The sequence below is a fragment of the Puntigrus tetrazona genome, chromosome 11 (genome assembly GCF_018831695.1).
Source record: "Puntigrus tetrazona isolate hp1 chromosome 11, ASM1883169v1, whole genome shotgun sequence".
Classification (NCBI taxonomy): domain Eukaryota; kingdom Metazoa; phylum Chordata; class Actinopteri; order Cypriniformes; family Cyprinidae; genus Puntigrus; species Puntigrus tetrazona.
This window is the reverse complement of record NC_056709.1, coordinates 14,307,693-14,377,929: the sequence shown is the minus strand read 5'-3', so window position 1 is coordinate 14,377,929 and position 70,237 is coordinate 14,307,693. Positions and strand designations below refer to the sequence as shown.

Here is a 70,237-nt window from a genome sequence, read left to right as displayed (position 1 = left end):
ATATATATACATATATATACATATATATATATATATATATATATATTAAAAAAAAAAAAAAAAAAAAAAAAAAAAAAAAAACATCCCATCCCTACTCCCAAGCCGCTTCATCTTTATGCATCGGTCTGAATGAAAATGCAAATTCATTCTTTGCCACTGGGTGTCGCTCTTGGAGCATAAAAAGATCACTAGTACTGCTTTATATTAAACTGACCGATCACCACAGGGGTTTGGATAAATTGATTGTTTGGGAGTCGTTGAAGAAATAAGGTAAAAATAAATACATATTATAACTAAAATGTAAATAAATAAAGCAATGAAAAAGTTTCATAAAAATTGTAAACCTCAGATTTAAGCCTTAAAAAAGAAAAAAAAAAGAAAAAAAAAAGGATTAATACATGATTATTTGTATTTGATCTGTTCCAAAACTAATTCTACAGAATTGATCTGAATTAAGTCTGTAAAATCCAACTAAGCTTGTTTTTCATCAACCGGTTGAAATTTACAGCAGGGCATGCAGATTCTGAATACTGTCATAATGATAATTCAAATATGAAATGGTAATACTAACCTAACTAAATTTATCATGATTTATCGTCAAACTGGTATTCATTACATCCCTAGTCTTAAGTTCAACGACAACACTTGATCCTAAAACATACAAGTATTAATTACAAAGACTTATTGGTGGTAACAAAAAAAATTACTTGAAATAAATGTAATAAAACTTTAGATAGTTAACAAGGCAACATTTATTATACTCAATTAGTTTATAGTATAATGACTAAAAATGGAACCAAAAAACCCCAAAGCTAAAAGTAATGAAAATTACCAAAAAATAAAACTTAAATATAATAAAAAAATAAAAAATAATAATAATACCATTAAAATATGCCAGTATTTTGAGGATCCTAAAGTAACACTGCTTTGAATAGAGATCACTCACATGGTCGTCCGAAGCACTAAGCAAGTTTCCACTCAGGTTGGAGTTCCAGGACAAACCGTATCCCTCCTTCTGATGCCCCCGCAGTCTCAGGTCTGGACTACACTCTCCACTGGGGTCTGCAAATGGACAGTTTACAATTACTCAAAGCGAGCGTCTTCCTCCATGATTTAATAAGGGGCTGCGTCAAATCTGACCGTCAAATGTGTCGTCAAGTCAAATTCCTTGTTTGTGCAAACATATTTTGTAATAAATCTTCTCTTCTGAAATAATCATGTGTGTATGGAACACAACGGCCGGTCATGTCACGGTTTTACCTGGAAATCTTCCATCTGAAACGTACCAGAAGCCTGAGAGTGAGCTTCAGAACTTAGCTTTTGTTTTTATTGTCTACTTTAAACTGATTTTAGAACGTGATGTGTACATTTAAACCCTTTTATGCAATGTATGGTGTAGTCCACGTATATCCACCCTATTGGTTAAGACTTCAATTTGCACATTTCTTGGAGGAAGCACTGCGCAGGGGCAGAATAATGGTTTACTTTTGTACTATAAATGTACAAAATAACCAGACGTCATATTAATTTATTTTAAAAATAATCGCTTGTTGCAAAGTTTACTTGGCTTCTTCGGATAAACTAAAAAACTTTTATTTTATTTACTAAAAGTGCATTCATTTTGGCATAAAATCTCAAAGTTATAGTGAGCGCTAAGGGGTCACTCTGTATAAATACGCAGATACATGCACAGCTGGCTGATAATTAGCGTATTCTGGGTCTGTGTGAAAGGTGCTCAATGTGTCTGAATTGGTTTTGAGGATGCAAGGATACATCTAGAGAGTGTTGTGTTTTCTGAGAGTGACGGAGAGCTGTGAAGGTTGTGCAGAAAGCCTGTATGAAAAGACGTCTTTGGCTTGCTTTATGCAAATGAATAAGCTCGCACAACTGCACGAGGTTGCGAACCTTTTTATGTGGCCAATTCTGCTGAGTGTAGAATTACTAAAAAAAAATTCAATGCAATTTATTAGCGCCCGAGACCCACTGACCTGGCTTGGATGGGTGTTTGGTGTAGTCAAACACCAGCACGTCCGAGGTGGGGGTCTTAGTGGCGATGATGCAGGGGTTTTGTGGCATGTATCTGGCTCTATTCACTTCTCCTTCATGGTTGATCTTAATTTCGATTTCGATCTTTCCGCTCACCGACCCAAACCCTCCGAACTCTGGGGAAAAAAATAAATAAAAATACAACCATTAGTAATGTCCACATCTATAATCTATCTCCCAGTTCAAATTTACCTACGAAATCATAAGTTTGTATCAAATTTAACAGTTAAATCTGGTTTCGCAGACTTTCATTCATCTTTGAAACCTAAAAGACCCGTCCCTTCGTTCAAAATCCATTTCATAGAACTCATATAAATGAAGATGTTTGATCCAAGTCTTCTGAGGAGACAAAACCGTAATATAGGATAAACAAATATAGGCTTTTATTCACATTAGCGTTGATCGATGCACATAAAGATCATCAAATATAGTCAAACAGAAGCTAAAGTGCTTGCTTTTGTTTATATGGATTACTTTTATTATGCATAAAAAGAATGGATGCATTTTGCTCTTAAATGGAAGGAGAAAGATCTTATATGAAGAGTTTATAAAAATTAAGTTTAAGTTTCAAAAATCTATTTTTTTATTATGTTTTATGCCGTTTTATCATGTAGGTAGTTTTTTTTTTACTTGATCAAAATAACATTTTGATTGAGATAATGCATGATAAAAAAATATATATATTTTTGCAAATAGTTAAAAATAGTTATCCGTTTTTGCAAATTAGCTCTTCGCATATTGGTTTGTGTTTTGTAATGACATGCAGTTGAGTACAGTGACTTTTTGTTTCCTTTTTAACCGAACTATCCCTTTAACATCCATCTAAAAACAGGCATAAACTCGATCCAGTCCACATGCAAGAGGCTGTCGGAAATGCATCGCGAAACAATTCCCTCTCATTCAAGTCAATCTGGCTTTCCCCCCACGTCCCGATCATACCTGCTGAAGAAACAAACACATCAAAAGAAATTTTAGTGTAATGAACTCGACATGACCGAAACACTAAATCATCATCCATTCGGCTCTCACCTCCTTTCTCGCTGTCGTAGTGGGACGCATCAAACTGAGCATCGTCGTTGGGGATCTGAACACTGGCGATGACCAAGTGGTTCTGCTCATCTGAAGTGTGTGTGCCCAACACCAGCCGATGAACCACGTAGTCCTTTCCCTCGGGCCTAGAAAAAGACAAACAATTAAATGTAGCTCTAGTCACGCGTTTCAGAAGATGAGGAGGCTAGTTCCTGGATTACCTGTTCACATCAGGAAGCCACTGCACCGTCAAACTCGGCCACTCAAGCGCGTGTGTCATGACTAGATCATACAGGAATGGAGTGTTTTTCTTCCAGATCTTGTATTCCTCGTTTATTACCCTCTCCTCCACTGCATCGTCGTACACTACGAAGAGAAGACAGGTAGATCAGTTCGGGCCGAATGCATCCAAACGAACACGTTTCACAATAATTGCAACGCGGGAGCTAATGGAGAAGTAAAAAGTTGTTGTATTATCAAATTTATGGGCAGAAACCTAAGTATAACGCGACTAGTAGTTGCAGCGCAACATATGAATGATGGAGGGAAGTCAAGAACAACAAAATTTCATTCTGCTTTGAGGAAACCCTCATTCCAGTCATCATTTAATGAAGTCGGTAGCTTTGACCTAAGTGAAAGGTGCTTATTTGGTAAAAAAAAATCTGTCACGGACTGTCACACTCATTCATTCTCATGTCAGTATGTGGGTCAAAACCGTTAGCATTTTAGGCTAAAGCTAACAAACTCTGGCAAAACAAAAAAAGCTGCACGAAATTCACTACGCAAAAACTTTACCTTCTTTGTCTGCCATTTTTGGCGTGCTTTTCCGCGGGATAGCCACTTAATGAGCTGTGGGGTTTACAGCCAAAAAGCAGAAAAAACAGCTTTGCGGGGTTTTACGCTCACGATTCTTTCAACGCCAGCTCGCTCGCGCATCCCACAAAACACGCGACGCAACGCAACTGTCCGATTCAGAACCGAGTCGCGCTTTTGAACCGATTCTTTTCATGAATCTGTCAAACTGATATGCTCAATATAAAAAAGCGATACTAATTATGCAGCTGAAAAACGTATTTTTTTAGTACATGTACTCGTGCTTGTATTTTTAGAAACACATTGTTTAGCAGGACAACTCTAATTCATATAATCGTCATTATTATTATTATTATTAATACAGGGAACAAGGATGAACAGTGATTAAAGAAGATAAAGAACAGTGAATGTTTCAGATGAACAGGTTTATTTAATAGTTTTGTAGAGGAAGTGGTTCGTTCAAACGAGTCGTCCAAATGAACCGATTCGCTAAAGTGAATCGACTTCCTCGTGCTACTCTGCGCATGCGCATTCACGTCACGCACTTTAGAGCGCGACAGTAAAGGTGACGTAATCTTTGCGCGCGCTGGTGTGATCAGTGTGAAATGTGTTGCCTTTATTCGGCGGTTTGACGTTATTGCCTCCCGACGAAACATGTAAATAGTGTTTTAAAATGACGAACAGTAACTGTTGCTCGCTTCAGACGGTCCCGCCGGAGCTGCAAGACTCTCAGAGTCGGTTGAACGAGTGTGAGAGTGCTTCTGTTGTGCTCAGGTGTTGTATGATGGTGTTATTCTGTAGCCGTGTAGAAATCAATAAGCAAACAAATATTCAAAAATCTTTTCTATTTATTAATCACTTCTTATTTAATCTCCTTTTTAGTCAAAAACAACGACGAGCTATTCTGAAACGAGAAAGAAGGAAAAGAAAACGTCAAGCTGTTGCTAAATTAAGAATAGCAGGTAATTTATAATAGCTTGTAATTTGATTATAGTTACACTGTATTTACACAATTTATTTTCTGTTATAATTTGCATATATATATATATATATATATGTGTGTGTGTGTGTGTGTGTATATATAATATTGGTATGTGTGTGCATGTATTATATATAATGTGTGTGTATATATATATATATATATATATATATATGTGTATGCATATATATATATATATATATATATATATATATATATATATATATATATATATATATATATATATATATATATATATATATATATATACACATACATAAACGCACATCTTTTTTGCTCTAGATCATTCACAAAATGAAGAGCACCAAACTGAAAATGAGGAAGAACAGATGGCTGATGAGCAGAGGTTTGTCCTTTGAAGTTCAGTACGATAAGCTATTATCAATAGAACAAATTATTATTAACTGGACAAACTGTCCAAATTTGTCGCACTGTTTTACAATCCAGTGAGCGATTACACCAGGAATGGCTGGAGAGGGAGAGAATTGCACAGGAAGAATTCAGGCTGAAAAGGGAGAGAGAAGAGGTGGCACAAAAGAAAAAGGAGGAAGAAGAGGTGAGCGATCTGTGACATTCTGCAATGACCTGGAGGAACCTCAATTTGGATATTCTTCTAATGCTCCAATAACTGCTTTTCTGTTGTTGCTTTTTTTTTGTAACCACAGAGGAGGATCAGAGAGGAATGGGAGGAGCAGCAAAGGAAAGAAAAAGAGGAGCAGGAGCAAAAGGAGCAGAAGAAGAGAGAGAGAGAGGTGATCCCTGCACTGGGAGGATAAAGATGCAGATGTCTACATATATCCTCTATTGAACCGTATACCAACAATTAAATATCAAGACATCTCATGCTGCCTGAGGCAAATCAGCCTTTAAGGGCTTCAAATTTGTCACTCATGGTTTTACATAGACACCATGTGCCATAAGACTGTGTATCATGTGTGCAGTGTGTGATTTTGCCTGTTTAGCAGAATATTGCGTCTTCATTTCCTTAACTAAGATACACAAAAATCATTAATGCAGCAAGTGTCCACTTCCAATGAAGAACATGTATCTTTTCATGTCACTTGGTTGTATGTTAAAGTTGCTTACTGATGCTGCATTAGAGAGCATCATTTTAATGTGCAGTAAGGCAGGGATTCTCAGTCGTTACCACTTTTAATATAATAATCACAATATGTTTTTTTTTTTTTTTTATCTTCTATGTTTTGCATACCTTTGCCTACCAGTTAGGAATTGGGAATTGTAACATTATCATTCAATTCAATTCAATTTTCATTAGTTAATGCCACAGTTTTTAATACATTTATACTATATCACTATATCACAGGAAATGCATAATTGTATCAATTTATTAGATTGTATGTGCTTTTGGATTATGAAAAAAAAAATAATGAAACCAAAAAAACTAAATTAAACACTCAATCGGAGAACACTAAAACAGAAGAACCGTATTTAATCTACATTTTTTTGGGGAAAAAAGTACATTTCCTAGGGCCCTAAATATACTATTTTTTTTTAAATTAAACTGTTTTAAATTGTATACATGTATGCTTTAATTAGATGTGGTTTTTAATTTTACTTTTATCTACAGTCTAATTTAACCATGCATGTGCTTAATGACTATAATGGGAAAAAAAAATTCCTCGGCTGTTAATTCCCAAAAAACCTTGAGAACCCCTGCTGTAAAGATAACTTCAGTCTATAATGTACAAATGATCTGACAGATTGTCTTAACCAGTTTTAACAGACATGTGCTCGCACACCACACAATTTCACCCGCCATACTGTGTATGTTTGCACCATTTATAGGAAGCCGTACAGAAAATGCTGGATCAAGCAGAGAGTCAGGTATCATCTTGCTTTCCATGTCGCGTTTAAGTTGGAAAATGCAGTTTGTTCAAATAATGAAAAATCTCATTTATTTTGGTGCATTTAGCTGGAAAATGGTGGTCCTTGGAAAAACCCTGATGCCCCAAAGGATTATGGAACAGAAAAGGACAAGGCAAACTGCCCCTTCTTCCTTAAAACGGGTGCTTGTAGGTTTGGAGACCGGTATGTATTCATCAAGCTGATGTTTTCAATCAGTTGAATTTCAATTCAAATTTTTTTCAATTTTAATAACGATTTAATTTGAACAGGTGCTCCCGAAAGCATGAACACCCAACATCCAGCACCACTCTGATGGTGAGGGGGATGTTTGTGACCTTCGGGATGGAGCAGAGCAGACGTGATGACTATGACACTGATGCCAGTCTTGAGTATAGCGAGGAGGAAATGCACCAGCAGTTCCTGGATTTCTATGAAGACGCTCTACCAGAGTTCAAGAACGCAGGGAGGGTGGTGGTGGGTCAGTAAAATTTAAAGCCTTTTTCTGGCCCGGAAGCGCGAGGCATTCAACATATCTCCGTCGTTTCTTTGCCCGGCGTAGCTAAAAATTAACCCACGATAGCGTGCATAAATCATCAACATATTAGAAAACATATATAACACACCACTACAATAAATAAAATGTTCCCCCTGAATGTAACATAATATATTTGAATCCTCTCGGGCAACTCCCTCTCACCGGGACAGAGAAACCGGAATTAGTCGGAGCTCAACCAGCGGTAAATGACAGTAAACGCAAAGCTCACTATTTTCTAAGCTCCGCCTTGCCCGCATTCTCCACTGCCGGCGGGAGGAGCCAACGAAAGCAGTGTTCGTGTGCCTAGAGGCTTTTCTTTATTAACAAAATAAATAATAATACAAAATAAAAAGTACAAAATAAACATATATATACAGGGGGGTCAGGTAAGGGCGGAGTCCGGCGGTACATATACCGCGGCGTATCCGTCGTTTCTTTGCCCGGCAGGCAGGGGGATGAGCTGTGTGCTCACACATATCTCGGACGGCGGGGTGAGGTACACCCACGAGGACACCAGCGTATGCACGGGGAAGAGACCGGTAGGAGAGGCGCAGGGCATAACGGCGGCGGTGACAAGGCTAAATCCCCTTCAGGTGTGCCTCGTCACACGCCGCCAGACCTGGCCAATATCCTGCCGGGAGCCTGGTGAAGGCGGCGAATATATATATGGTGACATATAGAGGAGGGCAGCCGACTATATATATATATATATATATATATATATATATATATATATATATATATATATATATATATATATATATATATATATATATATATATATATATATATGTATATATGTTAGTTTATTTTGTTAAATATATGTGTGTGTATTGTAAAATAAATTAAGGGTAAAATAATTGCATCTCAACTTTTACCATTTGTTAATTAAATAACATGTTTGTAATGAAATAAATGTGATAGTTTCTAAATGTATACGAAATCAGATCATTTTAAATTAAATAAAATTAACAATAATTTTTTCCTCATTTAAATAGGTGAGCTGCAACTTTGAACCGCACTTGAGAGGAAATGTTTACGTTCAGTACGACACGTAAGTTCAGAATTATTATATTTGTGACAACGCTACAGAGGAGGCTTTTTTTATTTCGATATGTCTGTTTACATGCCTGCAGAGAGGAGAAATGTAGAGAAGCTTTTCTGATGTTTAATGGCCGCTGGTATGCTGGAAGACAACTGCAATGTGAATTCTCCCCAGTAACAAGATGGAAGACAGCCATATGTGGTAAGTAGAAGTTTCCTTATTCTATCACTATTTAGCCTTTCTTTGTCTATTTTATATATTATGTCTAAATGCAAATTATTTAAACACCCATATATTTTCTTTGTTTTCAGGACTTTTTGACAGGCGGAAATGTCCAAAGGGAAAACACTGCAACTTTCTCCACGTGTTCAGAAACCCAGATAATGAATTCTGGGAGGCGGACCGTGATCTTCATATGTCCCCCGATCGTGGTGGAGGATTTTCTAGTCGCCATTTAAGCAGCAGAGATGGAGCGCGGTCCCAACGTGCAAATAGTCCTGAGCACATATCCCAGCGCAGAAGGACAGATCGAAGGAGCCACAGCCGTGAGCGGTACGCTTACAGGGGAAGACGGAGCAGAGAGAGGCGGGGTCACAGTAGAGAGAGGCAGAGTCGCAGCAGAGGGAGACACAGCCGAAATGGGGAAAAGCATAGCCGGAGCAGAAGCAGAGAGAAAAGGAAATCAGAACAATCGATGACAAGGAGATCAGTGTCTCAGAAAGACCAATCTAAAAGGAGGAGCCGATCCAATAGCAGAGAGCGCTTAAAGCAAGGTGAATGTACATCAGCAGACCCGAGAAGATGGACGTCAAAATCGAACAGTCCAGAACGGGTGTCCAAAAACAGATCTGCGAAACGGAGGAGGCACAGGACGGAAAGCCAAAGCCCGGAAAACTCTGACCAGATGGATACACATCACCACAAGCACTCTAAAAAGAGCAAGAAGAAGAAAAAGGGCAAAAAGAAACACAAAAGAAAGAAGAGTAAATCACACAGCTCAAGCTCGGAGTCGGACGAGGAGCGTGACGAGATGCCGGCTAAATCAGAAGAACGTACAGCTTCATCCGCAGATGGAGTAGAGACCACAGATTTAGATGGCTGTCATCCAGAAGAGGAAATCCATTGTGCTCTTACGGATGCTACCACCGTCACACAGTCTGGATAGATTATATTAAAATGTGTTTATGTGGTCTTAAAGCTGCTGTTGTTATTTTAGTTTGCATAAAATTTTGCTGATGAAAACTTCCTGTATATTTGTAATTAAATCTACTCCTTTCTGAAAGTCTTGGTGAGGTTCCAACATGTCACGTGGGTAAGCGGATATCAGGGACGATCTTATTTAAAGTGATATAAGCAGGACATATTTAATTCTATATTGTAACGTTCATTAGAGTAAAACAGATTACCAACAAAGAAAAATATTTGATGGGCACGCGATTCTGTCCCTCAGACGTGGATTGGATGGATATGAATCTCATATTCAGTTCTCCCTCCATTGAATCCACATGGCAGTGGCATTTGACTCTAAAGGAGCAAAGCTTAAGCAGATGAGATGAATTGGAGAGGTCTTGCCTTCACGACCTGAGAGAATGTATTGTGTATCAATGAAGTTTATTTGCAAAAACATAACTTCTTAGTAGTTGTTTAACCTAGTCAAAATTGAAGGAATAGTTCAACCAAAAATTTTAATTCTGTCAACATTTACTCAAGCCTGTATGAATTTATTTGTTCTGACCAACACAGAGGAAGACATTTTGGGGAAAAAAAGGAAGAAATACTATGGAAGTCAATGGTGACCCAAAAACAGCCTGGTTACAAACGTCCTTCAAATTATCTTTGTGTTCGGCAGAACAAATAAAAACATACAGGCTTGGAACTCCGTAAGGTTGAGCAAATGTTGACAGAATTAAAATTTTGTGGTTAACTATTCCTTTAAAAATAACCCAACAGCAGACTGATTGGTAATACACAATAAAAAAAACAGTTTTTATCTGTTTTTGCAAATTAACTCTTTGTATAATTTATTTTAATTGATTTATTAATCAAAAACGTCTGTGGAAATCCGTGTTGTAAAACAAATTTATTTATGATTGGATTCAATTATTCTGTCTGTTACCGAAATCAGAGGGTCCCTGTTAAAAGGATCGTTTTTTTCTTCTTTTTTTTATGCATAAATGTATATATTTTGTGTTGGTGACCACAGTTTTCAGTCCCTCATAGTATGGGAAACAAACAATGTTAAAGTCAGTAGAGACCAGAAACTTTATTTACCAAGATTCTCCAAAATGTTTTCTATCTTCACCTTCATTTTTGGGTGAACCGTCCTTTTAAGATACACTTCCGCACTTTCCATTCAACGACGAGTATGTGTACTAAACATTTTTATCGGTAAAAGATCATTAAAGATTGGCACAACGCGCTGCAGTATCTGACTTTATTCTTTAGTTCTGATGAAGTTTCAAAAGACATTTTCAAGAGGAAGTCAGAAAATCCGATGATGACAGCATATGAAGATGACTTAAAGGAAAAAGGCATGAGGGTGGTGGAGGAGAATCTTTGGCATTGGAAAGAAAACAGCTGGCTGTTAAATGGCAGATGCCTGATATGCTAATTTAGTGTCTACACGAACAAATCATTACAGTGTTTCTGGTCAAGACTTTGTTCATCTTTACTTGTGCCTTAATTACAATTCTGAATGTAGAGTTTACATCTATCTCCACCTTTGGAGCCGAAGAAGATTGTTTGGTCCGTAACACTTCAGCGAGGCTTTGTCTTGAACGGCGACAGCCCGTTGATTCGGATCTGCGGAGAGTTGCATAAGATACTGGCAACGGTGCGAGCCGGAAATGAGCGTTTTAAGGCAGCTGAAGGTGAGAGGTAATGCTTAAAATCTACGGATAAGACATTGTGTGCAGATGCCGACACTAAACTTTGCTACACGTGTTCTGATCCTGAATCCGAGCCGAGCGCTATGGGAAATTTGCATAACTACTAAGATAGTGTTGCACGAGCATTCAAACGTGCTTGATTCCCTCAGATGTTTGGCAGTAGAAATGCAAGCGTCGGTATCTAACCGTTTACGCAGGAAGTGCTGATTACTGGTTTTGCCCGCAAGCGAACCTAAAAATGCAAATGTAGAGAAAATGCCCACTGAGAGAAAAAAAAAAAAAAAAAGGAGATGCGTGTTAGTGTTTGGGGAGGATGTGCTCCCGTCATTTATGTCAGTCCGATCTCCTCCAGAACGCTACGAGGTGTCTCAGCTTCCTGTTAACAGGTAAGGATCAGAGAAAGAACATTTAACGACTTGAAAAGGCTCGACTGTCGCTTCGTATGCTAACATATATATGTTCCTCACCTCTTGCAGCATGTCAGCCTGCTCTATGGCCTTCAGAACGTTCTTCTTCGACGTCTCCTGGGCTTCGCCGCCCAGTATGAACTCATCCAGAATGTAATAGGCTTTCTCGAAGTTGAAGATAATGTCCAGTTCACACACCTGGTGTTCAAACATACACAAAGTCAAAACTCCATTCGCGCCTATTGATCAGTCTAATATATATTTTTTAGACATTTCATCAGAATCGGCGGCAAGTGACCCAGTGAAAGAAAACTGGCAGCCGTATTAGTGTTTTATTTGAGCAGAAGATTTTTAAGAAATCTTTTGCGAAACTCCAGCGCTGGGTTGCCAGGTTGTGAAAATTAATCAAATCACTGGGCAGAAAATGCATAGATTTATGAAAAAAAAAAAAAAAAAAGCTCTTATCGGGTGATTTTATCTCTTGAAATCTGTCCGCCGCAAAAGCCTGTGAAGGCTTGTTACCAGTGTGAATGCAAATTTAAATGAAACATTTTCACGATGAACAATAGGCAGTTTATAAATATCACAGAGAAGTGTATGCTTAATAAATTGAGAGAAATTACTACTTTTTTGTGGATGTGCTTTTTGGAGTAATTGTCATACAGGGTTGGAGCCATATAAGGGCGAGAGATGCAATTTTTCTTGAGGTTAACATACGGACATAAACACTCACACTGCCAAAATATTTGTCCAGCAGCTCCACATATCTGTGGATGATTTCCAGGGTTATCAACTCATTTTCCTGGTCCTCCACAGCGCAGCAAAAGTACAGGCTGGCGTATCTGAAATGCAAAATAAGCTCACCACATAAATTCAAACAGTACAAACAAAGTGAAAAGCTTTTCTATGGTCCTCTTTCTGTCTTTCGGCGTAAATCTACAGCATAAACCATTAAAAACAACATAGATTTGTCCTGGGCAATCATTCTCATCTATCTTGTTGACGATATCAAAGGCAATATGACTGTGATTAATGTAGCACTAGGTAATATAATAGGCCAAAAGTTGAAAACTGACAGTATATAATTTTTTATCAAATATATAAAACGAAATACCATACTCAAACATATCATGACAGGTTAATTGGGGAAAGATTTATATTATTAGCATGTATTAAACACACTCACTCACACACAGACACACACACACACATACATACATATACATATATATGTGTGTGTGAGAGAGAGAGAGAGAGAGAGAGAGAGAGAGAGAGAGAGAGAGAGAGAGAGAGAGAGAGAGAGGGGGAAATATATATTTGCATCATGCTTCGTTCCTCATTGAAGCCATTAAACACAATCAAATCTTGTCAGATTTTCTTGTCTGTTTTTTTTTTTTTATTGTTGCTTTAAATCCAAGATGTGATTCTCCTTATAGTGTGTTGGTTTGGTTCATGTAACTCTTTCACCAAGACTTTTAAAAAAGTTAGTAGGAAAAAAACACTTCCAGACCCAGGGCACTTAAAAAATGAAAGCAAAAGTTCAAATGAGTTATTAAAGAAATGCTTATTTACTACAGTTTATTCAACACACACACACACACACATATATATACACACACATATATATATATATATATATATATATATATATATATATATATATATATATATATATATATATATATGTGTGTGTGTGTGTGTGTGTGTGTGTATGTATATGCATACACACACACACACACACACACACACACATATATATATGTATATGTATATATATTATGGTTTTAAATGTTGAATACAGTTGAGAATGTCAAAATCTCAAATATGGGATGGGTGATAAAAACATTAAAGGTGTTTAAAACTAGCTACTACTAGGTTAGTCAAATCACCGTTTATTAAATATGTCTCACGACACAAAAAAACAAGGGATTTCTGCCCTCGATGCCTTTTATTTAGTCAGTGAACACCCAACTATATCACGTTCACGGAAAGTACCAAACACGGCGGACTTGTACTTCCTCGCATGCAGTCCGGCGTGGCTTTCTAACCTTTTATAGACTATTTTCAGATCTCTCCATTCCAGGAAACTGCACATCTTGGGTTTTCGCGCCAGCACCATCTGAATGACCTCCCGGGAGATCTTCTTCTTCTGAGTGTCAGACAGCGGCACGTACCATTTCTGGAGCCGCAGCTTTCCCTGCCTGCTGAAGAGCAGCATGAACTGCATCTAAAAAGAGGGAGAGACGGAAAGAGCCCCGGCCGTGTTTGTGCATCATAAGTGTCTAGTCGAGTCGAGCCGAGATAGCGTTAAACAATTCCAGTCGTACAGTCTAGAAACGTTCGTCACGTTGACAGTTTAAAAGCAGGCGGTTCGTATGTATCATAACCAAACCCTTTTGGATAAACAGCTTCTGTTTTTCCGCAACAAAGCGGAAGGATCGCGTTAGCAAGAAGGCTGCGGCCGTGAAAATGTTAAACATATGAACTATTCACACTACACAAGCGCGAGCATTCCCTACAGCGAGTCCAAATAACCCAATAAATTCCACAAAAATGCGTGAAATTAAAAACAAGTCGCTTTTACCTTAAAGTTTATATCACACTCGATTCCGTGAGCATGGGCTTTGTGTCTGATGGCAGTAAACGCAGATGTGAGAGTCCCGTTACACGGACGCATCGCTTTTTCACTAGATGCCTGGAATCCTGTCCTCTGATTGGCTCCGGCTCTCACCGATGAGACTCTTTATTGGTCCAGGACCGAACAGGATTGGTGAAGCTCCTGTACGACAATAAATAAATACGTAAATATATAGAAAGTAAATAAATACATCCGCATGCATTTCGCATATATTAGGCTATATTTTGTAAATAATAAAAAGAGTACACACTAGTACAAACAGTCTCTGGTCACTTTAAACTGTTCCATCGTAAATATAGCCTACATTGTTAGCCACAAGTTTGAAGATTTTTATGTTTTTGAAAGAAGTCACCAGAAAATATTGTTTTTTTCTATATGACTACGTTTTAAGTAAGATATAATGTTTTGTTTCTGTGAGTTTGCAGCATCATTACTCCACTGACTTGTGGAAAATGTGCCAAATATTTTTAAAAACGAAGTTATGTTTTTCGGCGCTAGAGGGCGCAGCGAGCGGCAGGTTGAGTCTCTCGGGTTCCCAGGAACTTGATGCAATGTGGATAGGATCATGTGTGCCTCTTCTCACCTTCCTGAGGTCCACAATTTATTTGTTTATATTAAATGTAATAGCAACAAATGCAACTTAATAAAGCATTTTTATCACATTAAGAAAAACACTTGACAGTAAAACATAGTTTTGCTGGAAAAGTTCTTTCTAATAAATTCTGGCATTATTTCCTTGTCACTCTGAAGACTTTCTTCTGTTGAAGACAAAAGAGGATTTTGTGAAATGTTAACAGTAGAAACAATTTAATTTTGAGCCACACTCAAAAAAATATATCATGGCATAGTTTATTATTAAGTATTTGCATTCTTTTTATTTAAATAATCGTTTTTATCAAAAAATGATGCAGTCAGATTACTTAAAATGAATCTAAAGCTGCAAATTGTTTAAACTATTAGATTTAATCAGTTGAAAGGTATGAATGTAGTTCACGTGTAGCTAGATGTGATACAAACAACATATAAACAGTTACATTTTAGGAGACCGGTTTACGTACAGATTTCAGGAAACGGAAATGTTTATAAGCGGAAATGACGTCATTCCACGCTCCGCTCGGTAGAGGGCGGCAACAGCAGCAGGAGAAGCAAAGTTTCTATTAAAAATTTGCGCTACAACAACGTGGATCGTGGACTGGTTATAAGGTGAGTTACATCTACAGTCATCCTTTATAATCTTTTGGTTGTATAAAATGTATTATTAGCGTTGAGAATATCATATTAAGTTAATATTGAATGTCCATTAGCTAGCTAACTTGCACGTGCTCCTAACACATGAGCCAACTTTAGCTGCTCATTATCTGTCAGTATTAGACCGATTAGTAATATAGAGAAAGTTTTTATTTACAAATAGGAAGCATCAGTTTTATTAGTTATATTGAAATATACAAACAGTTTTGGACAAATTGTGCACCCCTACAAGTGTGCTTTTTATTATTATATTTTTTGGCATAAATCATTTTTAACTTTTTTTTTCCCCAAATGCAGAAAGCGTTTGTGTTACGTGTTCGTGTTGTGTCGTGTGTTGATAGATAGTTTAGGGGGAAGTTAAGTAGCTGGAGACTGTTTTGATTTATTTTCTTTACTTTAGCACCGCCTCGTCTCTTCTTCCCGTTCCCTTCATCTTGTGTTTTTGTTCCTGTAAATACTGTAAATAGTGTACGTGTATATATACCTTTTTCCTTTTTGTTCTATCACCATTACACCTCTTGTATTTAATAATCACCTACACAAATAAAAGTATTATCTCGTACATTAGTTTGCACTGTTTTCTTTGTCCCACACACTATACGCACGTTTTTTAATGTCTATCTTTTTAAATGTTATACCCCAGTACCCCTAGACCTACGTGGGGTCGTAACAGTTTGAAAACCATAAGGTTTGGATTTTGTGTGCTCTTTATTATACAGAGCAGTAAAATGCTCAATGCCTGTAGCACCAGTGTTATGTTCAAAACGAGGTTTATTGTTTTGTTTAATATATTGTTACGTGTATCTGTGACTTTAATATGATTGAGCCCATAGCTGGTGTTGGGGAATTCCGTTCCATGAGTGGTGACGTCATTGAGGATTCCGGATATAAAGGCCGTCAGGCGAAAATGGCGGTCTCTCTCTTTCTTTGTTCTCCGTTTCCCACGGTTCTGGTGGCGTCTCCCTTATTGCCTCTTCTGAGGCTGGTATTTTGTTTTGTTTAATGAATTTTGTTTTTATGTGGTTTCTTTTTGATTATCTTATCAGTAGCGGGTAGTTTATCTTATTAGTTCACGTTTTGTTGAGTTAGTAAGAGCTGAGGAGGGAAGTAGTTGTCCGGAAGACTCACCCGTTCTGGTTTTGTTTGTCGGCAGACAGGTAAGAGCTGCAATCCGAGAACAGGGGTAGTCAGGGCTTGCTTCCTTTAGTTTTCCTACCCGCGATTTGTTATCCTTCATGTTTCGTTTATAAGTCATGTGAATGTTTTTTTTTTTATTATTTTGAGAATTATTCAATAAATGGAGGTGTCTTAAATTCATATCGGGTGTTGTGACTCTTTTATATGTTCGCCTGTATATTTTTCGTTTATTTTTAAGCGAGCCACAAATCACTTATGGGCAGTAACAACATATAATACAATTTTTGTCTCCCACTCACTATTACAAATCTACATCCCCATCTAGAAGTCTAAGAAGAAGCACTAGTGAGCAACTTTAAGATTGTTTGCCTCTTTAAGATGAATCGCTTTATGTATTGTGAAACATTTTTAACACAAATTTAATGTGGAACAGAAGCGCATTAAGCAACATCCACCAAACATCTCTCATGATTACATTTTTTTTTCATATTTTAACCTTTAAAAATGAATTCTAAATGTTTTAAAAGGTGTAAGAAAATAACACAACATACATTTTTTTAAGAATATCTTTAATGTGTGTAGTTTTTATGTGTAATGTGCATAAATAGAAATCTACTAATATCTAATATTTCTACTTTTTTGTTTTTTTTCTCTAATATCTAAGATTTCTGCTTTTTTGTTTTTTTTTCTCTAATATCTAAAATTTCTACTTTTTTGTTTTTTTCTGTAATATGTAAGTTTTCTACTTTTTTTTGTTTTTTTTTTCTCTAATATCTAAGATTTCTACTTTTTAGTTTTTTTCTCTAATATCTAAGTTTTCTACTTTTTTGTTTTTCTTTAATATCTAAGTTTTCTACTTTTTTGTTTTTTTCTGTAATATCTAAGATTTTTACTTTTTGTTTTTTTCTCTAAGATTTCTACTTTTTTTGGTTTTTCTGTAATATCTAAGATTTCTACTTTTTTGTTTTTTTCTGTAATATGTAAGTTTTCTACTTTTTGTTTTTTTCTGTAATATGTAAGTTTTCTACTTTTTTTTTTTTTTTTTTTTTTCTCTAATATCTAAGATTTCTACTTTTTTAGTTTTTTTCTCTAATATCTAAGTTTTCTACTTTTTGTTTTTCTTCTAATATCTAAGATTTCTATTTTTTTGTTTTTTCTGTAATATCTAAAATTTCTACTTTTTTTTGTTTTTTTCTGTAATATTTAAGATTTCTACTTTTTTGGTTTTTTTCTCTAATATCTAAGATTTCTACTTTTTTGTTTTTTTCTGTAATATCTAAGATTTCTACTTTTTTTGTTTTTTCTTTAATATCTAAGATTTTTACTTTTTGTTTTTTCTAAGATTTCTACTTTTTTTGTTTTTTTTTCTCTAATATCTAAGATTTCTACTTTTTTTGTTTTTTTTTTCTGTAATATCTAAGTTTTCTACGTTTTTGTTTTTTTCTTTAATATCTAAGATTTCTACTTTTTTTTTTTTTTTCTAAGATTTCTACTTTTTTTTTGTTTTTTCTCTAATATCTAAGATTTCTGCTTTTTTGTTTTTTTCTAATATCTAAAATTTCCACTTTTTGTTTTTTTTGTAAGTTTTCTACTTTTTTGTTTTTTTCTCTAATATCTAAGATTTCTACTTTTTAGTTTTTTTCTCTAATATCTAAGTTTTCTACTTTTTAGTTTTTTTCTTTAATATCTAAGATTTCTATTTTTTTGTTTTTTCTGTAATATGTAAGTTTTCTACTTTTTTTTGTTTTTTTCTGTAATATCTAAAATTTCTACTTTTTTTGTTTTTTTTCTGTAATATCTAAGATTTTTACTTTTTTGTTTTTTTCTCTAAGATTTCTACTTGTTTTTTTTCTGTAATATCTAAGATTTCTACTTTTTTTGTTTTTTTCTGTAATATCTAAGATTTCTACTTTTTTTGTTTTTTTGCTTTAATATCTAAGATTTTTACTTTTTTTTTTTTCTCTAAGATTTCTACTTTTCTACTTTTTTTAGTTTTTTCTGTAATATCTAATATTTCTACTTTTTTGTTTTTTTCTGTAATATCTAAGTTTTCTACTTTTTTTGTTTTTTCTTTAATATCTAAGATTTCTACTTTTTTTTTTTGTAATATCTAAGATTTCTACTTTTTTTTTTTGTAATATCTAAGTTTTCTACTTTTTTTAGTTTTTTTCTGTAATATCTAAGATTTCTACTTTTTTTGTTTTTTTCTGTAATATGTAAGTTTTCTACTTTTTTTGTTTTTTTCTGTAATATCTAAGATTTCTACTTTTTTTTTTTTTTCTGTAATATCTAAGTTTTCTACTTTTTTTTTTTTTTCTGTAAGATTTCTACTTTTATTTGTTTTTTTCTCTAAGATTTCTACTTTTTTTGTTTTTTTCTAAGATCTAAGTTTTCTACTTTTTTTTTTTTTTTCTGTAATATCTAAGATTTCTACTTTTTTTTTTTTTTTCTCTAATATCTAAGATTTCTACTTTTTTGTTTTTTTCTGTAATATTAAGATTTTTACTTTTTTTTTTTTTTTCTCTAATATCTAAGATTTCTATTTTTTTATTTTTTCTGAAATATCTAAGATTTTTACTTTTTTGTTTTTTTCTCTAAGATTTCTACTTTGTTTTTTTCTCTAATATCTAAGATTTCTACTTTTTGTTTTTTTTCTCTAATGTAAAATTTCTACTTTTTTGTTTTTTTCTGTAATATGTAAGTTTTCTACTTTTTTGTTTTTTTCTCTAATATCTAAAATTTCTACTTTTTTGTTTTTTTCTGTAATATCTAAGTTTTCTACTTTTTTTGTTTTTTCTGTAAGATTTCTACTTTTATTTGTTTTTTTCTCTAAGATTTCTACTTTTTTTTTTTTTTCTCTAAGATCTAAGTTTTCTACTTTTTTGTTTTTTTCTGTAATATCTAAGATTTCGGCTTTTTTTTTTTTTCTCTAATATCTAAGATTTCTACTTTTTTTTTTTTTCTGTAATATTAAGATTTTTACTTTTTTGTTTTTTTCCTCTAATATCTAAGATTTCTATTTTTTTATTTTTTCTGAAATATCTAAGATTTTTACTTTTTTTTTTTTTCTCTAAGATTTCTACTTTGTTTTTTTTCTCTAATATCTAAGATTTCTACTTTTTTTTTTTTTTTTTCCTAAGATTTCTACTTTTTTTGTTTTTTCTCTAATATCTAAGATTTCTACTTTTTTTTTTTTTTCTCTAAGTTTTCTATTTTTTTTTTTTTCTCTAATATCTAAGATTTCTACTTTTTTTGTTTTTTTCTCTAAGATTTCTACTTTTTTTGTTTTTTCTTTAATATCTAAGATTTCTACTTTGTTTTTTTCTCTAAGTTTTCTACTTTTTTTTTTTTTTTTTAATATCTAAGTTTTCTACTTTTTTTTTTTTTTTCTGTAATATCTAAGATTTCTACTTTTTTGTTTTTTTTCTCTAAGATTTCTACTTTTTTTTTTTTTTTTTTTTTCTAAGATTTCTACTTTTTTTTTTTTTCTCTAAGATTTCTACTTTTTTGTTTTTTTTCTAAGATCTAAGTTTTCTACTTTTTTTTTTTCTGTAATATCTAAGATTTCGGCTTTTTTGTTTTTTTCTAATATCTAAGATTTCTATTTTTTTTTTTTTTCTGTAATATTAAGATTTTTACTTTTTAGTTTTTTTTCTAATATCTAAGATTTCTATTTTTTTATTTTTTTCTGTAATATCTAAGATTTTTACTTTTTTGTTTTTTTCTCTAAGATTTCTACTTTTTTGTTTTTTCTTTAATATCTAAGTTTTCTACTTTTTTTTTCTGTAATATCTAAGATTTCGGCTTTTTTGTTTTTTTTTTTTCTCTAATATCTAAGATTTCTACTTTTTTTTTTTTCTGTAATATTAAGATTTTTACTTTTTTAGTTTTTTTCCTCTAATATCTAAGATTTCTATTTTTTTTATTTTTTTCTGTAATATCTAAGATTTTTACTTTTTTGTTTTTTCTCTAAGATTTCTACTTTTTTGTTTTTTTTCTCTAAGATTTCTACTTTGTTTTTTTCTGTAATATCTAAGTTTTCTACTTTTTTTGTTTTTTCTTTAATATCTAAGTTTTCTACTTTTTTTTTGGTTTTTTCTGTAATATCTAAGTTTTCTACTTTTTTTGTTTTTTTCTCTAAGATTTCTACTTTTTTTTTTTTTCTCTAATATCTAAGTTTTCTACTTTTTTTGTTTTTTCTTTAATATCTAAGTTTTCTACTTTTTTTAGTTTTTTCTCTAATATCTAAGATTTCTACTTTTTGTTTTTTTCCTAAGATTTCTACTTTTTTGTTTTTTTCTCTAATATCTAAGATTTCTACTTTTTTTGTTTTTTTCTCTAAGATTTTTACTTTTTTTGTTTTTTTCTCTAAGATTTCTACTTTGTTTTTTTCTCTAATATCTAAGATTTCTACTTTTTTTTTTTTTTCTAAGTTTTCTATTTTTTTTTTTTTTTCTCTAATATCTAAGATTTCTACTTTTTTTGTTTTTTTCTCTAAGATTTCTACTTTTTTTAGTTTTTTTCTCTAAGTTTTCTACTTTTTTTGTTTTTTCTTTAATATCTAAGTTTTCTACTTTTTTGTTTTTTTCTGTAATATCTAAGATTTCTACTTTTTTGTTTTTTTCTCTAAGATTTCTACTTTTTTTGTTTTTTTCTCTAAGATTTCTACTTTTTTTGTTTTTTTCTCTAAGATTTCTACTTTTTTGTTTTTTCTCTAAGATTTCTACTTTTTTGTTTTTTCTTTAATATCTAAGTTTTCTACTTTTTTTTTTTTTTTCTGTAATATCTAAGTTTTCTTTTTTTTTTTTTCTCTAAGATTTCTACTTTTTGTTTTTTTTTCTCTAATATCTAAGTTTTCTACTTTTTTTGGTTTTTCTTTAATATCTAAGTTTTCTACTTTTTTTTTAGTTTTTTTCTCTAATATCTAAGATTTCTACTTTTTTAGTTTTTTTTCTCTAATATGTAAAATTTCTACTTTTTTTGTGTTTTTTCTAAGATTTCTACTTTTTTTTTTTTTTTTTCTCTAATATCTCAGATTTCTACTTTTTTTGTTTTTTTCTCTAAGATTTCTACTTTTTTGTTTTTTCTCTAAGATTTCTACTTTTTAGTTTTTTCTCTAAGATTTCTACTTTTTTTAGTTTTTTCTGTAATATCTAAGTTTTCTACTTTTTTTTTTTTTTTCTCTAATATCTAAGTTTTCTACTTTTTTTTTTTTAATCTAGTTTTTTTCTGTAATATCTAAGTTTTCTACTTTTTTTTGTTTTTTTTTCTCTAATATCTAAGATTTCTACTTTTTTTTGTTTTTTTCTCTAAGATTTCTACTTTTTTGTTTTTTTCTCTAATATCTAAAATTTCTACTTTTTTGTTTTTTTCTGTAATATCTAAGATTTCTACTTTTTTTTTTTTTTCTCTAATATCTAAGATTTCTACTTTTTTTTTTTTCTAAGTTTTCTACTTTTTTGTTTTTTCTTTAATATCTAAGTTTTCTACTTTTTTTTTGTTTTTTTCTCTAATATCTCAGATTTTTACTTTTTTTTTTTCTCTAAGATTTCTACTTTTTTGTTTTTTTTATTTAATATCTAAGTTTTCTACTTTTTTTGTTTTTTTTCTCTCTAATATCTCAGATTTTCTTTTTTTGTTTTTTTCTCTAAGATTTCGGCTTTTTTTGTTTTTTCTTTAATATCTAAGATTTCGGCTTTTTTTGTTTTTTTTCTCTAATATCTAAGATTTCTACTTTTTTTTTTTTTTTTCTCTAAGTTTTCTACTTTTTTTAGTTTTTCTTTAATATCTAAGAATTCTTTTTTGTTTTTTTCTGTAATATCTAAGTTTTCTACTTTTTTTTTTTTTTTTCTGTAATATCTAAGATTTCTACTTTTTTTTTGTTTTTTTCTCTAAGATTTCTACTTTTTTTTTCTTTAATATCTAAGTTTTCTACTTTTTTTGTTTTTTCTTTAATATCTAAGTTTTCTACTTTTTTTTTTTTTTCTGTAATATCTAAAATTTCGGCTTTTTTTGTTTTTTTTTCTCTAATATCTAAGATTTCTATTTTTTTATTTTTTTCTGTAATATCTAAGATTTTTACTTTTTTTTTCTCTAAAATTTCTACTTTTTTGGTTTTTTTCTCTAATATCTAAGTTTTCTACTTTTTTTTTTGTTTTTTCTTTAATATCTAAGTTTTCTACTTTTTTTTGTTTTTTTTCTCTAAAATTTCTACTTTTTTTGTTTTTTTCTGTAATATCTAAGTTTTCTACTTTTTTGTTTTTTTCTCTAATATCAAAAATTTCTACTTTTTTTGTTTTTTTCTGTAATATCTAAGTTTTCTACTTTTTTTTTTTTTTCTCTAATATCTCAGATTTTCTTTTTTTTTTTTCTCTAAGATTTTTTTTGTTTTTTCTTTAATATCTAAGATTTCGCTTTTTTTGTTTTTTTCTCTAATATCTAAGATTTCTACTTTTTTTGTTTTTTTCTCTAAGTTTTCTACTTTTTAGTTTTTCTTTAATATCTAAGTTTTCTACTTTTTTGTTTTTTTCTGTAATATCTAAGTTTTCTACTTTTTTTTGTTTTTTTTTTCTGTAATATCTAAGATTTCTATCTACTCTTCTATCTACTTCTACTATAAATGTTTCTCTAATATATACTAATATCTAAGTATTATTCCAGAAAGTAAGCGTATAAATCTTCGTTCATCTTCTTGGTTTCCACTGGTTTCAGTTTCTTTCTTATGTTGTTCGAAGGCTGGGTACGTGGCATCAGCTTTTTTCCAGGCTGCAATATAGACGAGATTTAACTCACGCTACTGATTCACGTTACAATATTTAATAAGCAAAGCCAAAGTACTGGACATGTATTGCTGGTTCTGTGCACCACTTACTACTCTCAGCGGTTGAGAAAGTGATCTCTCCAGTCTTTTCTGCCTCCGTTCTTCAAATAAAGCTTCACGTCTGAGGCGTTCCTCTTTCTGCTCCCTGTGAAAGAGAAAAAGAAATAGGTTTTAAAGAGCCACTCAATCCTGTACTGAACTGCTGATGATCACCCGTCAGCTTGTAGCTATGCATTCATTTATTTTACCTGTCTTTATTTTGTTTGCAAATCTGCTTTTGTAATTTGCAGAGGTCCTCAGGAGGTATGTGTTCCGTCGAATCAAGAAAGACAGAAATACATTCCTCGAGGTGGAGCATCGTAATTAATGGATACACATCCCAGAAATCCGGCAAGCCATAGCTCTCCGTGACCTTCCCGAGCTCCTCACACAACTTTTTGTTCTCTGCCCGTTTCTGGTGAGACAGACAGAAAAGGATGAGCTCGAACGCTGACAGAGATCTACGCAGTCTCTTACTACATTCGGACGCTTGCGAGGACGCTTACTCGGATTCTTCTGGAGACCCGTTTTTTATTTGCCATCTCCAGATTTGCTTTCACTTGATTATATTCCTTGTGCTTTTCTTGAATGCAGAGAGTAAGCCTCTGTATCTCCTCCTCCATGTGGACTCTATTCCTTTCACTGGACAAAAACAAACATACAAAGGCAAAACTCAGAGGGTCTTGGGTTTCCTCAGATTGGAGACTATTAAGAAATCAAACTTACTACTTTTTCTTTTCGTCCCTGTTGTCCTGGAACAACTTTTTCTTTTCCTCTTTTTTGGACATCAATCTCTTATTCTTAAAGTATAACCGTTCAGAGTCCAGATGTCTAGTCCTGTCCTCTTCCGTTTTGCGCTCGTCGTCTTCTTTCCACTGCATCTCTTCAATTTCTTTTATGTCTTCAACTCGACAGATTTTTCTGTAACGGAGATGGTTATAAATAATAGTATGTGAAGCAGCATCTTCGCTTTCGGGACGTGCAGGAATAATTGTGCATACTAACATGACGGCGCTTACCTTTGAAGAGCTTTTCCTTTTTTTCTAATTTGAGCCTCTTCTCTAGTAATTCCTGAGCCCTGAAACATGACCGTGTGAGTATAAGCACCTGGCAATTGAAACTGCTTTATTTACAAGGACCACAAAAGTGTGGTTTCTAGATTTAAAAGTGACAACTAAATACTTTTTCTGGAGCTCCAAGGGATTTGCGTCTTTGTAGGAGACCAAGAAATTGGCCTGGTCTTGTTTTGCTTCAATCTCCATTTGGGACATTTCTCTTTCCTCTGCAGAATATTGTTGAGCTCTAGTACGCAGAATCCTTTTGTTTTCTTCTGTAAAAAACTGAGAATAGAACAGAAAAAAGAAATTAGGAGAGTACAGACACACAATCCACATCCACACAAGAGCAGTGGATATTTCACTACGTGTACAATTTAAAAGATTAATCACTCTCAAAAGAAAGGTTTTTGTGTTCCATGATATATGTGCGTATGTATATAGGCTATAAAATATAAGAATGTGAATACACTGACAGCGAACACAAATAAAGTACACATTAAGTTGATATGGATGAATCAAAACATGCTAAATTAGCTTACGTTCAAGCGAGCAGCTTTTCTAATATCCTCGTTGTACTCCGAGATGCTTTGACACTTGGTCTTCTGCACACTGAGTTGTGGAAGGATGGTTTTGCTTCGGGGCTCCTGATGCGGGGCGTTTCTGTCGTCCCTCTCTAAGGAACTGCCTGACTTCTTCCCCTGTTTTGTCCTCCCTGCATCGGAGACCAAAGTACTGAAACTTTTCTTCAGCACTGAGGCTGGATCCGTTCCTCTTTCTTCTTAGGCGGCGGATGTGGGCGCAGTCCTGCATAACATCGCATTTATTTCATGTTAGCACTCATGAAGGAACTTGTGTCTACTTCACACTGCAATCAAACTTAGAAAACGGGTTTGAGGTTGTTTTAACAGCTCACCTCCGGCAGGGGAAGCTCCGTGGATGGGGGGAAGCTTCACAGTCTGCATTCGGCTGGAGATTGTGGTGATGTTGCTCATCTTAGTGGTGTGCTGTTGAGCTCTCGCACAGGTTTGGAGCCTGAGCTTGCGGAATTCGTTACAGTTCATTTTCAGGTTAAAAGGGCTGAAAAGTACAACTGTATGATCTGAAATAGATACGGCTGCAGGCTGAACGCTAATGCAGATTCACAATCAGGCGCTGATCTGGAATCTAACGTTGATCAAAAGCCAACCGACACGAAATCAAACCGGTTTCTCTGATCAGGCCGAGAAGTTCTAAAAGCCATCGGTGCAGTGACGTCACAACCAGAAAGAAGTCACGCGCCACGGATCGTTGGATTCGAAATAGAATTCTTTTCGTTTTGTTTCAAAAGTTTAAACAGCTCGTGTATATAGGCAGCCCAGGAGAGTCCAGAATCAAAATAACCCACTTGTAAAAATATATTAATCCTCTGCGTCTGCGCTCGTGCAAATACACAGGATACTGACCGAATCGTGTCTCAGGAAATACTGAGCACATGTTGGCTCTGCTTGATAAGTGATGAGCGTGACAGCGGAACTGTCTTGTATTCTTGTTTCATAAAGCTACAGTTTAATAAAAGTAATTCAAAAGCCCACCTGTTGATCGTTTTGCTCGCACCTCCGGGAACCACTGTAAAAACGTCAAAGTTCTGTTGCTTTATTCGGGCACGTGTATTAATCACGCCGAGAAACAACCACGTTAGTTATTAGTTGATAACGTATATAGGTCGGATCTCTCGTCAGCATGATATTTCTCAATGCCAAATCAATTTATAAATCATACCTAGGTCGATAATGTGAAGCTGATTCCAGACTGCTTCAGCACACGCCCGGTAATGCTAATACTCCAGTACTGAGCGTCAAGCAGACCTGTGTCGATTCAGTTAAGCCTTTTAAAATGCTTTTTATGTAAAAAGGAAACTATAACACTACAAGGATATACTTTTAAAGAGCAAAAGAGTAAAAATGGCCAACGATTATTATAATATCTACAGTAACTCAATTGCGCATTATTCAGTAAATGCAGATAGTAACACCTACTTTGTTCTGCGTAACGAAAGTGCTCATATTATGCCGTATCGGAGCTAATTGCAAAAGTTATATATTACAGTAACGTATTACTTTTTTTCCTGTAACGCAGTAGTGTAATGAATTACTACTACGTTTTAAGCAATATTTTGCATGTACACGTTCAGTAAGGCTTGCGTTACAAGAAAACATTTCGCCCGCAAGACATGAACAAATCAAAAAGTTCTATTTCCTGTTAGTGAATAGACTTGCTGGGGAACTTTTATACTCGTAACGCTTAATGATTCAGCCTCTGAGCTCGAGGTCCGAGGCTATTGGCAGGAAGTTCGCGGTAAGCCCTGGCGCGCATTGGAAACGCGGCAAATGGATGAAAACGGCGCGAGACGGTACGTGCGCGCAATATTTCGATTTTGTCCGAGATGAGGACAAGAACGTTATTGTCAAATGCAACTTTTGTATTAGCAAGATCCCCGTGAGGTAAGCTAACGTTTGCATGATGACCAGGTAGAATTCTGTATAATCTAGTTCAGGAATGGGACCGTTTTGTATTTAAATACCTTTGAAAAACATTAAATGTATTTTGTATTTAAATGCGTTTAATCTCAGTATTTTCATATATTCAAGCTAAAATACTTTTTACCAATTAACCTTCTTATTAGGCTGCATTAATGGGCAGTATTTTGAGTACATCCATAGAAAAATAAAAAATACTATTATTTTGTAATATTGTATTTGAATGCATTTAATCTTGTATTTATTTTTGTATAGCCTAATACAATAAATCAGCCGTCTAATAAATAGGTTGATTGGCAAAAATGCAAAGATTAAATTAAAATAAATATTATTTTGAATTTCAAATACATAAGTCGGAACGGGCAATAAATATGCGTATGTGTGATTTTTAGCATAGCATGATCATGAACTGGAATTTTAATATTTGTGTATTTATCTTATTTTTTCAGCATGTACTGCCATGCAGAACAACACTCGCCAAGGAACTGGTTAGGAGCTATTCTGGCGTGGAAACAGAGCTAAAGAAATCAGTTGACGAACAGTAGTTTGTGTCAACAACTGCAGACATTTGGACTGAATACGACAAGAGCTTTTTGGGGGTGACGGTCCATTGGATTGATTCGGAGACGCTGCAACGGAAGAAGGCTGCTATCGCTTGTCGTAGGTTCAGAGGTAGACACGCATATGATGCAATTGCATATAAACTTGAGGATATTTTTTCCCAGTATGGATTAACTACTGAAATAGGGACAGCATGTGTGACAGACAATGGCAGCAACTTCATTGAAGCATTTAAGGAATACCAACAAGTTGAAGAAGAGGAGGTAGAGGAGGATGATGGGGAAGTGGCCTTCACCGATCTCTACAGCGTTCTCACTGGAGGATATGATGAGGATACCCAGCAAGGGCTGTGTGCTTCCTGCACATTCCAGATGTGCAGCTCACACACTTAACCAACATTGAGATTGGCAAATGGTTGGCATCAAACCCAGAATCCAGAGGTGTTTACCGCAGTTCTACAGCTAAGTGTTCAGCACTGTGGACCAAAGCTAGCCGGTCCACAGTTGCATCTGAGTTCCTAGATAAGATCAGTGAAAGGAAGCTGATTGTGCCTTCAGTAACCCGGTGGAACTCATTTTATGATGCTTATCTTTGGGTCGTACGTAGAAATGCCACTAACTGATATTAACAATCTATGCGCACAGCTTCAGGGAATTCCAGTTTCTGACGGAATACTGTACCGTTATGAAGCCTTTCAGCATTGCATTGGACATCCTACAAGGTGAGGAAACAACTTTTTTTATTTTATTTTTTTCTATGGGGCACTTCAACCAACACTTGAAGTTCTAATAGCCAAAACCTTAGCGATGCAAAATGGCCTTTCACAAATGACCACTGGGTTGCCGGAAGTAATTGTGGGAGCAATTAAAACTCGCTTTGCCACAACAATTGACTCCAAGGAAGCTCTACTGGCCGCCGCCTTGCTGCCCAAGTTGAAACTGCGCTGGGTAAAAGAGGAAACCAGAAGAGATCACCTCAGGTATCTCCTCACCACTGAGTGTCGCTCCCTAACAGTACAAGAGGTCCTCACTTCCTGTGAGCAACCCCTATGATTGATGCTCCTCAACCTGCTGCAGTCACTTCCTGTGAGGATGACTTCTTTTCATTCAATGTACAGCCCAATGGCATGGCTGATGCACATGGCAGAGATGACATCTCTTTTTTTTCTGGTAATGGAAAGCCTGCATCAGTTTCCAAGAATTAAAACAATTTCACTATGCTATAATGCACCAACACCATCCAGTGCACCGGTTGAAAGACTTTTCAGCCTTGTGTCATGACTTCAGTCTGATCAGTTTGTTTTTGTTTTTGTCTGTCAAACAGTCTGCCATGTGCTCGTGTTTCCCCGCCCCATTGTCATCTGATTAATCACTTTAGCTGCCTTCTCACCTGTGGCTCATTAGCTCCTTAATTGCTCCTCTACTTAAGTTCCCTTCGTTTGCAGTCTTGTGTCTGACTGTTGTGGTGTGAGGATGCTGCATTTGTACCCAGTCCAGTCCAGTCCAGTCCAGTCCAGTCCTGTCATGTCATGCCTAGTCTATGTAGGCTCCAAGTTTAGCTGGTATTTTTAGTTTTACTCTTTGCTCGCTCTGCCCCTTTTTTTTTTTTTTTTTTTTTTTCAGACCTCTGTTCACATGTTCCAGTCCTGGTTACTCCGGTGCTGTGTTTGGCAGCTTGTCTTCACCTGACCCTTTGGATCTTATGCTGGAATCAAGCAGCAGGACTGATGTAGAGACTCTTTGACAAGATTTCCTTTTTTGCCAAATGCTCCCTGCCTAGTGGAGTGACTGGAGGCTCGTTTTTGACTAAAACTGTTATTTTTCCTTCCTTTTGTTAAGTCTTCTGTTCCTCTGCCCCAGTCAAGTTTTTTGTGCAAAGACTAAAAATAAAATTAAGTTCAACCTGCAATTGAATCCTTGTTCGTTCTGACACCTTGGGAGTATGGTACTCACCCCAAAACGCTTTCAGCACCTTATTCTTATGCGCTTTGACAGATATTTCAGTCAAGGGGGTATAATGGAATAGGCTAGCTATGTCTGACCGTTACTGACGGTTTTTGAGTTTGATTATTGATTCATATTTGCTGTCAGGCCATGTGGGCCCAAACATCTTAATTTCAGTTTTGTATTTCTAAGATGTTTCATTTTTATATTTTGTTGGACTTCCCTTTTTACTGACTTTTTTTTCCCCCCAAATTGTACTTAAATGACTGAAACCTATTTTCTGTTAGGCCTTGTAGACTCAAGCACTTTAATTTCATTTTTGTATTGAAAGGTGTGTCTGTCTTGTTGTTGTGGATTAATTTAGTCTTTTTAGAGGCATTTAGATCTCTGTTTGATCTGTTTTCTTTTTAAGCAGTTAGGCTATGTTTAGCCTATATGTTCATTTCTATGGTCTAAAATGATACAACCTGTATTTCTATGATTTCATGTGTTTCTATGATACAACCTGTGTTGTTAAAAGCGCTATATAAAAAAAAATAAAATGACTGAGGTCGAGGGGTTGGTTCGTCCTCTAATTGTAATTTATGGCTATTTGGGGCATGTTATTACAATATACAGAGTATCAGAGCCGGGCAGACATTTTGAGGGGCACTGACTCAAACTAAAACAGGGTTGATAAGGGGGTGGGTGCATGTTAATACAAATTATTATACTATCAGTCAAATGTTTTTGAATATTGTTTTTTTACGTTTAGTGTTTTTTTTTGTTTTGTTTTTTCTTCAGAATCCTCCTCTGCTCACCAAGCTTGCATTTGTTTAAACCAAATTACAGCAAAACAGTATTATTCATTATTATTATTATTTTAATTTACTGATTTCTATTTTAATATTTTTACATTTATTTTATTCACATTGTCCTTCCGAAATCATTATAATATTCTGATTTACTGTTCAAGAAACACATTTTTCAGGGTTGTTTGATGAATATAAATATCCAAAGATTAAATTAAAACTGATGAAGACTTTATGATAAATTGAGAATTTACAATGTTACAAAAGAATATTTTTCAGACAAATGCTGTTCTTTAGAACTTTCTATTCATCAAAGAAACCTGACAGCAATTTTACTCAACTGTGTCAACATAATACTACCAATAAATGTTTTTGAGCAGCAAATAAGAATATCATAATATTCTTAGGGATCGTGTGACTGGAGTAATTTAAAATCACAGTAATCCATTAATTTAATATATTCAAATAGAATATATAGAATGAAATAACTACTTCAGGTCTGGGCTGATAGGGGGGTGGGTTTGCTGAGAGGGGCACCTCAGCCAATGAGGGCAGAGTATGTTTTTACGATAGGATTCTGCCGGTAGGCTATATTTAAGGCTTACAAAACTTTACTTGGTCTTAAAAAGTCTTTAAAAAGTCCAATTTATCCTTCAGCTTTTAAACAGTTCAGCTTTTCAGTTGTAATCTGCCTTGCCACAATGTGCGTTAAATCTTTTTTTTTTTTTTTTTTTTTTTATTAAAAATGAAGATGACATTGGAATTTTAAGTTCAACTTTCAGTTCAAAAACGGAGGTAATTTTCTGAGTATGTGTGTAACCATAGCAACTGACTCTCTGAAGATATGTTTCAGTGTAACTTCGTTTCAGAAGGTTGGTGAGCAGGGCGTGCCCTTTTGAGGAGGATCCTGTGGACGTAGAAGCACAAATTATACGAGATTTTTTTCGTCGGGAGAGGGTAATAAGACCATGTGTTGATGTGTTTGCATACCCTAATGAATATTTGAAAGAGCGTTATCGTTTTTCAAAAGATTAGTTAGTTAGTTCATTTAACACGTCTTTTAAAACAGCATATCGCAAATGTGACAAACCGCACAAAATTCTGTGCATAGCACTTAGGTTTTGCGTCTGGCCATTTTTTGTACAGTGTGGGCGATTCAGAGCATGTGGGAAAGGCAACTGTGTGTAGAGCCGTTCGTACAGTATGTCTGGCACTTAAACAGTTCTTACCCACGTTTGTACAGTTCCCTGGCCATAAACCTCTGCTTGTTATTAAAGACGAATTCCACAGAGTGTCCTTTTGTAGTAAAATCTATGACGCATATTTAATATTTAGTCATATTATTTATATCTGTACATGTATTCATTATGCACACACACTTCATACTTCCATAACTTTCTGATTCAGGGTTTTCAACTGTAATTGGGTGCATTGATGGCACTCATATTCCTGTTAAAGCTCCATCAATAAATGAGGGAGACTGTTAATAGGAAATCTATTCATAGTATCAATGTGCAGGTAACGACTTTTTTCCCTTCTTAAAATCATTAAAGTCATTACTTTTTCCACTAACTAGGTAATATGGGAGGCAACCCAAATCATTACCAATGTCGAGGCAAAATGGCCAGGATTTGTGCGTGATGCCAGAATTCTCCACGAGTCATCATTATGCCAGACATTTCAGCAGGGTATGTTTTACTTTATACTGTTTTTTTTTCCCTTTTTACTATATTTGTGTTGTACACTTCAATCGTTACAGGACAGTACAATGGTTACTTGCTGGGGGACAGAGGATACCCTTGTCTGCCCTCTTTAACGACACCCTACCCTGAACCTGAGCCTGGACCACAGACACGGTTTAACCTGGCTCACAGCCGAACACGGGCCGAGGTGGAGATGACTATAGGGATCCTCAAATCTCGGTTTCAGTGTCTGTGTAGGCTCCGGGTTAGTCCAGAGAGGGGCGGCGACATTATAGTGGCTTGTGTTGTGCTTCACAATATTGCCACTATAAGAGGAGAGCCACCCTCCTTGTATTGAGGAAGATGGCCCAGAGGAACACCTACAGATTTTACAGGCCAACAGAGACGGAAGACTTTTGAGAGACAGGATCTGTCAAAATTGCCTTTCTTAGTTTTTTTTTGCACTGGTCTGCCAGGCAGTTTATTTCTTTATTTCCTGAAAAACAATAAAAGTAAAATTCAATCAAATGTTTTTTTCATACTGCTTTATACACACACACACACACACACACACACACACAACTTTTAACATGCAACAGATTAATATTCAGACAAGTTCTCACCTTAAGGCGATAAATAAATAAAACAAGCCTACATAAAAAATGAATCTTGTTCAAAAAGCCTTTAAGTGACAGAGATAGTCATTTGTTAGGACAAAAAATGAAAACAAATCATAGAGGTAAGCTTACCTTTCACCAGTTTTTCACCATCACTGCCCCCTGGAATGCCAGAAACCGCTGGTCGCCCTTTATTAAGAGACAGAGCCAGCTCCTCAGATGGGGTGAGAGGAGGTGGTGGTGGGTCCCCGCCAGTTAGACGGGCTTCAGTCTTCTCTCTATTAGCTACATGACAGAATGAATAGACTAAATCCTGTTATAATAATAGTTCAGTAATCGTGTAATCAAATATTACCTTTTTGCAGAATGTGTTTGTGTTTCATTTTGACCTGAAACTTGAAGTTCTTGTGGCTCCAGAAGGATTGCACCTTATTAAATAAGAAATATACATTATTATTTTAAACTAAAGAAATGAAAGGCAGGAAAAGGAAATGCTTTCATAGTGATATAACATATTCAAAAGGAAGTATAAGTACAAATTTGTAATTTAATACACTTACGCATTTACTCTGTCGGTTATTTTTTGCCAAGCCAACTCTCTTGCTTTAGCTGATGCAGCTGTATTGCTTTTATTTAATATTATTGGCTTAAACTCCTCATAAGCGTGCATCGAAAACACGCCGCACTCTTTTTTTCGCTTTGATTTTCCATGGTTATTTGTGAAATCGGCGATCCATTGAAAATGTCTTTCTCTGGGTAACCAGTTGGAGGTTGATTTAAACTAACTCTTCTCAGGTGTTTTGGAACCGACATACTCATGGTATGCCTGTTTGGGGTAAATCAACCCAGAGGTTCTGATTTATGTTTCTGGAATACCCCCTGTACGACAATAAATAAATATATGAAAAGTAAATAAATACATCCGCGTGCATTTGGCATATATTAGGCTATATTTTGTAAATAATAAAAGGAGTACACACTAGTACAAATAGTCTCTGGTCATTTTAAACTGTTCCATTGTAAATATAGCCTACATTGTTAGCCACAAGTTTGAAGATTTTTTGAAAGTTTTTGAAAGAAGTCACCAAAGCAGAATGTATTTAAGAAAATACACAAGGTCTAATATTGTGTGATGGCTATTTAAAATAATTTGCAGCATCATCACTCCACTGACTTGTGGAAAGTGTGCCAAATATTTTTAAAAACGAAGTTCTGTTTCTCGGCGCTAGAGGGCGCAGCGAGCAGCAGGTTGAGTCTCTCGGGTTCTCGCCGGGTGCGGTGGCGGCGCCTGTAATCCAGGCTACTGGGAGGCTGAGGCTGGCGGATCGCTTGAGCTCAGGGCTTCTGGGCTGCAGTGGACCGTGTCGATCGGGAGTCCGCGCTAAGTCCGGTATCGATATGGTGCTCCTGGGGGAGCTCGGGACCGCCAGGTCGTCTAAGGAGGGGTGAACCGGCCCAGGTCGGAGACGGAGCAGGTCAAAGCCCCCGTGTCGATCAGTAGTGGGATCGCTCCTGAGAATAGACGCTGCAGCTCAGCCTGAGCGACACAGAGAGACCCAGACTTTTTGCGCTTGTTTCTGCACGCTTTAGAGATGAACGATACGATTAAGTAGTCAGTGATCATGAAATCCTTTCGCTCTTATCAACTCCAGATAATGGCGCTGTCTTGCTTTTGCTAGATGTGGAACCTGTTTAATTAAAGAGAGTGTTTGTTAACATCAGGGACGCTGCTGTATGTCACGATTGATACTATGTCGCCTCTCTCTGGAAGACACGTGATATTTCTGTTCGTGTGCAGCGTCTGTGTTTCTTGACCAGACGGAGGCGCTGTTTCACTTTAAATCATAAATATCTTTATCATAGTAAAACATTTTCAAATATCTCTTGACTGGGCAGGCCCGGTGTCTACACACTTAATCGCTATTCATTATAATTCAGTCGTATGTAATGTATGTAACACGACTGAATTACATATAAGAGAAAGAACTGATCAAACTTATATAATTACATTTAACAGCAGCGTAGAAAACAATCCTGAAAGAGGTTTCCTCCTAATCGGGGCACAATATTCATCAGCATCAGGCCGTCAGTGTTAGTGAAAGATACGAGGCGCTGGAGAGAAACAGGAGAAGGATGGAGAGTGTTGATGTGGGGCCCGAGAGAAAGAGGAGCAGGACGGTCTTGAGAACTTGTCCTCTTCTAACGTCTTCGATCCAGGTCAAGGTCAGCAAGAACAATAAGGAGCCTTCAAGTACTCTCTCTGCAGATCAACAACCCTTTCCGCTCAAGTTCAACACAGTCCAATCAAGTTCAGCGTCCCACAAGGTGGACATGAAAACTGAGGGTTGGTTACTGCCATAATCTCAAACATTAAAATGTAAAAACTGAATTTAAGGGCTCACCCCTACGCTTTTTCAAGTTTTTAACCCATCCTTCACAAAAAAAAAAAAAAAGTACGTAAAAATTGTTAGTCTTTGAATTCATCACATTTTAATCTCCACAGTACAGCTGCTTTTGGAATCGTCTCATTTTTTGCAGATTGCATAACTGTTTCTGTCTCTGCTCCTGTTTAATGCTGTGATGCTGCTTTTAAACAGTCTGCATATAAAGTGCTATAATTTGTGCTGACTTTAAGATGTGCAGGTCATTGCATCATTTCCTTACTGCAACATGAGCCTTAAGCGATATAGACAAAACTCAATTATGGTTTTTAAATATGTTTAAAATTTAAAACTTCTGTTTGAAAATGATTACGATTGAACAGACATTTATTCAACGTGAGCAAATTATTATTTCCTTACATTTATTATATGATTTTTAAAAATGCATACTATAAGAAATTACTTATGCAAATGTTTTTTTGTTTTGTTTTTTTTACTTAAATTATATATATATATGTGTATATGTATATGTATATATATGTGTGTGTGTATTATGCACTTTTCAATCCAACAATGTTTTAATGCATCAATCCTTCATAACAAAAATGATGACAAAAACATTTAAATAAAATTCTATTCATCTCAGTATAGCATCCAGTACACAATGCTGTCAAAATGCTTTTATTATGTGGTTTAGGCACATCTGGCTGGTTTTGGTGCATCTTCAGAGCTTGGATCTCCGCTGCTTGTTGTCTTTAGTTTCACCTGCTTTTTGTTCTTCACCTACAGCTTTCATGAGTTGAAACTGTTTTCAAATCTGAAGGGAAAATTAAAAGAGAAAAATCACCATGAGTTGCAATTAATCACATCGCCATTTAATGCCAATTTATAACTTTACCGCGTTTCACTTTAAACACCGTATCATCAACACATGAATCAGGGATGCCAGAAGTGTTTCTCATTATTCACCAGCTGCAGCTGCTTGAAGGGGTCCTCAACATCTTCAGACTCTTTCCAGTAAGGTGCTATTGTTTGATAAATCGAACGAATCCTGGCCTTTATCTGAGCGTTCAGGACCTCCTCTTCATCTTCAGAGGTGAGCAATTCCTCTAGTTTCAGTTTCTGTGGAACAGCTGTGATCTTTAAAGACCGTAGCCTACAGAAGGAGGTCTTTTTTTGTGTCTAACGCTCTAAACGTGTGAATGTTTTTTACCGCTCTTTCTGTTTCTGCTGTGATGCTGTCCAGCTCTGTCTTCTTCTGCTGCAGCTCTTCAGAAAGGTGCAGGATATGAGTGTCCTCCTCCTTTATGTCCTTCAGCAGTTCCAGTTTGCGTGATCAATCTCTTTCAGTTCTCTCATGAACTCTGCTCCACTACATTCGAGGCATCGATCGGCGTCCTCAAACTCAATAAGAAACATAAGAAAACATTAAATAACGACTCTGTATCTTTCTTTTACTCCACCTGTCTCTTTCTCTTACTCCAGCCTGACACTTTCTCCGAGTAGTTTCAGTATTTTTCCCCTTTCCAGACAAAAAAAGGAGCTATTAATACTAGGACTACCTTTCCAGGCATCTTTGCACTGCTCTCCGGTTTAGTTTGGCCTGCCGCCTACGCCGGTCCCGTTCTTGTCTTTCTTCTCGAGCAGGCCTTCATACCGCTTTTATTTGTTTGTATTAAATGCAATTGTTGTAAATTTGACTAGTTTACCTTTTCCTAATTTCATTTTTCTTTGAACTATATTTCCCACAAATCCTAGTAATTCACCTTTTAAGATCAACTCCATATATGGCACACTACATTACCCATATTCCCCCTATAAATAGACCTCACTTCCTTCCTTTGTCCCCTTTTTGCCTTGGTGAGGTGGGGGTGTTTGAATGGGCACCCCACCATGTCCTTGAATCCTTTCCTTAGGATGTGTTAAGTAAGTTTGTTTGGTCATTTGTATTGTTTGAATTTGTTCATTTCACTTTAGATATTTAATCCTTGTGTGGATTGAGTAAATAATGTTTATTGTAGTTGTTTGAGTTTAATTCTTGTTTTATATTGTTTGTAGTGACCGAAAAACCATCCTTTTCATTCTGTCTATCCTGCTAATTCATCATGTTCATCGTGGTAGTCCTGCACTGTGACTTTGACTGCATCGTATGCTGATTGCTAAAGATTTGATTCTTCTCATCAATGGAATAAAAGAAAGCAAAGGACTGGCGCTGCTTACAGTGTTTTAATCAGACACACCACCAAGTTTCTACAATTTTTAACGAACCTTGAATATTTAACATCTAATATTCAACATATGGTCCTTCGAGCCGGAGAGTAGAAATTTGGTGGAATGAATTATCAGGTAAGACCGGCAGCCCGGCGTAGTGGACCAATGAGAAGACCTCCTGCCCGTTTTGCAGACTGTGTGGTACGAGAACCTACTCCTCTTCCACCTCCTTCCTCACCAACTCTAGCCGTAAGTGATCATCAACAAATAGACAATGGAAACGCTTTGCCCCTTAGGACCTGCTTCTTGCTCATCTGTTCAAGGTGAACAGTCTCAACATGACTTGCTCGACATGGATGTTAAACAAGAAATACTTGGACTTAAGAGTATGCTTGGAGAGATTATGTCTAGAATGTCACGGTTAGCAGTTTCTTGTAAGCAATCTGATTTATCCGAGTCTTTTGATGATGATGTTTCTGATGATGATGAGAATGTTGTTGATAAACCACCTATTGTTGAAGAATTGTGTGCATGTATTAAGAAAGCTGAGCAGAAATCCACATGTAAACAAGGTAATTCATCAACCACTCCGTCACCACTTCCATCGAGTAGGCCTAGTTCTCTGCCTCCCCCACCTTCCTCATTGTTACATAGTCCATCTCAGCATACACACACACCTGATACATCACAAATACAATCAGGTATTGTGACTCAAACTCCTGTAGTTCCTGACCCTGCTGATTCCCATTTCCCTCAAATGCAAGCACTGAACATCCCACAGTCAAGCAACTGCTTACCAAGTAATCCCCTTTCCTCACTTTTGGTTAATACTCATGCATCAGCTAATGTAGGATACTCTACGCAGTCACACTCTGTAGGTTACTCAGGTAATAATGTTGTACAGCAACCTCCTTCATTTGTTCAACCAATTATTTCCACTACCCAGGCAACTGGAGTCCCATTTATTCATTCTTGCCCATGCCCCCAGCCATATTATGCTTTACAACAATCCACTTATCCCATTTCTCGTGTTCAGGGACCCTCCTTTCCTTTTCTGTCGAATGATGATCCTCAAGAACTTGCTATGTTGCAGTTAGCTCCGACTAATCTGTTGTCCCCTTACGAGTCAGAACATTACAAATATCATATCTTGTTGGATCATTTAAGATTCCCCTTGCTCGTAAATCTTGCTTTAGCTTATGCTAATGATCCTAGACCATATAGTATGTCTCTTCTTGCACTTCAACAGAAATATGGGCAACCCCATCAGCTAGTTTTGAGGGAAATCAAAGCCATTCTAGCTCTTCCTAAGGTTAGACCAGGTGACATCAGAGCATTTAGTAGTTTTGCACTGAAGGTTAGAGCTTTGGTTGGCATGCTGCAATCTTTGGGCCAAGATCAAGCTAAATCAGAACTAACATGTGCTTCTCATGTGCAGCAACTTCTTAGTAAATTGCCCATAGAACATGTGACCAACTTTGCACGTTATGCTCGTGCCAGCCTAAATGGTCAAAGCTATAACCTGATTAACTTTTCTGTTAGGCTCCAAGAAGAAGCTGAATGTCAAGCGATTGCTGATCAAGTTAGTGACTTCCCGAAACCACTTTTGAGTAAACCTCAATCAAAGATCCATCCTCACACTCGGACAGTTTTATATGGAGCTAATAGTAATTCTGTTGTATCAAGATCCATAAATAAGCAATCCCGGAATCGGAGAGATCAAGAACAGAGTTCCAAGTATTTGTGTGCATATTGTTCTAGTAGACAACATTTCATTGGCCTATGTCCTCCTTTCAGAGCTTTAGAAGACAACAAAAAGGATGAGTGGATTAGAGAGAACAAAAGATGTTGGAGATGTGGGCTTAACCATCTAGCTGCTGACTGTGACTTGAGAAAACCCTGTCCACAGTGCAAAGGCTGACACCTTTGGTGTTCTTCATGGTGAAAATAGTCATGGTAAGGATAATGGTACATTCTATCTTAGTCGACTTGGAGGTTCCGGCAAGGTGCTCCTGAAAGTTGTTGAAGTACTTATCCATCATAAAGGCCGATCCTGCAAACGTATGCCATCCTTGATGATGGATCAGAACGCACCATGCTTCTATCTCAAGCGTCTGATTATCTAGGCCTTAAGGGGGAAGCTGAGTCCCTAATTGTCAGGACTGTACGTCAAGACACTATTGCGCTGGAAGGCTCTTCTGTAACTTTTGAAATATCCTCAACTGCCAATCCAGAAAGGAAGTATACCATTTCCAATGCCTTTTCTGCTGCCAGATTGGGACTGGCAGAGCAGACATATCCTGTTGAGACTTTAAAGAGACGTTTCAGACACCTTCAAGATTTACCACTTTCAGCATTCTCTAACGTTCAACCACTCATACTTATTGGAGCAGACTATCCACACCTGATAAATCCAATTAACCAGGTGTACTTCGCCCCCGAAATCTCCAGCCGCAATTCAGACCAAATTGGGTTGGGTACTTCAAGGTCCTATTGCAATTCCTAACACTAGTAAGATGCAGTGTCTTTTACCATCACTAACCCACTCGAGGATCTTCACACGATGTAGAGAAATTATGGCAATTAGACATTCTTCCTTTCAGAAATGAGAGAGCCATTACTAGGTCCAAGCAGGACCAAGAAGTCATAGACTTGTTAGCCTCCAAGACTAAGAGAGTTGAAGTCGATGGTGTGCAGAGATACGCCACTCCTTTATTGCGTGCTGCTCCTGCAATCCAGTTACAAGCCTCGCCAAATGCAGTTATGTCTTCTCTCAGAAGTATTGAGCGCCGCCTCCAAAGAAATCCTGAATCTGCTGTGGTCTATGATCAAGAAATTGCGAAGTTGGAGAACTCTGGCTATATTTCAAAAATAGAACCTCCTCATGAGTCTTCGAACGAATCATGGTATATCCCTCATCACCTTGTGGAGCATAATGGGAAACCCCGAGTAGTCTTCAATTGTTCCTACTCGTATAAAGGTATGTCATTTAAACAACCAGCTCCTTCCTGGTCCACAGTTAGGCCCCTCTTTGCTTGGTGTCTTACTCAGATTTTGCCAGTAGCCATTAGTGGTGACACAAAATCTATGTTTCACCAATTTAGGCTACAACCAGAAGATCGCCTCTCTTACGCTTTTTGTGGCACAACATGCAGAGATCAAATCCACCCAATGTCTACGAGTGGCAAGTTTTGCCATTTGGCACAGTATGTAGTCCATGTTGCGCAACATATGCTTTGCAAAAGCATGTCTGTGATAACTGAGGAAATGAAGATATAGTGGATTCAGTTCTTCAGTCATTCTATGTAGATAACTGTTTAGAGAGTTTCCCACATGTGCAAGCTGCAAAGACCCATCTTGACCGCACACGCTCCCTACTGATGAGTGGGGGATTTGAATTCAGACAGTGGGCAAGTAACCAGCCTGATGTTGTGAGACATCTTCCTTCTGAAGCCAGGTCTGAGAGTGCTGAACTATGGATCATTCACGATCGTTTGGATCCAAAGGAAGGAGCTTTGGGTCTTCATCCAGACGATCCAACGGTAGCTACTCGGATCTCGGGTTGCCTGGCGGACATCTCGACATGGATGCAAGAGTACCACCTACAGCTCAACCTGACAAAGACTGAGCTGCTTGTATTCCCTGCCACTCCAACTACACAGCATGACTTCACCATCCAGCTAGGTTCTTTGTCAATTACCCCATCAACCTCAGTCAGAAATCTTGGTGTAATCCTCGATGACCAACTAACCTTCAAAGATGACATTGCAAAGACTGCTCGATCCTGCAGGTTTGCATTACACAACATCAGAAAGATCAGGCCCTTTCTAACAGAGAAAGCTGCACAGCTACTTGTCCAGGCCCTTGTCATTTCTAGACTGGACTACTGCAATGCTCTTCTGGCTGGACTTCCATCAAACACAATAAAACCTCTACAAATGATTCAGAATGCAGCAGCACGGCTGGTATTCAATGAGCCCAAGAGAACCCATGTTACACCTCTCTTTATCTCCTTACATTGGCTACGATTGCAGCTCGCATCAAGTTCAAGGCACTGATGCTTGCATATAGAACAACCACAGACTCGGCACCAGTCTACTTCCACTCACTATTACAAATCTACACACCTCTAGAAGTCTGAGATCTGCTAGTGAGCGACGCCTCGTGGTACCATCTCAAAGAGGCTCAAATCACTCTCCAGAACTTTCTCGCTCTCTGTTCCTGGCTGGTGGAACGATCTTCCTGTACATATCCGAATGCTGGATCTCTGTCAATCTTTAAGAAACTGCTGAAAACTCACATCTTTCAGCAATACCTGACCTTATCATAAAAAAAAAAAAAAAAAAAAAAAAAAAATGTATACTCTCACTGTCTCTGTCTCACTTCTCCTCCCCCTTGTTTATTCCTTCCCTTCTGGCATGTACTAATTTGAACACTCCCTGTGACTGGGTGTTATAAGCACTTACTCTGTCTGTTTGTCTCTCAAAAAATGAATCGCTGTTGTACTCTCAATTGTAAGTTGCTTTGGATAAAAGCGTCTGCAAAATGACTAAATGTAAATGTAGATGGCATTGTCCCTCTGATTTATTGGGGTACCGTTCTCGAACCGTGGAGTATAACACCACAACTATGCGGAATATTTATAAAGTTCTCGCTAGTCAATATGACCCGTTGGGTTATATTACTCCCTTTACAACACGAGCTAAGATCATTGTACAGCAATGCTGGATGAAGTCTCGGGGTTGAGATGACCCCTTTATGCCAAGTCCAATTCAACAGGCCTGGAAGGCTTTGGAAACAGAGTTACCTGATCTGTCACTGATACAGCTTCCCCGCTGTTATTTAATTTCACCATCCGAGTTAATTGTATCCAGAGAGTTGCATATTTTTTGTGACGCTTCAGAGAGCGCATATGGATCAGTAGCTTATCTGAGGATGGAAACTGACAAGAGTGTGGTATATACCTCCTTCATCATGGCAAGATCCCGAGTTGCCCCAAAAAGGCAAATATCCATCCCTCGCCTCGAACTTTGCGCTGCTCTAACAGGTGCACAGCTCTCCAAGCTTCTGCAAAAGGAACTGACTCTTACTTTGACAAATGTGGTATTATGGTCCGATTCCACAACTGTTTTGTCATGGATGCATTCCTCTTCCTGCCGTTATAAAGTTTTTGTAGCCAATCGAATCACTGAAATCTTGGAACTCACTGATGTCTCTTCTTGGAGATATATCTCTTCCCACAGAACCCAGCAGATGATATCACTAGAGGTAGAACGCTTATTGAGCTGGCCAATCCTGATCACAGATGGCGACAAGGCCCGTCGTTTCTGAAACTTCCTCCACAACAGTGGTCTCAAAATCTAGTGTCCCAATCTGCTAGTCCTGATCCTGAGCTCCGAAAACCACTTTTTTGTGGTTTAACACAACTGGAGGATCTCGTACTCCCAGATCCTTCCTGTTTCCAGTCATGGACCGAGTTAAAGTCTGCTACAACTGAGTTATTGCGACAACATAGTCCAGACTCTTGTGACCCTTCAGTCATTCATAATCATCGTCTGAGACAAGCCCAGCAACAAAGTTTCCCCTCAGAGTACCAGTCTTTAAAGGAAGGAAAGCCCATTGAATCTCAAAGTCGACTCCTTACACTTGAGTTCAGAGAAGAAACAGGACTTATTGTAGTGGGTGGCAGGCTCAGACAATTAGAGGATATGGAATTTGAAATGGTTCATCCAGTCATCCTTGATTCCAAGCATCCATTATCTAGTTTAATCATCAAGGACTGTGATGAGAAACTTTTTCATCCTGGTCCAGAGAGAGTTTTCTCAGAACTTCGCCATAATTATTGGATAATTAAAGGACGACAGGCTGTGAAAAAGCATCAGTTGTCCTGTTTGGAATGTAGAAAGTGGAAAGCTAAGCCATCCATCCTCAAATGTCAGATCTTCCACCCTCTAAGCTCCGACTGTTTAAGCCTCCTGTTACGGTACCCGGCATCGGGGTTTGTGTATTTTGAATATGTGTGCAGGGATTGGCTTTTCTTCGAGGGACGTGATTGGGCGAATCCGGATGGGGACGTCTTTAAAAGGGCGGCGCCCCAAAACATGGCGAGCTCAATTCGGCGTTTGCGACCATGGCGTGATGAGCTCCGGATTCCACCACAGCCAACAGACCATCTGCCTTCCTCGTCGTTATGTTTTGTCGGTTTGTTAATAACAAAAGAAGTGTAATGTTGAAGTAACCACTCTAGAGCGTAGGAGAGATCTGCCCTTTATTTTCGACATAATTCTGGCTATGTGTTTTTGCCTAGGAGTTAGGGAAGATGATTTGTATTTTCTTTTCCTTATCCTTAGGTAATTTATATATTTTATTTTATTAAGCTCTTTTGGTTTATTATTTTGGCCTTGGGTCTCTCTGAAATCAGTGCTCCTTCATTATATTAAATTTACTTGTTAAACTCAATAAATACCTTAAAATCCTTATGTTCGTTTGTTCATCTGTTGACTGTGGCTGGAATCCCGTTAACACGTCTTACTGGTACCTCACTCTTTTAAATGGGTCGTAACACTCCCTTTTGGTCCACTGGGATGGACTGTTTTGGCCCTTTCTATGTCAAGGTTGGACGTAGAGACAGAAAAGAGATGGGGCATTCTGTTTAAGTGCCAGACTACTCGATGTCTGCATCTTGATTTGTTAAACAGTTTGGATGTGGATGGTTTTCTAATGGCCCTACGCCGTTTTATATCCAGGAGAGGTCAGCCGTATGAGATTCTTTGTGACCAAGGAAGTAATTTCCGTGGAGCTGCGAGAGAATTAAAAGAAGTGTTCCAGAGCCTAACCAATGAGCTACAAGTAAAACTCGAAAATCAGCAGATCAAATTCAAATTTAACCCTCCTCAAGCTCCTCATTTTGGAGGCTCATGGGAACGAGAGATCCGCTCCGTTAAAACAGCTCTCCGTGTGGTACTTGGCAGCCAAACAGTATCCGAAGAAGTCCTACGGACAGATCTGACAGAAGTTGAAGGGGTTTTAAATTCAAAGCCATTAGGTTACACCTCTTCTAACGTCGCAGATCTGAAAAATGGAATAGAGAAAATCCTAATCTAAATGATTCTACTGTTTTAGTTATTGATTCCCAACTTCCAAGAGCATCATGGCCCATTGGTAGGGTAGTACATCTTTTACATAGTCGGGATGGACGTGTCAGAGTAGCTGAGATTGTTATTAATGGAAAACGTATGTACGCCCAGTTGCTAAGCTGATTCTGTTACCTCAAATTAATGAATAATAGCAAATACATGACGGTATTTGGGGGCGGCTGTTGTAAATTTGACTAGTTTACCTTTTCCTAATTTCATTTTTCTTTGAACTACATTTCCCACAAATCCTAGTAATTCGCCTTTTTAAGATCAACTCCATATATGGCACACTACATTACCCATATTCCCCCTGGTTGAGGTCTATAAATAGACCTCACTTCCTTCCTTTGTCCCCTTTTGCCTTGGTGAGGTGGGGGTGTTTGAATGGGCACCCAACCACGTCCTTGAATCCTTTCCTTAGGATGTGTTAAGTAAGTTTGTTTGGTAATTTTTCTATTGTTTGAATTTGTTCATTTCACTTTAGATATTTAATCCTTATGTGGATTGAGTAAATAATGTTTATTGTAGTTGTTTGAGTTTAATTCTCTTTTTATATTGTTTGTAGTGACCGAAAAACCATCCTTTTCATTCTGTCTATCCTGCTAATTCATCATGTTCATCGTGGTAGACCTGCACTGTGACTTTGACTGCATCGTATGCTGATTGCTAAAGATTTGATTCTTCTCATCAATGGAATAAAAGAAAGCAAAGGACTGGCGCTGCTTACAGTGTTTTAATCAGACACACCACCAAGTTTCTACAATTTTTAACGAACCTTGAATATTTAACATCTAATATTCAACAGCAATGGCAACAAATGCAACTTAATAAAGCAGTTTTATCACATTAAGAAAAGCACTTGACAGTAAGACAAGACAAGAGGATTTTGTGAAATGTTAACAGTAGACACAATTTAATTTTGAGCCACACTCCAAAAAATATATCATGGCATAGTTTATTACTATATTAATATTAAAAGTCCATTAGTTAGCTAACTTGCAAAAATGATGCAGTCAGATTACTTAAAATGAATCTAAACCTGTAAATTGTTTAAACTATTAGATTTAATCAGTTGAAAGGTATGAATGTAGTTCACGTGTAGCTAGATGTGATACAAACAACATATAAACAGTTACATTTTAGGAGACCGGTTTACGTACAGATTTCAAGAAACGGAAATGTTTATAAGCGAAATGACGTCATTCCACGCCTCCGCTCGGTAGAGGGCGGCAACAGCAGCAGGAGAAGCAAAGTTTCTATTAATAATTTGCGCTACAACAACGTGGATCGTGGACTGGTTATAAGGTGAGTTACATCTACAGTCATCCTTTATAATCTTTTGGTTGTATAAAATGTATTATTAGCGTTGAGAATATCATATTAAGTTAATATTGAATGTCCATTAGCTAGCTAACTTGCACGTGCTCCTAACACATGAGCCAACTTTAGCTGCTCATTATCTGTCAGTATTAGACCGATTAGTAATATAGAGAAAGTTTTTATTTACAAATAGGAAGCATCAGTTTTATTAGTTATATTGAAATATACAAACAGTTTTGGACAAATTGTGCACCCTACAAGTGTGCTTTTATTATTATATTTTTTGGCATAAATCATTAACTTTTTTTTTTCCCCAAATGCAGAAAGCGTTTGTGTTACGTGTTCGTGTTGTGTCGTGTGTTGATAGATAGTTTAGGGGGAAGTTAAGTAGCTGGAGACTGTTTTGATTTATTTTCTTTACTTTAGCACCGCCCTCGTCTCTTCTTCCCGTTCCCTTCATCTTGTGTTTTTGTTCCTGTAAATACTGTAAATAGTGTACGTGTATATATACCTTTTTCCTTTTTGTTCTATCACCATTACACCTCTTGTATTTAATAATCACCTACACAAATAAAAGTATTATCTCGTACATTAGTTTGCACTGTTTTCTTTGTCCCACACACTATACGCACGTTTTTTAATGTCTATCTTTTTAAATGTTATACCCCAGTACCCCTAGACCTACGTGGGGTCGTAACAGTTTGAAAACCATAAGGTTTGGATTTTGTGTGCTCTTTATTATACAGAGCAGTAAAAATGCTCAATGCCTGTAGCACCAGTGTTATGTTCAAAACGATGTTTATTGTTTTGTTTAATATATTGTTACGTGTATCTGTGACTTTAATATGATTGAGCCCATAGCTGGTGTTGGGGGAATTCCGTTCCATGAGTGGTGACGTCATTGAGGATTCCGGATATAAAGGCCGTCAGGCGAAAATGGCGGTCTCTCTCTTTCTTTGTTCTCCGTTTCCCACGGTTCTGGTGGCGTCTCCCTTATTGCCTCTTCTGAGGCTGGTGTTTTGTTTAATGAATTTTGTTTTTATGTGGTTTCTTTTTGATTATCTTATCAGTAGCGGGTAGTTTATCTTATTAGTTCACGTTTTGTTGAGTTAGTAAGAGCTGAGGGAGGGAAGTAGTTGTCCGGAAGACTCACCCGTTCTGGTTTTGTTTGTCGGCAGACAGGTAAGAGCTGCAATCCGAGAACAGGGGTAGTCAGGGGCTTGCTTCCTTTAGTTTTCCTACCCGCGATTTGTTATCCTTCATGTTTCGTTTATAAGTCATGTGAATGTTTTTTTTTTTTTTATTATTTTGAGAATTATTCAATAAATGGAGGTGTCTTAAATTCATATCGGGTGTTGTGACTCTTTTATGTTCGGCCTGTATATTTTTCGTTTATTTTTAAGCGAGCCACAAATCACTTATGGGCCGTAACAATATATAATACAATTTTTGTCTCCCACTCACTATTACAAATCTACATCCCCATCTAGAAGTCTAAGAAGAAGCACTAGTGAGCAACTTTAAGATTGTTTGCCTCTTTAAGATGAATCGCTTTATGTATTGTGAAACATTTTAACACAAATTTAATGTGGAACAGAAGCGCATTAAGCAACATCCACCAAACATCTCTCATGATTACATTTTTTTTTTCATATTTTAACCTTTAAAAATGAATTCTAAATGTTTTAAAAGGTGTAAGAAAATAACACAACATACATTTTTTTAAGAATATCTTTAATGTGTGTAGTTTTTATGTGTAATGTGCATAAATAGAAATCTACTAATATCTAATATTTCTACTTTTTTGTTTTTTTCTCTAATATCTAAAATTTCTACTTTTTTGTTTTTTTCTGTAATATGTAAGTTTTCTACTTTTTTTTTTTTTTTTTCTCTAATATCTAAGATTTCTACTTTTTAGTTTTTTTCTCTAATATCTAAGTTTTCTACTTTTTGTTTTTCTTTAATATCTAAGATTTCTATTTTTTTGTTTTTTTCTGTAATATGTAAGTTTTCTACTTTTTTTGTTTTTTTCTGTAATATCTAAGATTTTTACTTTTTTGTTTTTTCTTTAATATCTAAGATTTCTGCTTTTTTGTTTTTTTTTCTGTAATATCTAAGTTTTCTACGTTTTTTTGTTTTTCTTTAATATCTAAGATTTCTACTTTTTTTTTTTTTTTCTAAGATTTCTACTTTTTTGTTTTTTCTCTAATATCTAAGATTTCTGCTTTTTTGTTTTTTCTCTAATATGTAAAATTTCTACTTTTTTGTTTTTTGTAAGTTTTCTACTTTTTTGTTTTTTTTTCTAATATCTAAGATTTCTATTTTTTGTTTTTTCTGTAATATGTAAGTTTTCTACTTTTTTTTTTTTTTGTAATATCTAAAATTTCTACTTTTTGTTTTTTTTTTCTGTAATATCTAAGATTTTTACTTTTTTTGTTTTTTTCTCTAAGATTTCTACTTGTTTTTTTCTGTAATATCTAAGATTTCTACTTTTTTTTTTTTTAGTTTTTTTTGTAATATCTAATATTTCTACTTTTTTGTTTTTTTCTGTAATATCTAAGTTTTCTACTATTTTTTGTTTTTTTCTTTAATATCTAAGATTTCTACTTTTTTTTCTGTAATATCTAAGATTTCTACTTTTTTTTTCTGTAATATCTAAGTTTTCTACTTTTTTTAGTTTTTTTCTGTAATATCTAAGATTTCTACTTTTTTTGTTTTTTTCTGTAATATGTAAGTTTTCTACTTTTTTTTTTTTTTCTGTAATATCTAAGATTTCTACTTTTTTGTTTTTTTCTGTAATATCTAAGTTTTCTACTTTTTTTGTTTTTTTCTGTAATATCTAAGATTTCTACTTTTTTGTTTTTCTCTAAGATTTCTACTTTTATTTGTTTTTTTCTCTAAGATTTCTACTTTTTTTGTTTTTTTCTCTAAGATTTCTACTTTGTTTTTTTCTCTAATATCTAAAATTTCTACTTTTTTTGTTTTTTCTAAGTTTTCTATTTTTTTGTTTTTTCTCTAATATCTAAGATTTCTACTTTTTTTTGTTTTTTTCTCTAAGATTTCTACTTTTTTTTTTTTTTTTTTTCTCTAAGATTTCTACTTTGTTTTTTTCTCTAAGTTTTCTATTTTTTTGTTTTTTTCTCTAATATCTAAGATTTCTACTTTTTTTGTTTTTCTCTAAGTTTTCTACTTTTTTGTTTTTTTCTTTAATATCTAAGTTTTCTACTTTTTAGTTTTTTTTCTGTAATATCTAAGATTTCTACTTTTTTTGTTTTTTTTTTCTCTAAGATTTCTACTTTTATTTGTTTTTTTCTCTAAGATTTCTACTTTTTTTGTTTTTTCTCTAAGATCTAAGTTTTCTACTTTTTTTTTCTGTAATATTAAGATTTTTACTTTTTTAGTTTTTTTCCTCTAATATCTAAGATTTCTATTTTTTTTTTTTTTTTCTGTAATATCTAAGATTTCTACTTTTTTGTTTTTTCTAACATTTCTACTTTTTTTGTTTTTTCTTTAATATCTAAGTTTTCTACTTTTTTTTTTTTTTTTTTCTGTAATATCTAAGATTTCGGCTTTTTTTGTTTTTTTTCTCTAATATCTAAGATTTCTACTTTTTTTTTTTAATATTAAGATTTTTACTTTTTAGTTTTTTTCCTCTAATATCTAAGATTTCTATTTTTTTATTTTTTCTGTAATATCTAAGATTTTTACTTTTTTGTTTTTTTCTCTAAGATTTCTACTTTTTTTGTTTTTTTCTCTAAGATTTCTACTTTGTTTTTTTCTCTAATATCTAAGTTTTCTACTTTTTTGTTTTTTCTTTTATATCTAAGTTTTCTACTTTTTTTTAGTTTTTTTCTGTAATATCTAAGATTTCTACTTTTTTTGTTTTTTTCTAAGATTTCTACTTTTTTTTTTTTTCTCTAATATCTAAGTTTTCTACTTTTTTGTTTTTCTTTAATATCTAAGTTTTCTACTTTTTTTAGTTTTTTCTAATATCTAAGATTTCTACTTTTTTTTTTTTTTTCTCTAAGATTTTTACTTTTTTGTTTTTTTCTCTAAGATTTCTACTTTTTTGTTTTTTTCTCTAATATGTAAAATTTCTACTTTTTTTATTTTTTTCTCTAAGTTTTCTATTTTTTTTTTTTTTTCTCTAATATCTAAGATTTCTACTTTTTTGTTTTTTTCTCTAAGATTTCTACTTTTTTTAGTTTTTTCTCTAAGATTTCTACTTTGTTTTTTTCTCTAAGTTTTCTACTTTTTTGTTTTTTTCTTTAATATCTAAGTTTTCTACTTTTTTGTTTTTTTCTGTAATATCTAAGATTTCTACTTTTTTCTTTTTCTCTAAGATTTCTACTTTTTTTGTTTTTTTTTCTAAGATTTCTACTTTTTTTTTTTTTCTCTAAGATTTCTACTTTTTTGTTTTTTCTCTAAGATTTCTACTTTTTTGTTTTTTTCTCTAAGATTTCTACTTTTTTTTTAGTTTTTTTCTGTAATATCTAAGTTTTCTACTTTTTTTAGTTTTTTCTCTAAGATTTCTACTTTTTGTTTTTTTTTTTTTTAATATCTAAGATTTCTACTTTTTTTAGTTTTTTCTTTAATATCTAAGATTTCTACTTTTTGTTTTTTTCTCTAATATGTAAAATTTCTACTTTTTTGTTTTTTTTTCTAAGATTTCTACTTTTTTTTGTTTTTTTCTCTAATATCTAAGATTTCTACTTTTTTTTGTTTTTTTCTCTAAGATTTCTACTTTGTTTTTTTCTAAGTTTTCTACTTTTTTGTTTTTTCTTTAATATCTAAGTTTTCTACTTTTTTGTTTTTTCTCTAATATCTAAGATTTCTACTTTTTAGTTTTTTTCTCTAAGATTTCTACTTTTTTTAGTTTTTTCTGTAATATCTAAGTTTTCTACTTTTTTGTTTTTTTTCTGTGATATCTAAGTTTTCTACTTTTTTGTTTTTTTCTCTAATATCTAAGATTTCTACTTTTTTTGTTTTTTTCTCTAAGTTTTCTATTTTTTTTTTTTTTTCTCTAATATCTAAGATTTCTACTTTTTTTGTTTTTTTCTAAGATTTCTACTTTTTTTAGTTTTTTTCTAAGATTTCTACTTTGTTTTTTTTCTCTAAGTTTTCTACTTTTTTGTTTTTCTTTAATATCTAAGTTTTCTACTTTTTTTTTTTTTTTCTGTAATATCTAAGATTTCTACTTTTTTTTTTTTTCTCTAAGATTTCTACTTTTTTTTTTTTTTTTTTTCTCTAAGATTTCTACTTTTTTTGTTTTTTTCTCTAAGATTTCTACTTTTTTGTTTTTTTCTAAGATTTCTACTTTTTTGTTTTTTTCTCTAAGATTTCTACTTTTTTTTAGTTTTTTCTGTAATATCTAAGTTTTCTACTTTTTTTAGTTTTTTCTCTAAGATTTCTACTTTTTGTTTTTTTTCTTTAATATCTAAGATTTCTACTTTTTTTAGTTTTTTTTTTAATATCTAAGATTTCTACTTTTTGTTTTTTTCTCTAATATGTAAAATTTCTACTTTTTTTTTTTTTTCTAAAGATTTCTACTTTTTTGTTTTTTCTCTAATATCTAAGATTTCTACTTTTTTTAGTTTTTCTCTAAGATTTCTACTTTGTTTTTTTCTCTAAGTTTTCTACTTTTTTGTTTTTTTCTTTAATATCTAAGTTTTCTACTTTTTTGTTTTTTTCTCTAATATCTAAGATTTCTACTTTTTAGTTTTTTCTCTAAGATTTCTACTTTTTTTAGTTTTTTCTGTAATATCTAAGTTTTCTACTTTTTTGTTTTTTTCTGTGATATCTAAGATTTCTACTTTTTTTTTTTTTTTCTCTAATATGTAAAATTTCTACTTTTTTGTTTTTTTCTCTAAGTTTTCTATTTTTTTTTGTTTTTTCTCTAATATCTAAGATTTCTACTTTTTTTGTTTTTTTCTCTAAGATTTCTACTTTTTTAGTTTTTTCTAAGATTTCTACTTTGTTTTTTTCTCTAAGTTTTCTACTTTTTTGTTTTTTCTTTAATATCTAAGTTTTCTACTTTTTTGTTTTTTTCTGTAATATCTAAGATTTCTACTTTTTTCTTTTTCTCTAAGATTTCTACTTTTTTTACTTTTTTTTTTCTCTAAGATTTCTACTTTTTGTTTTTTTTTCTAAGATTTCTACTTTTTTGTTTTTTTCTCTAAGATTTCTACTTTTTTTGTTTTTTCTCTAAGATTTCTACTTTTTTTTTTAGTTTTTTCTGTAATATCTAAGTTTTCTACTTTTTTTTAGTTTTTTCTCTAAGATTTCTACTTTTTGTTTTTTTTTCTTTAATATCTAAGTTTTCTACTTTTTTTTAGTTTTTTTCTCTAATATCTAAGATTTCTACTTTTTTTTGTTTTTTTCTCTAATATGTAAAATTTCTACTTTTTTTGTTTTTTTTTCTAAGATTTCTACTTTTTTTGTTTTTCTCTAATATCTAAGATTTCTACTTTTTTTTAGTTTTTTCTCTAAGATTTCTACTTTGTTTTTTTCTAAGTTTTCTACTTTTTTGTTTTTCTTTAATATCTAAGTTTTCTACTTTTTTTGTTTTTCTCTAATATCTAAGATTTCTACTTTTTTTGTTTTTTCTCTAATATCTAAAATTTCTACTTTTTGTTTTTTCTGTAATATCTAAGTTTTCTACTTTTTTTTTTTTTTTTCTCTAATATCTAAGATTTCTACTTTTTTGTTTTTTTCTCTAAGTTTTCTACTTTTTTTTTTTTCTTTTAATATCTAAGTTTTCTACTTTTTTGTTTTTTTCTGTAATATCTAAGATTTCTATCTACTCTTCTATCTACTTCTACTATAAATGTTTCTCTAATATATACTAATATCTAAGCATTATTCCAGAAAGTAAGCGTATAAATCTTCGTTCATCTTCTTGGTTTCCACTGGTTTCAGTTTCTTTCTTATGTTGTTCAAGGCTGGGTACGTGGCATCAGCTTTTTCCAGGCTGCAATATAGACGAGATTTAACTCACGCTACTGATTCACGTTACAATATTTAATAAGCAAAGCCAAAGTACTGGACATGTATTGCTGGTTCTGTGCACCACTTACTACTCTCAGCGGTTGAGAAAGTGATCTCTCCAGTCTTTTCTGCCTCCGTTCTTCAAATAAAGCTTCACGTCTGAGGCGTTCCTCTTTCTGCTCCTGTGAAAGAGAAAAAGAAATAGGTTTTAAAGAGCCACTCAATCCTGTACTGAACTGCTGATGATCACCCGTCAGCTTGTAGCTATGCATTCATTTATTTTACCTGTCTTTATTTTGTTTGCAAATCTGCTTTTGTAATTTGCAGAGGTCCTCAGGAGGTATGTGTTCCGTCGAATCAAGAAAGACAGAAATACATTCCTCGAGGTGGAGCATCGTAATTAATGGATACACATCCCAGAAATCCGGCAAGCCATAGCTCTCCGTGACCTTCCCGAGCTCCTCACACAACTTTTTGTTCTCTGCCCGTTTCTGGTGAGACAGACAGAAAAGGATGAGCTCGAACGCTGACAGAGATCTACGCAGTCTCTTACTACATTCGGACGCTTGCGAGGACGCTTACTCGGATTCTTCTGGAGACCCGTTTTTTATTTGCCATCTCCAGATTTGCTTTCACTTGATTATATTCCTTGTGCTTTTCTTGAATGCAGAGAGTAAGCCTCTGTATCTCCTCCTCCATGTGGACTCTATTCCTTTCACTGGACAAAAACAAACATACAAAGGCAAAACTCAGAGGGTCTTGGGTTTCTCAGATTGGAGACTATTAAGAAATCAAACTTACTACTTTTTCTTTTCGTCCCTGTTGTCCTGGAACAACTTTTTCTTTTCCTCTTTTTTGGACATCAATCTCTTATTCTTAAAGTATAACCGTTCAGAGTCCAGATGTCTAGTCCTGTCCTCTTCCGTTTTGCGCTCGTCGTCTTCTTTCCACTGCATCTCTTCAATTTCTTTTATGTCTTCAACTCGACAGATTTTTCTGTAACGGAGATGGTTATAAATAATAGTATGTGAAGCAGCATCTTCGCTTTCGGGACGTGCAGGAATAATTGTGCATACTAACATGACGGCGCTTACCTTTGAAGAGCTTTTTCCTCTTTTTCTAATTTGAGCCTCTTCTCTAGTAATTCCTGAGCCCTGAAACATGACCGTGTGAGTATAAGCACCTGGCAATTGAAACTGCTTTATTTACAAGGACCACAAAAGCGTGGTTTCTAAATTTAAAAGTGACAACTAAATACTTTTTCTGGTGCTCCAAGGGATTTGCGTCTTTGTAGGAGACCAAGAAATTGGCCTGGTCTTGTTTTGCTTCAATCTCCATTTGGGACATTTCTCTTTCCTCTGCAGAATATTGTTGAGCTCTAGTACGCAGAATCCTTTTTTCGTCTTCTGTAAGAAACTGAGAATAGAACAGAAAAAAGAAATTAGGAGAGTACAGACACACAATCCACATCCACACAAGAGCAGTGGATATTTCACTACGTGTACAATTTAAAAGATTAATCACTCTCAAAAGAAAGGTTTTTGTGTTCCATGATATATGTGCGTATGTATATAGGCTATAAAATATAAGAATGTGAATACACTGACAGCGCGAACACAAATAAAGTACACATTAAGTTGATATGGATGAATCAAAACATGCTAAATTAGCTTACGTTCAAGCGAGCAGCTTTTCTAATATCCTCGTTGTACTCCGAGATGCTTTGACACTTGGTCTTCTGCACACTGAGTTGTGGAAGGATGGTTTTGCTTCGGGGTCCTGATGCGGGGCGTTTCTGTCGTCCCTCTCTAAGGAACTGCCTGACTTCTTCCCCTGTTTTGTCCTCCCTGCATCGGAGACCAAAGTACTGAAACTTTTCTTCAGCACTGAGGCTGGATCCGTTCCCCTTCTTCTTAGGCGGCGGATGTGGACGCAGTCCTGCATAACATCGCATTTATTTCATGTTAGCACTCATGAAGGAACTTGTGTCTACTTCACACTGCAATCAAACTTAGAAAACGGGTTTGAGGTTGTTTTAACAGCTCACCTCCGGCAGGGGAAGCTCCGTGGATGGGGGGAAGCTTCACAGTCTGCATTCGGCTGGAGATTGTGGTGATGTTGCTCATCTTAGTGGTGTGCTGTTGAGCTCTCGCACAGGTTTGGAGCCTGAGCTTGCGGAATTCGTTACAGTTCATTTTCAGGTTAAAAAGGGCTGAAAAGTACAACTGTATGATCTGAAATAGATACGGCTGCAGGCTGAACGCTAATGCAGATTCACAATCAGGCGCTGATCTGGAATCTAACGTTGATCAAAAGCCAACCGACACGAAATCAAACCGGTTTCTCTGATCAGGCCGAGAAGTTCTAAAAGCCATCGGTGCAGTGACGTCACAACCAGAAAGAAGTCACGCGCCACGGATCGTTGGATTCGAAATAGAATTCTTTTCGTTTTGTTTCAAAAGTTTAAACAGCTCGTGTATATAGGCAGCCCAGGAGAGTCCAGAATCAAAATAACCCACTTGTAAAAATATATTAATCCTCTGCGTCTGCGCTCGTGCAAATACACAGGATACTGACCGAATCGTGTCTCAGGAAATACTGAGCACATGTTGGCTCTGCTTGATAAGTGATGAGCGTGACAGCGGAACTGTCTTGTATTCTTGTTTCATAAAGCTACAGTTTAATAAAAGTAATTCAAAAGCCCACCTGTTGATCGTTTTGCTCGCACCTCCGGGAACCACTGTAAAAACGTCAAAGTTCTGTTGCTTTATTCGGGCGTGTATTAATCACGCCGAGAAACAACCACGTTAGTTATTAGTTGATAACGTATATAGGTCGGATCTCTCGTCAGCATGATATTTCTCAATGCCAAATCAATTTATAAATCATACCTAGGTCGATAATGTGAAGCTGATTCCAGACTGCTTCAGCACACGCCCGTAATGCTAATACTCCAGTACTGAGCGTCAAGCAGACCTGTGTCGATTCAGTTAAGCCTTTTAAAATGCTTTTTATGTAAAAAGGAAACTATAACACTACAAGGATATACTTTAAAAGAGCAAAAGAGTAAAAATGGCCAACGATTATTATAATATCTACAGTAACTCAATTGCGCATTATTCAGTAAATGCAGATAGTAACACCTACTTTGTTCTGCGCGAACGAAAGTGCTCATATTATGCCGTATCGGAGCTAATTGCAAAAGTTATATATTACAGTAACGTATTACTTTTTTTCCTGTAACGCAGTAGTGTAATGAATTACTACTACGTTTTAAGCAATATTTTGCATGTACACGTTCAGTAAGGCTTGCGTTACAAGAAAACATTTCGCCCGCAAGACATGAACAAATCAAAAAGTTCTATTTCCTGTTAGTGAATAGACTTGCTGGGGAACTTTATACTCGTAACGCTTAATGATTCAGCCTCTGAGCTCGAGGTCCGAGGCTATTGGCAGGAAGTTCGCGGTAAGCCCTGGCGCGCATTGGAAACGCGGCAAATGGATGAAAACGGCGCGAGACGGTACGTGCGCGCAATATTTCGATTTTGTCCGAGATGAGGACAAGAACGTTATTGTCAAATGCAACTTTTGTATTAGCAAGATCCCCGTGAGGTAAGCTAACGTTTGCATGATGACCAGGTAGAATTCTGTATAATCTAGTTCAGGAATGGGACCGTTTTGTATTTAAATACCTTTGAAAAACATTAAATGTATTTTGTATTTAAATGCGTTTAATCTCAGTATTTTCATATATTCAAGCTAAAATACTTTTACCAATTAACCTTCTTATTAGGCTGCATTAATGGGCAGTATTTTGAGTACATCCATAGAAAAGTAAAAATACTATTATTTTGTAATATTGTATTTGAATGCATTTAATCTTGTATTTATTTTTGTATAGCCTAATACAATAAATCAGCCGTCTAATAAATAGGTTGATTGGCAAAAATGCAAAGATTAAATTAAAATAAATATTATTTTGAATTTCAAATACATAAGTCGGAACGGGCAATAAATATGCGTATGTGTGATTTTTAGCATAGCATGATCATGAACTGGAATTTTAATATTTGTGTATTTATCTTATTTTTTCAGCATGTACTGCCATGCAGAACAACACTCGCCAAGGAACTGGTTAGGAGCTATTCTGGCGTGGAAACAGAGCTAAAGAAATCAGTTGATTTAACAGTAGTTTGTGTCAACAACTGCAGACATTTGGACTGAATACGACAAGAGCTTTTGTGGGTGACGGTCCATTGGATTGATTCGAGACGCTGCAACGGAAGAAGGCTGCTGCTATCGCTTGTTGTAGGTTCAGAGGTAGACACGCATATGATGCAATTGCATATAAACTTGAGGATATTTTTTCCAGTATGGATTAACTACTGAAATAGGGACAGCATGTGTGACAGACAATGGCAGCAACTTCATTGAAGCATTTAAGGAATACCAACAAGTTGAAGAAGAGGAGGTAGAGGAGGATGATGGGAAGTGGCCTTCACCGATCTCTATAAGCGTTCTCACTGGAGGATATGATGAGGATACCCAGCAAGGGCTGTGTGCTTCCTGCACATTCCAGATGTGCAGCTCACACACTTAACCAACATTGAGATTGGCAAATGGTTGGCATCAAACCCAGAATCCAGAGGTGTTTACCGCAGTTCTACAGCTAAGTGTTCAGCACTGTGGACCAAAGCTAGCCGGTCCACAGTTGCATCTGAGTTCCTAGATAAGATCAGTGAATGGAGGCTGATTGTGCCTTCAGTAACCGGTGGAACTCATTTTATGATGCTTATCTTTGGGTCGTACGAGAAATGCCACTAACTGATATTAACAATCTATGCGCACAGCTTCAGGAATTCCAGTTTCTGACGGAATACTGTACCGTTATGAAGCCTTTCAGCATTGCATTGGACATCCTACAAGGTGAGGAAACAACTTTTTTATTTTATTTTTTCTATGGGGCACTTCAACCAACACTTGAAGTTCTAATAGCCAAAACCTTAGCGATGCAAAATGGCCTTTCACAAATGACCACTGGGTTGCCGGAAGTAATTGTGGGAGCAATTAAAACTCGCTTTGCCACAACAATTGACTCCAAGGAAGCTCTACTGGCCGCCGCCTTGCTGCCCAAGTTGAAACTGCGCTGGGTAAAAGAGGAAACCAGAAGAGATCACCTCAGGTATCTCCTCACCACTGAGTGTCGCTCCCTAACAGTACAAGAGGTCCTCACTTCCTGTGAGCAACCCCTATGATTGATGCTCCTCAACCTGCTGCAGTCACTTCCTGTGAGGATGACTTCTTTTCATTCAATGTACAGCCCAATGGCATGGCTGATGCACATGGCAGAGATGACATCTCTTTTTTTTCTGGTAATGGAAAGCCTGCATCAGTTTCCAAGAATTAAAACAATTTCACTATGCTATAATGCACCAACACCATCCAGTGCACCGGTTGAAAGACTTTTCAGCCTTGTGTCATGACTTCAGTCTGATCAGTTTGTTTTTGTTTTTGTCTGTCAAACAGTCTGCCATGTGCTCGTGTTTCCCCGCCCCATTGTCATCTGATTAATCACTTTAGCTGCCTTCTCACCTGTGGCTCATTAGCTCCTTAATTGCTCCTCTACTTAAGTTCCCTTCGTTTGCAGTCTTGTGTCTGACTGTTGTGGTGTGAGGATGCTGCATTTGTACCCAGTCCTGTCATGTCATGCCTAGTCTATGTAGGCTCCAAGTTTAGCTGGTATTTTTAGTTTTACTCTTTGCTCGCTCTGCCCCTTTTTTCCAGACCTCTGTTCACATGTTCCAGTCCTGGTTACTCCGGTGCTGTGTTTGGCAGCTTGTCTTCACCTGACCCTTTGGATCTTATGCTGGAATCAAGCAGCAGGACTGATGTAGAGACTCTTTGACAAGATTTCCTTTTTTGCCAAATGCTCCCTGCCTAGTGGAGTGACTGGAGGCTCGTTTTTGACTAAAAACTGTTATTTTTCCTTCCTTTTGTTAAGTCTTCTGTTCCTCTGCCCCAGTCAAGTTTTTTGTTCAAAGACTAAAAATAAAATTAAGTTCAACCTGCAATTGAATCCTTGTTCGTTCTGACACCTTGGGAGTATGGTACTCACCCCAAAAACGCTTTCAGCACCTTATTCTTATGCGCTTTGACAGATATTTCAGTCAAGGGGGTATAATGGAATAGGCTAGCTATGTCTGACCGTTACTGACGGTTTTTGAGTTTGATTATTGATTCATATTTGCTGCCAGGCCATGTGGGCCCAAACATCTTAATTTCAGTTTATTTCTAAGATGTTTCATTTTTATATTTTGTTGGACTTCCTTTTTACTGACTTTTTTTCCCCCAAATTATACTTAAATGACTGAACAATATTTTCTGTTAGGCCTTGTAGACTCAAGCACTTTAATTTCATTTTTGTATTGAAAGGTGTGTCTACTTCTATAGTTTCATAGAGCCAATAGCTATCTGTCTTGTTGTTGTTGCCTAAGTGGATTAATTTAGTCTTTTTAGAGGCATTTAGATCTCTGTTTGATCTGTTTTCTTTTTTTAAGCAGTTAGGCTATGTTTAGCCTATATGTTCATTTCTATGGTCTAAAAACCTGTATTTCTATGATTTCATGTGTTTCTATGATACAACCTGTGTTGTTAAAAGCGCTATATAAAAAAAAATAAAATGACTGAGGTCGAGGGGTTGGTCCGTCCTCTAATTTTAATTTATGGCTATTTGGGGCATGTTATTACAATATACAGAGTATCAGAGCCGGGCAGACATTTTGAGGGGCACTGACTCAAACTAAAACAGGGTTGATAAGGGGTGGGTGCATGTTAATACAAATTATTATACTATCAGTCAAATGTTTTTGAATATTGTTTTTTTAAGTTTAGTGGGTTTTTTTGTTTTTTCTTCAGAATCCTCCTCTGCTCACCAAGCCTGCATTTGTTTAAACCAAATTACAGCAAAACAGTATTATTCATTATTATTATTATTATTATTTTAATTATAAATATTTTTACATTTCTTTTATTCACATTGTCCTTCCAAATCATTATAATATTCTGATTTACTGTTCAAGAAACACATTTTTCAGGGTTGTTTGATGAATATAAATATCCAAAGATTAAATTAAAACTGATGAAGACTTTTATGATAAATTGAGAATTTACAATGTTACAAAAGAATATTTTTCAGACAAATGCTGTTCTTTAGAACTTTCTATTCATCAAAGAAACCTGACAGCAATTTTACTCAACTGTGTCAACATAATACTACCAATAAATGTTTTTGAGCAGCAAATAAGAATATCATAATATTCTTAGGGATCGTGTGACTGGAGTAATTTAAAATCACAGTAATCCATTAATTTAATATATTCAAATAGAATATATAGAATGAAATAACTACTTCAGGTCTGGGCTGATAGGGGGGTGGGTTTGCTGAGAGGGGCACCTCAGCCAATGAGGGCAGAGTATGTTTTTACGATAGGATTCTGCCGGTAGGCTATATTTAAGGCTTACAAAACTTTACTTGGTCTTAAAAAGTCTTTAAAAAGTCCAATTTATCCTTCAGCTTTTAAACAGTTCAGCTTTTCAGTTGTAATCTGCCTTGACACAATGTGTGTTAAATTTTTTTTTTTTTTTTAAGCTATTAAAAAGTTAAGATGACATTGGAATTTTAAGTTGGAGGACATAACCTGATTTGCTCTATGCTATTTTTGTTTGATATGTTCTTGAAGTATCAAAAGAAGATCGGTTAACAATACAAGTTGTTAAGCCAGTTAGAAACATCTTTTAAAGCAATTAGTGATTTCTGTAAATGAAGACCGATGATTTGTGAGCACGCATTTGTTTGCTTGCCTTTGTGCCATTGCTGACCTTTCACCTTTTCCCCCCGAATAGACCATCTTGTTCCTCTGCGTGAGGTTTTTAGATACAAAGATGCTTTTTAAATGTACAATGCGTTTTAATGAAAAATACATTTAAATAAAACCAAAGAATGCAAAACAAAAGGCCCTTAGAGGAAAACGTTTGGCTGTTTAGTTTTCTTCCCTGTGTCGTTCTCAAAATGAGAAACCACCAGACTGAGACTTCTGTGTTTGTTTTTCCAGAAGAGCTCACGGTGAGAGGGAGCAGCACAAGACCTCAAGATGCACCACATGTAGCTCTGGGGTCTGCAAGCTGGAATTCAACCCATGTCTGTGGATGCAATTATCAGCAAACAAGACTTTACATTAAACACACCAAACCAACCCATGCAAGATCCAACGTTACATAGTGCCATAATAATATCCTAAATAAGTGTGATTTATTTTAAATGGGGGAACAGAGAAAGCTAAATCTTTTTTGGCAATGATAAAACTTTTCTACAATAAAAAAACGTAATATTTTATTAGGCCTGCAGGATACATTTATTAAAACTAATACACTTGCAGTCAAAAATGTGGACTGAATTTATGTTTCTTGGGACCTTTAAGATCAGGGTTTACATTGTGCTCACAGGAGTTTCTTTTCAATCTGTCTTTTTTTTTTTTTTTTTTTACCAATGAGCTGAATAGTAAAGGACAAGCAACCAAAAATTGCGGATGCATGGAAACTCCAGTGTTGTTTAAAAAGCATCCCAGGATGCACCTCATGAAGCTGGTTGAGACAATGACTGGACTGTGCAGAGTTGGAATCTACACACAAAGTTGCTACTTTGAAGAAGCCAAAATATTAGACACATTTATACATAATTTTATTATTTTTATGACTTCACTATTATTCTAAGAGTTTAGGCACTTTTTTTGTCACATTTTATAAAATCACATTTCTTCTTGTTTTTAAAAGTGTATTATTATTATTATTATTATTGGTGATCCCGGACCACAAGATCAGTGATATTTATGGTCAGTTTGAATAAATCATCTAATAAGCTTTCCACCGATGTATGGTTCGTTAGGATTGGACAATATTCAGCCAAGATACAACTATTTGAAAATATGTAAATAAAAATGAAAATAATGAGAAAATCACCTTTAAAGCTGTCCAAACGAAGTTCTTAGCATTCCCTATTACTAATCAAAGGGAGTCTTGATATATTTACGGTAGGAAATGAAAAAAATATCTTCATGGAGCATAATCTTTGCTTTGCATCCTAATGACTGTGGCACAAAAGAAAAGTCAATCATTTTAATCCAATGCTTATAGCCATTTCATGTGTTATGTTGTCAAATTGCAGACATGTTTTAGCGATTTTCACACTTCGATCACGTTAACAAACCCCATCTGGATATAAAAACTGTGTTTAATGTTTAGCTCTATTTACTTGCATTCTTAACACGTGTGTCTGTGTTGTTTCGTGTGTGTGTGTGTGTGTGTGCGTGTGATTACAATTCAAGGCTGTTACACGTGAACCTCGTGAAAGGTGTGATCTGTAAAGAGCCAGACTGCAGATGACGTCAGCGAGGTGGTATAAAAGAGACACAGACACGCTCAGAAGCTCAGATCTGTGGTCCTCCTGCCTTCACTCAGCATGCTGTGGACTCTTCTGTTCAGCTGCAGCTTTTATCTGCGCGGGGGCTCTGGTTTCTGCTCAAGGAGTATCCAGAGGTGAGTTGACTTCTGCACGTTTCCGATCACTGAAAGAGCGATATTTGAGGTTTGCTTGCTTTTTGCACTTCTATTATTTCTCTTAAGTTGATCGTAAAATGCATGCTTTTGTACGCATCCAGGATTTATAATATATATATATATATATATATATATATATATATATATATATATATATATATATATATATATATATATATAACAAATGACTTTTGTTTATTCGATTTATTAACATCTTCACCCAAAAAGTGCTTTAGTTCAAACGGATCTCACAATTAAAACTAAAACAAAGTGTACTGCAAGAGAGCTCTCGAAAGACAATATTCATATTCATACTTTTTTCTGGATTATAAACATTGTCCTTTGCTAAATGAATTTTTTCTTTAAATTAGAGTAATTAAAAACGACTCATTTTATGCTATAGAATCTTTTAACAGATACCTTTGTGACGTGTAAGATGAGAGAACCTGTCACGTGGGTAGATTTTGGTTTTAAAACACGTAACACTGCTGAATAGAACATTTATTAAAGATGAACATTTTTAGTGACCCACCGGGCAAAGATGAATAACTGATAAACCGAGCTTTTGGAAGCCTGGAATGCATGTGGAAAACACTGATGGCGCTAATGGAAAGAGCACACTTCCCTTCTGTTTGTCTGGTCCGCCCTCTGGGAGGGAACCTCTGACAGAAGCTCCTCCTATTACATTTAGAAGTTGGATTTTTCATTTATTTTTACTTTAATTTGACCACAGTCACTAGCGTGAAAAAGCTAACCCGAACCCCCAAGAAAGAAATGGATTCGGGTTAATTTGATCATTCTAGTCGCTGCTTGTGGTTTAGAAAAAAAAATAAAAGCTTCATAAATCACAACTGCAACGGTTTATGTGCTGTCATAACAACATGTTCACCCATGAGATTAATCAAAATGAAGCATGATATTTGGATTACATGTTACGGTCATGTCTAAACACAGACAACAGGATCCAGCGTTAGCCCTCGCCGAGGCTGCAGACTTGGACCGGGCTTTGCTTTTCACAAAACACAGCATAAGTGAGAGAGTGAGTTCTTGGCAATTGCTCTTATACGTTTCCTGACCGATGTAATGTCAGATGCTGAAAAATCAACCGTGGGGCCTGCAGGAAAAGCCATTATGTTCCGACCGGAGCTTTGTATGCATTAATCATGAAACCGTGCCTGTTCACCCAAAAATGAGTTTTTTCACTTTTGGCTCATTCCAAATCTGTATGGCTGTTTTTTTCTTCTGTTGTGTTAAAGCAATAACAACTATAAAGGTGCTTCATGCTGTATCCTAAGCCATTAGATGGCTGTAAACCGAATGAATCAGAAAACAAGAAATGGTGAGGGAACTTGCTATAAATCATCTTTGTGATTCTACATTGTTTTTACAGATGGAGAGATTATCAAACAGATTAAAGGCACAAACCACGAGCTTGCTGAAATCAAAGAACTGCTGAAGCAACAGGTAATCATCTAAAATACTGGACTTTCCCGTCTGTTAAAGACCTATCTTAGTTCTTACGCATACTATTTTTTCATACTACTGAACTCTTTGCTTTATAGATACAGGAAATAGTTTTCCTGAAGAACACGGTTATGGAGTGTGAAGCCTGTGGTGAGGAATTCTAAGCTTGTGATTGCATTAGATTCATAACTGAGAGTGTATCTGCTAAAAGTTGCATATCTTTTCTCCCGTGTCCCGCTGTAGGCATGAGACCAGTAGATCCAATAGAGCCGTCATGCGTTTCCCAACCCTTGCCATCCTGGTGTGGAATGCCTAATGACTCCCAGCGGGGTGAAATGTGGTCCGTGTCCAGAGGGCATGACAGGAAATGGAACTCACTGTACAGATGTTGATGAGGTGAGCGGGCGGACTTTTTTTTTTTTGATATGTAAAGCCTCTACATATCAACTCTAGCACCGTCCAGCTTGAAAGTCATATACATCTAGGGTGAATAAAATATGGGGTGCTTTAATTTTTTTGGTGAACTGTTCCTTTAAGACAACTGTCCTTGCAAAAACATCATTTGGAACTCACCCAGTTTCATTGCCAGTTTTTAAAGAACACATTTTGGTACAACTTTATATTTTGAAAGATGAATTTTTATGAAAAGACAAATCAGTGCTGACATGAATCGAAGGGGATAATTGAGAAAGGTCCTCAGGACAACACAGGCCCTGTATGTCAGCACAGACAATAACACTTTAGTTTCATAATCTGCTTTAAAAATACTACTAAGTTACTAAACACAACTATTAGTTTGCTAATAGTCTTATAATAGATTTTTAGTGGACTGTGGAAAAAGTATAATCCAGATATTTCAATTATTTTTTCTGTTCTCTACTGTATTTGCTTTGTACAGTGTGCTGTAATGCCATGTCACATGGGGTGAGATGCATCAACACATCACCTGGTTTTACGCTGTGGCCCCTGTCCTGCTGGGTACATGGGCCCCAGGTGCAGGGGTGGGGCTTACCTATGCATCTGCCAATAAACAGGTATAATTTTTAAAGTCTTGCTTCACCCCAAAGTTAAAATGCTGTCATTAATCACTTACCCCCATGTCGCTTCCAAACACGTGAAAGCCGTTTCTCGTCTTCAGAACGCAATTTAAGATATTTTAGATGAGAACTGGGAGGCCTTTGACCGCATGACTGCAAAATTATGAGCGGTGTCAAGGTCTATGGTCAAAATAGTCCATCTGCCATCAGTGGCCATCTTGATCCACTGATGGCAGAAGGACTATTTTGACGACGTCTTCCATAATTTTTGGACCTTCATGGCGTATGCATTACTTGGCAGTCAATGGGAGAGTCACAAGCCTCTCAGTTTTCTTTTAAAACATCTTCAACTGTGTTCGAAGACAAACAAAGCTTTAACAGGTTTAGAAACGACATGGGGTAAGTGATTAATGACGAAGTTTACATTTTGCGGTGGAGTAACCCTTTAAATGGGAATCTTTTCATTTAAATACAAGCACTCAATGGATAAAATGGTCGAAATTGAATGTAAATTCTTGCATGCAGGTGTGCAAAGACGTCAATGAGTGTGAGAACTCGAATGGAGGCTGCGTGGAGAACTCCAACTGCATTAACACACCGGTGAGTGATGCGTTATGCTTTGTCAGTACCATCTGTTCTGGTTCGCAAACCAAAAATGGTTCTGTTTTGATAGACTGCGAAAAGGGAACAGTTGGTTACCTCAAGGAGCTATTTTTACCTTACCTTACCTATTTATGACCGAATGAGGTCTTATTTAGGAATATTTAGCTTGAATAAAAGCAGTTCATTTAGATGGGAACTTTGATTTGATGGAACGTTGCTTCAACACACCATAAATAGTCTACAACATTTGAGAAACGGGTTCATATCAGTCATTCTGTTCATGTGAGTCATTGTGTGTCCATGGCAGGGCTCTTTCGCTGTGGCCAGTGCAAGGCTGGTTTTGTTGGGGATCAGGTGAAAGGCTGCAAACCTGAGCGGGCCTGTGGTAATGGTCAGCCCAATCCTTGCCATGCCAGCGCAGAATGCATTGTTCATCGCGATGGACAGATTGAATGCGCAGTAAGTCAGCGATCATACGGTATTTCAGATATTAAACTCATGGTCTGCATGGTCTGATATAATGATATAATCTGCTTCAGTGTGGAGTTGGATGGGCTGGGAATGGGTACTTTTGTGGAACGGACACCGATATTGATGGCTTCCCTGATGAAAAGCTGGAATGTGTGGAAAGGAACTGTGCAAAGGTAAAAAAATTTATAAACATGTAATGCACTAAGCATTAATACTAATTAAAGTACTAAAGCATTCTCTTAAATAAAATGATTTTCTAGGACAACTGCCTCACTGCTCCAAACTCTGGCCAAGAGGATGCAGACAAGGATAACATCGGTGATGCTTGTGATGATGATGCAGATGGAGATGGGATACTAAACACAGAGGTCAGAGGTCATAACACCACTTTAATTAAAAAGCAGTCACCATATACAAGAAAACCAATACCCTGCACGTGAAGCGCATAGGAGACTCTACTCTATATACAAAGAAAAGAAAATACAATGATGTAACCAAAATTTGATATGAGGATATTTTATTTCACAGTAATGATATATATCACAAGGTTATTTTTACTTTAAATAAAGTCTGTATGATATCAACATTTTTGAAATTTCATAATTCTTGTCATCAGTGTCCATATCACAAAAAGATAATACTAGCCTAAAAACTCACTGAAGACAAGGAAACGTAATGTCATTACAGAAGAGTAATAAACTAATTACAAGCAATAGGGCAAAAACATACAGTATAGAACAAATGTTTCATACATTGTATCAAGTAATTAAAATAATAAAAACATAATTTTCTTCACTGTGTAAATTAAATATATATTTCTTCTTATTAAAATTTAGCAGTGAGAGTATTTTTTTTTCAGATGTTTCTCAGTGCTTGCACTTAAGACCTTAATTATTTTGTTTACGATAATGCTTATAAATACAGGCATTTTGACACATCCAGCTGCGTGTATTTAACTATTCAAAGCCTGTTAAGTGGCAAAATTAACTTTTTCTCTGCCTTTATGTGGTTGTGACTCTCTGATAGTGCTCAGTAATGCATATGAGTTCTCTTTTACTGCCAGTTGCATATCAGTGGCTTAAAATCGCTGGTTTTAAACTGCAATGCTTAAAACTTGTGCTACTTATACCTTTTTCTGGCCACATAGCATAGCAACATCACGTGAGAGTGTAACCTCTATAGAGGCGATAGTTCGGTTGACAAAACAATCGGTTAATCATGTCTACTTGTATTCTTACTCATGATAATCTTACCGATTGCTCTGATAGGACAACTGCGTGCTCGTCCCCAAGCGTTAATCAGAAGAACACTGATCAGGACGATTATGGAGACGCTTGTGATAATTGCCGTCTGGTAAAAAACAATGACCAGAAGGACACCGATAGCGACGGCCAGGGTGATGAATGTGATGATGACATTGATGGGGATGGTAAGACTTCAGATGTTTTTTTTCATTAGGGTAATATGCTTATTTTGCATCGGTCAAACTAGTGTGATGTGTTTTGCTGTCCAGGAATCAAAAACAATAAAGATAATTGCAAAAAGGTGCCAAACCGTGACCAGAAAGATAGAGACGGTGATAATGTTGGTGATGCTTGTGACAGCTGTCCCTATGTCCGCAACCCTGATCAGGTCTGATTAAAACACTCACGCTTTCTAACACTGAAGGTGTTGGAAGGAGATGGCATCAAACTAAGACATTGAGGCATGGGATAACACATCATTTATCTTTTTCCATTACAGACGGATGTGGATAATGACTTGATTGGCGATCCTTGTGACACCAACAAAGATAGGTATTACATCTCTCCGATTGGTGATTTTCATTGATCACACGCCAATTAATATGAATATTTTCAATCCAGTGCTTTGTTTTCTATCGTCAGTGATGGAGATGGGCATCAGGACTCTCGGACAACTGCCCTGCAGTCATCAACAGCTCCCAGCTGGACACGGACAAGGATGGCATCGGCGGAGATGAATGTGATGATGATGATGACAACGATGGTATTCCCGATCTTCTTCCACCGGTCCAGACAACTGCCGCCTGGTTCCAAACCCACTGCAGGAGGACTTTGATGGTCAGGATTTAATGTTTAGAAACTTCACTTTACATCAAAATCAGTCACCCGCTTCATTTTCTCAATTTGTGGTTTACAGGTGATGGGATTGGCAACGTTTGTGAGAATGACTTTGACAATGACACATATAGTGACAACATTGACGTTTGTCCTGAGAATGCTGAGGTGACTCTCACCGACTTCAGAACCTACCAGACTGTGGTTCTGGATCCAGAAGGAGATCATGCGAGATCGATCCAAACTGGGTGGTGCTCAATCAGGTCTGTCCACTGCCTCATGGAGATTTTGGGCTCAAAATTTCCACAGCATAACATTTTACCAAGGAATGCTTATATTTTTTTAACAGGGAAGAGAGATTGTACAGACCATGAACAGTGATCCTGGCCTGGCTGTAGGTAAAAGACTATTTCCATCCAAAGTTGTGAATTCAACATTAAATATTGCACAAAAAATATGTGAATAAAGCACCAAAGAGAACAAAATCCTGATAGTCTGGCACTATAGGAAAGTTTTGAATATAATTTTCATATATAATAAATTACTTGTGTCTTCAGCGTGGGCAGATGAAAAACAATAAAATGTGGTTATTTCATTGTGAGGTGGATGCCTGGACTTTGAGAATGCAGAAGTTCTTTGACGACAGACTTTGACAAGAAAAACTTCTGGTTTTTCTAACAGGCTACACGGCATTCAATGGTGTGGACTTTGAAGGGACGTTTCATGTGAATACTGAGACAGATGATGACTACGCAGGCTTTATCTTTGGCTATCAGGACAGCTCCAGCTTCTATGTGGTGATGTGGAAGCAAGTGGAGCAGATTTATTGGCAAGCCAATCCTTTCCGAGCTGTGGCCGAGCCTGGCATCCAGCTGAAGGTCTGATCTGGTGGCTTTAATTACGGAGTAACAACTTACTTGATTTCTTAGGCGTAGTATGGTTCTTGTTTCTGTATTTTTTTGGCAGGCAGTGAAATCAGACACGGGACCTGGAGAAAACCTGCGGAATTCGCTCTGGCACACAGGTGACTCGACAAACCAGGTGAAACTCTTATGGAAAGATTCCAGAAATGTTGGCTGGAAAGATAAGACTTCCTACCGCTGGTTCCTGCAGCACAGGCCCCAAGAAGGCTACATCAGGTAAATTCAGATCGGACGATGTTCCATATGCAAATCGTCCTGTCATTGCAATATTGTGCTATGCATGTTTAGGCAAACACTCTGCATATCTTGCATACAGGGTTCGGTTCTTTGAAGGTCAGCAGATGGTAGCAGATACAGGAATTATCATCGACACAACCATGAGAGGAGGCAGACTGGGAGTTTTCTGCTTCTCCCAGGAGAACATCATCTGGGCCAACCTGCGCTACAGATGCAATGGTCAGTTCTTTTAATCAAATACCTTTGGAAAATGGAAACAAGTGTACACTCGAGCAAAGAGCCACAAATGTTAATTTAACTACCAAGCATTTACAAGGTCCTACACATTTTTTTGGCTCATTTGAAAATACACTACATTGACAAATGTATTGGGAAAGACACAGCTTAATTGTTAAATCAAATTCAGTTCCCACAGATGTATAAAATGATCCGCCTAGCTATGAAGTCTTTATTACAAACATTTGGGGAAAAAAATGGGTTATTCTGAAGAGCTAAGTAAATTCAAATCGGCATGCCACCTTTGTGATAAGCCAGTTTGTGAAATTTCACCTGCTAGATATTCCACGGTCAACTGTAAGTGGTATTATTGGAAAGTAAGAAGCAGAAGACCATGCAAAGTCACAGAGCAGGGTCAACTGGGCAGGGTCAGCTGCTTCCATAGCTGGAGAGTTACAAACCCTCACTAGCATTATTATCAACTGTGGTTGGAGCTAAATGTATTGGATTTCAGTGACAGAGCAGATGCATGTGAGCATCCTATTATCCAACGTAAGATAGAGTGGTGCAAAAACAGCCCTACTGGACCCTGGAGCAGTGGAAACCTGTTCTGTAATGAGTGACGAATCGCACTTCTCTGTTTATCAGTTGAGTTTTTATCAGATGGTTGATGGTCAGGGTTTGGTCGATGCCAGGTGAATGTCATCTGTTGACTACATTGTGCTGTTTGGTGGCTGTTTTTGGGGTTTGGACTACACTTCTTAAAGAATAGTTTACCCAAAATTTTATTACAATACAATCTACACTTTTAGGCTGGTTTGGAAAAGCCAGGACAAATTAAAAAAAACTGTGCTTGTCTGAAAGTCACCCAGGATGGCTCGG

The 70,237-nt window shown here is 35.7% G+C and overlaps 5 protein-coding genes and 2 pseudogenes across 6 annotated transcripts in view; 3 read left to right on the top strand and 4 right to left on the bottom strand.

Annotated features, from left to right (window-relative positions):
• Positions 1-4,040, bottom strand: part of rbb4l (retinoblastoma binding protein 4, like) — a 7,644-nt gene extending 3,604 nt beyond the window's left edge. The window contains exons 1-5 of one of the 2 annotated variants that reach the window (XM_043252083.1): positions 3,871-4,040; positions 3,297-3,441; positions 3,076-3,221; positions 1,989-2,165; positions 947-1,062 (exon numbers count right to left, since the gene is read on the bottom strand). In XM_043252083.1, coding sequence (XP_043108018.1) covers positions 947-1,062; positions 1,989-2,165; positions 3,076-3,221; positions 3,297-3,441; positions 3,871-3,886 — 600 coding nt within the window. In that variant the 5' untranslated portion in view covers positions 3,887-4,040. The remainder of the gene's footprint in view (positions 1-946; positions 1,063-1,988; positions 2,166-3,075; positions 3,222-3,296; positions 3,442-3,870) is intronic. The other variant, XM_043252084.1, reaches the window with a different exon arrangement.
• A 408-nt stretch (positions 4,041-4,448) lies between these two features.
• On the top strand, positions 4,449-10,759 carry zrsr2 (zinc finger (CCCH type), RNA-binding motif and serine/arginine rich 2). The gene is made up of 11 exons (XM_043252458.1): positions 4,449-4,662; positions 4,771-4,850; positions 5,171-5,234; positions 5,336-5,444; positions 5,554-5,640; positions 6,695-6,733; positions 6,822-6,937; positions 7,024-7,228; positions 8,288-8,343; positions 8,426-8,535; positions 8,646-10,759. The coding sequence occupies exons 1-11, from the start codon at positions 4,562-4,564 to the stop codon at positions 9,497-9,499; spliced, it is 1,821 nt and encodes a 606-aa protein (XP_043108393.1). The 5' UTR covers positions 4,449-4,561; the 3' UTR covers positions 9,500-10,759.
• Positions 10,755-14,355, bottom strand: ap1s2 (adaptor related protein complex 1 subunit sigma 2). Its single transcript, XM_043252457.1, has 5 exons — positions 14,214-14,355; positions 13,678-13,856; positions 12,363-12,471; positions 11,690-11,827; positions 10,755-11,598 (listed from the first exon to the last, which is right to left on the bottom strand). The coding sequence occupies exons 1-5, from the start codon at positions 14,304-14,306 to the stop codon at positions 11,551-11,553; spliced, it is 567 nt and encodes a 188-aa protein (XP_043108392.1). The 5' UTR covers positions 14,307-14,355; the 3' UTR covers positions 10,755-11,550.
• Positions 14,356-23,224: 8,869 nt separating this feature from the next.
• Positions 23,225-25,630, bottom strand: LOC122353763 (reticulocyte-binding protein 2 homolog a-like). Its single transcript, XM_043251643.1, has 8 exons — positions 25,483-25,630; positions 25,109-25,281; positions 24,531-24,589; positions 24,238-24,432; positions 24,018-24,153; positions 23,721-23,926; positions 23,524-23,617; positions 23,225-23,417 (listed from the first exon to the last, which is right to left on the bottom strand). The coding sequence occupies exons 1-8, from the start codon at positions 25,628-25,630 to the stop codon at positions 23,304-23,306; spliced, it is 1,125 nt and encodes a 374-aa protein (XP_043107578.1). The 3' UTR covers positions 23,225-23,303.
• A 2,822-nt stretch (positions 25,631-28,452) lies between these two features.
• Positions 28,453-32,420, top strand: LOC122353761 (annotated as a pseudogene).
• Positions 32,421-52,808: 20,388 nt separating this feature from the next.
• On the bottom strand, positions 52,809-55,416 carry LOC122353760 (structural maintenance of chromosomes protein 2-like). The gene is made up of 8 exons (XM_043251642.1): positions 54,762-55,416; positions 54,390-54,652; positions 53,973-54,130; positions 53,809-53,868; positions 53,516-53,710; positions 53,297-53,432; positions 53,126-53,205; positions 52,809-52,896 (listed from the first exon to the last, which is right to left on the bottom strand). The coding sequence occupies exons 1-8, from the start codon at positions 54,907-54,909 to the stop codon at positions 52,809-52,811; spliced, it is 1,128 nt and encodes a 375-aa protein (XP_043107577.1). The 5' UTR covers positions 54,910-55,416.
• A 6,812-nt stretch (positions 55,417-62,228) lies between these two features.
• Positions 62,229-69,444, top strand: LOC122353640 (annotated as a pseudogene).
• Positions 69,445-70,237: the final 793 nt, after the last annotated feature.

What these genes read in the sequence shown, in the direction of transcription:
- ap1s2 (XM_043252457.1), bottom strand. Translation starts at nt 14,306, where the DNA reads ATGCGTCCGTGTAACGGGACTCTCACATCTGCGTTTACTGCCATCAGA. An exon ending in AGTGTGATATAAACTTTAAG is followed by an intron (nt 13,857 to 14,213) that starts GTAAAAGCGACT and finishes CCCTCTTTTTAG; the next exon opens with ATGCAGTTCATGCTGCTCTT. An exon ending in CTGAAAATAGTCTATAAAAG is followed by an intron (nt 12,472 to 13,677) that starts GTTAGAAAGCCA and finishes TTTGCATTTCAG; the next exon opens with ATACGCCAGCCTGTACTTTT.
- LOC122353763 (XM_043251643.1), bottom strand. Translation starts at nt 25,630, where the DNA reads ATGAACTGTAACGAATTCCGCAAGCTCAGGCTCCAAACCTGTGCGAGA. An exon ending in GAAAAGCTGCTCGCTTGAAC is followed by an intron (nt 24,590 to 25,108) that starts GTAAGCTAATTT and finishes GTCATGTTTCAG; the next exon opens with GGCTCAGGAATTACTAGAGA. An exon ending in GGGTCTCCAGAAGAATCCGA is followed by an intron (nt 23,927 to 24,017) that starts GTAAGCGTCCTC and finishes CTGTCTCACCAG; the next exon opens with AAACGGGCAGAGAACAAAAA.
- zrsr2 (XM_043252458.1), top strand. Translation starts at nt 4,562, where the DNA reads ATGACGAACAGTAACTGTTGCTCGCTTCAGACGGTCCCGCCGGAGCTG. An exon ending in AGTGCTTCTGTTGTGCTCAG is followed by an intron (nt 4,663 to 4,770) that starts GTGTTGTATGAT and finishes TCTCCTTTTTAG; the next exon opens with TCAAAAACAACGACGAGCTA. An exon ending in AGAAGAAGAGAGAGAGAGAG is followed by an intron (nt 5,641 to 6,694) that starts GTGATCCCTGCA and finishes CACCATTTATAG; the next exon opens with GAAGCCGTACAGAAAATGCT.
- LOC122353760 (XM_043251642.1), bottom strand. Translation starts at nt 54,909, where the DNA reads ATGAACTGTAACGAATTCCGCAAGCTCAGGCTCCAAACCTGTGCGAGA. An exon ending in AGGGACGAAAAGAAAAAGTA is followed by an intron (nt 53,433 to 53,515) that starts GTAAGTTTGATT and finishes GTTTTTGTCCAG; the next exon opens with TGAAAGGAATAGAGTCCACA. An exon ending in TTGCCGGATTTCTGGGATGT is followed by an intron (nt 52,897 to 53,125) that starts GTATCCATTAAT and finishes TCTCTTTCACAG; the next exon opens with GAGCAGAAAGAGGAACGCCT.